Here is a 72,089-nt window from a genome sequence, read left to right as displayed (position 1 = left end):
CTTAGAAACTAGCACATACACTTACATAATGATGTTAAGGACTTGAAAACATGGCAATATCCTTCCCCATGAGGGTTTACAGTAGTAAACCCAAAGGAAAATACCATGAGGCCGTAAACTCCTCAAAGGAGGTGTTTTGTTACCCTAGTCCATTCCAAAGGCCAAACCACTTAGTAGAATTGCTTCAAAAGGCTTACTAAACCACAAAACAACACCTAGTCATAAGGACTAGAGTTTACGACCGTAAACTCTAGAGTTTACTGCCGTAAATGCTTGGAGTCAAGACCATCAAAACCGTAAACTCCAAGGGATTTTACCCTTGAACCCTAAACACCCTAGCTTCTTGAACCCTAAACACCCTAGCTTTGATCTACCAACACTTTGATGCAATCCTTGTGAGCTTTAACACTTTAATTAAAGTGTTTTCATGTTCTAGAGTGTACCAACTTATTTTATAAGTTATAATTTGGCTAATTAGTTATATATATGTTCATTATATGATAACTAGGTTCATGCGTGTGTACAAGTCTTCATTTGTCACCTAGCACCGTACCCGACACTTCAATCCAATCCACTCACCACAAGTGAGTTCATACCCCTTTAATTAACCTTTGAAATACTTTTAAATGTTTTAAATGCTTTTATGGGGGGGGGGAATACAATTTGAATACTTATAGTTATTACATCAATCACATGTGATTAATAACTACAAAACCAATGATTTTATTACCGTTCAAACTGTTTTACTTCAAACTGCTTTACAAACTCTTTTACTTATCAAATACTATTACTTAAACTTTGTTACACTTATTATAAATTGCATGCCCGTATATGTATAGTTATATAAGCAATGTTTAAAAGGCTTAGGAAGGCCGTCCGCCCTGTTTCCTTTTCCTCGATTTGGATGTGGTCTGGTGGGATATCGGGTAGTCGTCCGAAGGCCGTTTCAATATTGATTATATATCATGTGTACATATATAGATATAAAAGTGCTTCCATATTCATGCGTACTCGATTACATCATTAATAAGCTACCATCGGGGTAGCACAGGATCATACTTATACTATTGCTAGATCAAGGAGTCAGTTCATTCATGAGTCAATACTTATTACTATGAGAACATATACAACTATACTAGAAGAAGAACATATACAACTATACTAGAAAGAGAACATATACAACGATACTAGAACGAGAAACATTACATTACATATACATGAATATGTTAAAAATTTGTGATCCACTGTATCGGAGCATGCCTAAATTGTCATGGCCCGAGTTGTAGCCAAAATTCTCTTGGAGGGAGAGCGTGAGTTTGCGTATAGATCTATACTGGATTGACTATCCTGCACCTTGCTGCTAGCTATAGTCGGACCTGCAGGTCTGCGGGTGCCAAACGTCATTTCTATTTTTACAACCTTACCCTTGTCGTTAATATTAGTCGATAGTATGGTACAATTAATCACATGATGACTTAATATAAATCCGGTTTAAGGTAGTTAGTACAACAGCAGTTCCTATAATACAACACTACAGTACTACAATAATTTACCCTTTACATATATTTAGTGATTATTTCACTTAAACCTTTATGTACAAACTATATTTGATTAAATGATAGTTACACTTGGGAAATTACACACTTTTATAATACACGAACATACGAAACAGTTACGCCTTGGTAGAAGGCTACTATTAATAGAAAATATAGGTTTTTCTGAGAGATTCAAACTTTTACAAACACTTACAAACATCCACATACTTTTATCACCGATGTTTACAAACTCATGTTTAAAACTATGTTCAAACATTTTGATACAAACACTGACACTAAAATACTTATGAACTCACCAGCTTAATGCTGATAAACTCTTTCAAATAACTTGTATTCTCAGGTCGCCAATAGACAGGTACCGAGGCCAGCTTTGAGAAGATGGAGCGCATCCAAGACTCATCTTATTATTTTGATTTACTTTTTGGTGTCTATAACTGTACTGAACACACTTGTATTAAAATTATATATTTAATGCAATGGATGATATTGTTTGCTTATTTATTGTTATACTGTGTTGTGATACTTTACATGACGTCCTCCACCCCAGAACGTTTCCACCGTTCTTGGTTTTGGGGTGTAACAGATTGGTATCAGAGCATTGTTTATAGTGAATTGAGTATATCAACCCATAAAAGATATACTAAGTATAAACCCATTTGGGATTAAAACACTCTAACCAAGAGTCTATACTTTAAATATTAAAATATTTAATTAAGTATACTAGTCTGCATTCCTATTAAAATCAGTGTCACAATGACAAGAACAAAAGTATTACGATTGTTAAATATCACAAGTGAGCTCGGGGATGTATGGTCAGTCCTGGGAATGGCATAGCCTGATCAACTATGCTGGTCCGAGGAGTGATTAGCATATGCCCTAGAATGGTTGTGATATGTTAACAAGTCTAAAAACTTACCAACAATACTACAAGGAGATCAGTAGAACCTAAATTTAAAATACTATAGGGGTATTTTGTACTACTACAAGCTACTTATATACTAGATTCTTATACCTCTCTTCTCGCGTAGATTTAAATGGCTGGATTCCATCATGGTGACCCGTACTTTCCAAATGAAGGCAATGCTGGGTGGATCAAAGAAGAGCCCGAAGATGAGCAGCCAATTCCTTTGGATGATCACCTCGCAGAAGGCTTTTCTGATGGATCCGACTCTGAGCCTGAAGTCAACAACCTACCGCCAGTAGGTCAAGCCCTGAACAACAACCCCTGACCAGCTTTCCCAGGTCCCACTCCCTTGTGGGCAACCAACTTGAATCGCTGGAGCGATGAACAGGGTCAACCCTTACCATACTTTGCGGACCGAAGCTTTTACAACGTTAGTGAATGTGGCTCTACGGATCGAGCTCTGCCCGGGTCATGGAGATTGATGCCAACTCTGGTGTCAACAAAGTCCGCATCCGCCGTCTTGAAGAAGACATGGAACGGGCCCGGAGAACCAATGAAACTCTACAACAACAGCTGGCTGCCTCGCGAGCTGAAGTCATGGAACTTCGGGCCCGTCAGAGGGCTCACGAGCGACACCTCCAGGAAGTGGTTCGTCAAGTGGCAGACCTTAGGGTTCGCCCGAGGAATTCTCATCGCCGTTGGAAGATGTATAGCACATCTTTTTCTTTTGGTTAAGGAATAGCCTTTAGTATCTGTGCTCTAAGTAGCACTTGTTTGTAAAATATTCCTAACTGGATTTGCGTATAGATCTATACTGGATTGACTATCCTACACCTTGCTGCTAGCTGCAGCCGGACCTGCAGGTCTGCGGGTGCCAAACGTCATTTCTATTTTTACGACCTTACCCTTGTCGTTAATATTAGTCGATAGTATGGTACAATTAATCACATGATGCCTTAATATAAATCCGGTTTAAGGTAGTTAGTACAACAGTAGTTCCTATAATACAACACTACTGTACTACAATAATTTACCCTTTACATATATTTAGTGATTATTTCACTTAAACCTTCATGTACAAACTATATTTGATTAAATGATAGTTACACTTGGGAAATTACACACTTTTACAATACATGAACATACGAAACAGTTACGCCTTGGTAGAAGGCTACTATTAATAGAAAATATAGGTTTTTCTGAGAGATTCAAACTTTTACAAACACTTACAAACATTCACATACTTTTATCACCGATGTTTACAAACTCATGTTTAAAACTATGTTCAAACGTTTTGATACAAACACTGACACTAAAATACTTATGAACTCACCAGCTTAATGCTGATAAACTCTTTCAAAATAACTTGTATTCTCAGGTCGCCAATAGACAGGTATCGAGGCCAGCTTTTGAGAAGATGGAGCGCATCCAAGACTCATCTTATTATTTTGATTTACTTTTTGGTGTCTATAACTGTACTAAACACACTTGTATTAAAATTATATATTTAATGCAATGGATGATGTTGTTTGCTTATTTACTGCTATACTGTGTTGTGATACTTTACATGACGTCCTCCGCCCCAGAACGTTTCCGCCGTTCTTGGTTTTGGGGTGTGACAGATTGGTATTAGTGCATTGTTTATAGTGAATTGAGTATATCAACCCATAAATGAATGTAAGTTCTGTTTATGCTTATGTTTCTGTATTGACAATGACAACCCAAGGTTTTAAAAGGAATAAAAATACATTTCTTCGGAAATGCTTTGATAAAACATTTATCATGTTTTTCTAGGAACAAATTCTGCAACATTTTTTTTAAAAGAAGTACTCTTGTTTTATAAAGCATAAACAAAATTGGTATTTTATGTCCGTGAAAATGGGGACGTCGCAAGAAGGAAGAAAACATAAAGAACGAGAGTGTATTATACCATAATGTGTTATGCTACAATGTATAAAGTGTTGTTTAAAAATAATATTCTCTTAGAATAGATTAGTGTTTTTGTTAGATTTTGATGTTTTTTTCTTTTTTCTTTCAAAATGTAGTTATTATTTAATGAATCACAATCATACAATGTAATTCTTTTGTATAATATTAGTTCAAGAATTGATTTTGTTTATTCTTTTCATAATGTATTAACTAGTTTATGGTTGGTATTCTGTCATTCTGACAAAATAAAATCGAAAAATATATTTACTAGTTTATGGTTACCATTATATCATTCTGACAGAATAAAATCGGATTTTTAATTTTGAATTAATTTAAAATATTCAGATTTTTAAAAATAAATGAATTAATTGTCCCTAAAAATCCATAAATTTCTTTTTTCAATATAGGTTAATTGACTAAAATGCCCTTATGCTGAAATTTGTGTGATTATGTAGTACATGTTATCCTATTCTACTATCATACACCTTCAGATCATGACCTTTGATTATATATCATCCAATGGTCCAAATCTGTGCATTCTGGCATACAATAATTACTAGAAACAAAATAACTTATCCCTATATATATATATATATATATATATATATCAAAACATTTTTTAAATTGAGAACAAATTTGAACCAAGTAATTTAAGTACTGAAAATTTAGAGATTTTTTTCAAAATTTAGAGATATTAAACTTATATGCACTGATGCTCTTATAATGATTATGCACAAAGTCACAAAGACTTGTCAACAGACATTACAGAGTAATCCAATGGAGATCAACTCTATGGAAACATCCTTCTTGCATTAAGTTTTTCTAATCTTACACAAATTGAATAACTTCCTCCAATGGAAACATTTCCATATTCCCATTTTGACTATCACTTCTGAACAAGAGTTGCCTCTTTTCAAAATATGTCACTATAGTCCTTCCAAAATTAACACTATATTTCCAACTGTCCCTGAGCAACCAATCTTTGGTAAACCTTAGATTGTCCTCGACAATTGTTTAATCATTTTAGTCATATACAATTCTAGACTTTTCCTCTCTTAATGCCCTGAGCATTTGGAAAATTTAGAAAGGATGAATATTATAGCACATGCAATCGATCCTATATCTGAAGCATATGGGACACGATTCATGATGTCCACATAAAGACATGATACTAGACCAATCTTTTGCTATAATGTTTTTATTTCAATTTGCCATGTTCTCAAAATTCAGATAATGAAAAAGGATGTCGTAATCATAATCGAATTTTAGAACGCAAATATTGTTCCCATATATAGAATTTCCTTATGTTGAACCATTCCAACATAACATTCATATATATACTTGACTAAATTTAATTAAAAACTCACGATTTTAGATTTGAAATGAAGTACAATTTCCTCTCCCTTAATTATAGCAAAACAACTTTTCCCAATTGAACTTTTTTGTTTTTCTATAATTAACACTTATCATAATTATCATTCTCCCACTAACATGATGATTATTAGCATAACACTTATGCTCCCACTAGCTTTGACATGTACTCAGAAATCAGCTGGACTTCTAGAAATCAATACTTTATTGACTTTCTTACCAAAGTTCAGACTTCTGATACGAGATGCTTTGATAAAACTTTATCAAAATCATACACCTTTCCTTAGATAGCACACATGTGTGTCGAAACAATTTCAGAACTATGAAAAGGGATGCCGTAATCATAGTCTCAATTGTTTAGACCTTTGCCATTCCTCACAAGTCTATGTTAGTGTGCCGGTTAACCACACACGCACCACTAACTACTTTGAGAATGCAAATATCACAACAGTTATCTACTTAAAATCTGCTTAGTGAAAGCGTTTCCTCACCATCATTTTCATGAATCGGAGAGAAACCTTGTGACACTTAGATTTTATGGTGTATGTGTTCCTTTCCATGTGAATTTGTCAAAACCATAATCACAAGACAAGGTTAGTGACAAATCCAAACTCATATGGAATGAACTAAATCTTAATTTCTTGCCACCTGGCAGCACAAGGGCCTGCCATTGCTTCCAAGTTGTTATGCAACCAATTGAGAACCCTCAAAACTCATATGCAAAGCCAACTTTAACTGGAATAGGAATAAAAATATGTCAACACGATAGGTTATAAACCTCACGTCGTGTGCTAGTGTCAAACTTACAGGTTTTTATTCTTGATTAGATATTTGAAACCCTTTCAGGATCTTTAAGACTCCCACTATCCTCTTGACATATAAGACTCACTTGTCAAATATTCAAGAGATAGTGCGGATTCTTTATCAAGACAAACACTTCACACAATTGGCCTTAGTTGGTCTTTGTTTTATCCAAAACATCACAACTTACCAATTTCAAATGTACAAGAGTATGATACTTTTACTCTTATATTTGACTAGTGTTAAGAAACCTTCCTTTATATATATATATATATATATATATATATATATATATATATATATATATATATATATGTCACTCAAATTACAATCCTGGAGTATGACTCTAAGATTTGTTTCGGAACGAGGATGACACATCTTCTTGATTTAACCATTTCATCAATTTTTGATTCCTCTTCTTAGCCATCAGAATGCACTTAGAGGATGAATTGTGATAAGGTCTCTTAATCATCAAGATGATCATAAAACATGATACTAAAGTACTCTCCCATCTTTTCAGATTTGAGAAATTTTTATCCTTCTGCCTAATTTGATTCTTCTCTTTCGTTCAGCCATACATTGAAACTTTTCCAATGTATCAGAATTATACTTAAAACGGTAAGTATAACCATATTTACTAAACCTTAGTAAATCATGATGAATAGTCTTATCGATCTTTTGTGGTGCACTTGATCAGTGCACAAGAATGTGTGCTCGATCCCTTAGTCCTTCACTTGACTCACATATACATATAAACAAGGAATTAGTCTTAATTTTCCAAAGATGAAAATTCTCATTCATCATACTATACAACTTGCATGATTCCAAGTTTCTATCCAACTGAAACTTGGGTGATGAGAATCTTTCCTTATTTGGTAAATTTAGACACTACCACAAATGAAAGACTCAAATTCATATTTTCACTATTACTATTAATGGAATCATATAAACAACAATTTTTCACAAATGTCATTGTAAGGATATTTTAAAATAAATAAAATAAAATTTTCCTTTTATTTTAAACTTTGCGGAAAAACTTATCCTTACAGTGCAAAAGCATATGAAAAACTTGTTATCTATTCCTAAGCAATATATCATAACTCCTAAGCAACAACTCAAAATTCTGATCACCGAACCATGCGATCGAAATCCATCTTCGTGATCAGAATCAGCATATACTTCCTTTAAGTTTCTTATTTTCTTTGATTCTTAAAACATCAACATGTGAACTAGTCACATCATGTATAAGAATCTCATATAGGAACTTAATAGAGTTAGATAGTGGACTTTACCCGAAGTAGAGTCAAACTCTTTGACTTTACCAACCTTATGATCCTTTAGGTAAATATGGCAGCTTCGCAACCAATGCCCTTTTTGGGAAGTTGATCTTCTAATAAATTTTTTTTTACTAGTCCTCCAAATCATTGTTGATTTAGCAGCACCAAACAACTAGATAAGATTATTAAGGGTCATATCATAGTCTGTTTCATAGTAGTCCCAAAGGGACTCACTATGTGACTTAGAAAGTGATTGAACGTCCAACTTTCTCAAGACTTTGACACCCAACTTTCCCGGCTTGTAAATATGTGACTTCATCTCCAAGATGTGATCACACATAGACCTTGCTTGCCAATAGGGCTTGAGTGACCTTGAACTTGTGGGTTAGGGAGAATAATTTGAGGAGGTGGTGGAAGTGAAGTTCCAAGAGATTTGGGAAGATCATAGATGTCTGAACTAGACATCTTTTGGGAGATATTCAAGGTAGTTGAGCTAAAGTCCTTAATATAACACCCAATATGAAATATTAAGGCTAGAACCCAACACAATAGTTTTATAACTTGGAAGAGGGACGTCGTAACCCAAACTATAAAATATTTGAAGGTAGGCTAATGACGATTCACCAATTTCCACCATGAAAATGAAATAATTTAATTAGGTTTTACTTGGATTTGAAACTCCTAGATCTTTTGAGATTCATTGAACTATTCAATGACATGTTTCAATCTCGATTGTGCCCTCTCAAATTTTGTGACTGGGATGCCGAGGATCACAAAACAAAGTGTGAATAACCATGCAAATATACTTGGTACCCTTAATATTTACCCCTCAATCGATGTGTCAGTTAACCACACACGCTCCAACGATATTATGATAAACATTTAGTTACCCTTTGCCTACCTTGTTAAATCCAGGTTAGTGTACCGGTTACCCACACACGCTCCACTAACGACTTAAGCAAAGTGCAAAGTGTAATTTCATGGGTTAGCACCAAATTCACATTTTCCTAAGTAACTAAGATTGGGAATTTATAAAAAGTTTAGTTACTTAGTATTTATCATTAATAATTTTAATGAAGGGAGAATTATAGTCCTTGTCCTACCCGTTCGACTAACGACCCTCCACCAGTCAAGGAAGCGGTGGGTGAGAGTGGACACCCATTAAACTGCCATTTTATAGGCAGTAACCTTATACCCCCTTATAGACCGGCTTCGTAAATGAGGCCTACTAATGGTAAGACGACTTGCTCTTATACATATAATATATTAAACTTGTAATATTATAATAGTATAAGGGTGTATTTTAGACATTTAAAATACTTGGTGGTTTAATCTATTAATTAAGCTATACTCTTAATTTAATTAAACTTAAACCATGTCATTATGGAATTATTAATTCTCTTTTAATTAAACACTTTAATTATCTATTAATAAAGTCCATAAGAGTTAATTGAATTATTCAATAAAAACATCATAATTCCAATTATTAAATTCAAAATTAAAACCATTTAATTAATTGTTTAAGTTATGAACCCAAGAGTCTTAGAATTCAATTCTTTTTTTTTTCATAAAAAAACTTTTTTCAAATTCCAAAACTTGAGGGCAAGTTTTGTAACTCTTGAAAACCTTGGATTCCATAACTTATGGAATTAGTGGTGTTTTATGATGAAACTTTCCATGTTGCATAACTTAAGAACAAGTTATGGAATTCTTTAAAACATTAACACCAAGTTTTGTAACTCCACAAAAACTTTGAATCAATTTTTTTTATTAAAAAAAAACTTTCATATCCATAACTTATGGAAGTTTCAAAACTCTTAAGATCACAACTTTAAAAAAGAAAACTTTTGAGCTCCAAAATTTTATGAAAAAAATTGTAACTCCTTAAAACGTTTAGATCAAACTTTTAAAACTAATAAAATAATCATATCGTTTTATCTTTTACTAAATTTGACATAATTCAACTCATATAGCAAATGATTCAAATTTTACAAATAATTAGTTTTTCACAAAAACAAGTAATTATCTTAAAACTTGACAAACGTCATGTTTTTTTCTTTTTTTTTTTCAACTTTGAAAATAAAACATTTGCATCAATATAATAGAAAACAATCCATGAATCTGATACCACTATTGGGTTTTGAGCATTCTAACACTCCTATGGTGTACATGCAACCCTATAAACCTTGGATCTATGTTTTCTCTATTATACATGCAAATAATCAATATTCCAAGGTTTCATCCTAACTAGCATATTATGTAGCAACTATACTACAATGTTATAGTTAGATGACATACTTTTGATGTTGCTTGAAGTCTTGAACTTTAAGAGCTTAGTCCCAATAGTGTGGAAGCCTCAAGTGGAATCACAAATCACCAAAACACCTTGGAAGAACTTGAGAGAATATGTATGCTCACTAAAATCGGCCCACACTTTTTTCACACACTATATATTATGGAGGATTAGGGTTACATCCATGTAAACCCTAATACCCATGACCTTTCATTTCTATAGGATCCATGAGTTAAAAACTCCATGGACTATCCATGAAAGCTTAGCCCAACCTAAATGAACTTGGCCCACTCCATATATATATATATATATATATATATATATATATATATATATATATATATATATATATATATATAAGAGTCCATATTTAATTAGTTCCTTTTGACCACTAAATTAATTCTAGATTAATTCTTGATTAGTACTAATTAAATAATATTATTCCATATTAATAGATTAGAACTTATAATATATTAATATAAATCATAAAACATACTATTCTCAAAAGGCTATCCATATAAATTGTTCCGGTGAAGTGCAACTCAAATGGACCATGCCAAGTCGGGTCAAGTACATACCAATTATAGTTATGGACTTAGACATTAATCCAACAAGAGTATGTAAGAATATGTAGATGCTAATGGTATTATGAGTAATACTTTCAATATGAATATGAGAAAATAATAGGATTATATGCCTTATAATTCTATATATGTATATATGTATGTATGTATGTCTAAACATTAATGGTATTGTGTAGAATAGCTATATGTTAACAGATGTAGCAAAAGATTAAGTACTTAATGATTTAAGTACTAGATGTGTAATAGAAGATCTATTGATGAGATAAAGAGATAACATATCCACGACACAATGTATTATGTGATGAGTCACATAATATAGACAGATAGGTGTGGAAAGATGATTCCATCGGGAATGAGATAGAGGTTCCTTCGGGGATAAGAGTATGATTCCTTCAGGAATGATATGATGATTATAACACCTAGAATTTAGAGGGGTAATTAAGGAAATAAAACATAAATTCTAAAGGTCAACTCGTCGAGTTGAAGGCAAAAACCCGACGAGTAGGAAATATGGGACATGCGCGTTTTGGAAGATCAACTCAACGAGTTGGGGAGGTCCAATTCGACGAGTTGGTGCTGAAATATGAAACCCTGATTTTAAGGGTTTTTCACCTTATTTAAACACCTTAACCTCCTAAGGCTAGCCTCATTTACAACCTCCATCGTCCCAAACCCTAGCCACGAAACCCTAATGCACTTTTGAGAGTTTTGAGCCATTCTTGGTGCATTCTTTGAGGTTTTGAAGAAGAAGATACTTGAAGAAGGAGCAAGGAAGTGTTGGAGAAGAGTAGATTCAGAAGTCTAGCTTCATTTCTGGTTCATCAAAGGTATAAAGCTCCTACCTTGTCTATTATATGATTAGATCTAGTTTTAGGGCATTTTCTCCATATCTTGGTCCAAGAATGTTAGCTTTTGGGATTTGGACATCCCAAGTGAATACCCTTTCGGATCTAGGGTCTACAAGGGCTTTCATGGCATATAGGTGCAAACTTTATGGCCATTGAAGCCCCATGCAAGCTTTAGGATGTCATTTTGGCCTTTTGAGCTCCAAAAGGCCATGCATGGAAGGAAAGTCAGAGACTTTACGTGTTCATCTAGTATCTAAGGTCCAGATCTCTGTTTGTACACCTTATCTTGTGGTATGAATGACTTTTGGATCAAGATCTAGGTATTAAGGAGTTAGGGTTTGAGCTAAATCCATTAAGGAATGCTATTAACGGGTAAAGTTAGAATCTTTACCCTTAAAATGATATTTTCAGTATGTTTATGAAGTATGGAGCTTAGAACTGAAGAGTAGTGACTTAATCCATTGAGAGGGAGCAACAGACTGAAGAACTCGACGAGCTCACATAGGAACTCGACGATTTGGGTCGAATTAGGGTTTTGCTGGATTGAGAGAGGCGATGAGGGAGGACAAAATGAAATGTTAAGGTCCTTAAATAGGGTGCAAACCCTAAAAATTATGGTTTTGCTCTGACAGCTCTACTCGTCGAGTTGAGGCTTCTTAACTCGTCGAGTAGACATCAAGTCTCGCGTCCAAAAATCCCATTTCTACTCGACGAGTTTGGGGCCTCCAACTCGTTGAGTCCCTTTGCAAAAGTGAATAATTCTTATTAACATACATACCCGGAACCTGACGTTACAACATGTGTGCTAGATACCCCTTGTATTGGACTATGGATATGGATAACTAGTTCTTAGATCGATGGTGAGAGTCTTACTTAACTGGACAATGAAAAAGGAAGTATCTTTTTCCTATAGAACATTGATATGGGAGTCCCATATTCTCTATAAACTTGATGAGAGTATCCTTAAGTGTCCACAACCATTTATCGTTGTGAGTTTGGACTTTTAAGATTGACATGGGTGGGATAGTTTCATGCATTGCATTACCTATTTGAGTTGTTTCTTTATAAAACAAATCTTTGAAAAAGTATAAACTTTTGTTTATTGGTTTTCATTTGATTATCAAATTCGAATGTTTTGAACTTATTTGAGTATATATATGTATGTGATTTTGGGGTGGGTTTTGATTGTTGAGATTGGGTAATCAAGTCAAAACTACTTGATTGTTTATCTATTTGTGAAGTTTTCACATTTATAACAATGTACTTTGGATTTTGTTAGATTTTACCCCTGTTATCTGTTAAGATTTTTTATTTTTTATTTTGATAAGGTACGGGTTTTACATTTGGATATGATTTAAGTGTTAAATAATATTCTAATTCTATGATGTTAAACCTTGGAATTGTACTCACCAGGCTCCCCAAAGCTTAACCTACTTGTTTATGAAATTTTCCAGGTTAAAAAATGTTGGTAGATGTATTAGAGGATTAGCAATTGTTGGACATTTAGAAGAGTGATACTGTTTTCTGTAACTTAAATTGTGGTTATGATATCTTAAGGAGACACATTCACATGTTTTTATAAATAAAACTGAACTGTGTTTTGCAAAATTTTATTTTGGGATTGGTTTCCGCAAACTAAACATTGGAACTTCTTTTAAAATGTTTTAACTAAATGAACTTTAAAATAGCCCATGCAAGGGGTGCTTCAAAATTTGCTGAGACAAAGTGGGGAATTAACGTCATGGATTTTGACTATTTTGTTTATCATTGTTTTTTTCGATTACTTCCACGTCCATAATCATGAGTGCTGACATGAATAATTGCAGGAGATGAAAAATGGTCACCATGAACAGGTTATTGGTATGCAACAAGGACAATATTTGTTCTCCGAAGAGAAGCATTGAACTATTTATATAAATGACAGAAGCGGTGGTCTATGATGAATAATGCTTGAAACATTGTTAAAGCGGGACAAAAGGTCGTTAATATTGTAAATAACCAAGTTTTTCTAGTACTTTAAAGTCGAAATCTTGATTCTCTAGTAAGTTGGCTATACCCTTGATCTTTGAGTAATACGTTGTAACCGAAATCTCTCCCACGGTGATATAGTGGAGTTCACTATCATGGTGCCACTAATATGCTCACTTACAATGGATTCTAATTTCTCTCATTTATTGTCCATAACTTTTAGAGTGAGATAATCATAGGTGTCGTCAATATGATCACTTATGTCATAAGCATCGCAATTAGTAAAAAATAGTTCTTTCTCTATGAGTCGTAGTTGAATTGCTCCAAGTTTAGAACCAATGAGATGTGAGTCTTTATCTTCGTGATACCACACACTTTAAGATGTGTTAGTGTTGCGGCAACCATAGACGAAGTGTTGAGATATTACAAAAGACTAGTATTGAGTTGATTAGGGTTATGCTATGAGATATAGTGGCGACCCGGAAGAGAGAGAATAAATGTGGAAGGACATAATAGAAAATCAGATATATTAGGAGAATACTGAGGGGGACTTTGATACCATATTAACGTATGATATGCATTGCCTTTCAAATGAGTAAAAACTAGGTTTATATATAAAGATTATCCAGGATATCAAAGGGACAGACTTTATACACATGTTTTATATACAAATACAAACATATACATATACACTAATGGATCCATATAAACATATGGTTGTCTTTTGGTGACATACCAGATCACCACTATCCAATTTCGTTTATATTTCATGTCTTTCTTTCTTACTTGTGTTCATTATACCAGATCACACACGTTGCTTCAATCACCGTGGCAACATGAGTCATTACTTTATCCCATTTACATAAGTTATTTTCATTAGTCACCAGAGTCCTTATTCATATAGTTTCGAGAGGTTTGTAGTGTGTATTCATACTTCATACTTTATGGGTTTCCTATGTTGGTTAGTACATACCCATCATATTCCTTTAATATCTAGTCATTCTTCATCATATTCACATTCTTTATCGTTATTATATAACTAACAATTCCATTTAGATGCTCGAAAGATACAAATAAAAAGATAAATAAAGAAGATCTTCTTATTTTTATTTTGTCCGAAGTGTCTTTTTGGCCTCGCCCGGTCAATACCCTACCGAACATTTTTTTTGTTTTAACGAATTCCATATATTTATAGGTATAAGAAACATATTATAAAAAGATACTTAATTTGGTATCTGTGTAAGAATTTCCATTGTGAGGTTTACATATACTTATCGTTTTTGTTATAATGAAAACTGAAAGGATTAAAAATCAATTAAGTATGTTTTTTAGTTTTTTATGTCATTAGGCAACTCCAATTTATACACTTGTTCCGTATATATCGGCTCGTTTTTTGGTGGATTAACATCACGTGGTCCTTTGATGCAAATAAAGAAATCGTTTTGGTATCATCAAACCAACAAAACAAGGGTTAACCGTGTAGTTTGTCTGCAAACAAGATAAATAGATACATGCGACGATCCTAGATGTACCCTTTAGCGACAAGGGGAACCGGGTAAAAAAAGTCGTAAACATAATGTCCACATAATTTAAAATGGTAAACAATTTAGATTAGACATAACAAGTTTCATTCAATAGGGAATCTTACTTAAATACAAGGCACATTACTTATATGTAATTATTCCAATTAATAAGCACATGATTCCCTTGTGATCCATTTTCAAGGAGGTTTCTTTAATATTAAAGGATGTTTATGTCGAGTAAAGTGTGTCAAATCATATGCTAAGTCTTTTAAAAAGTAAAAAATTGTAATGATTTAAATAAAAAAATAACATAAAAATCTAAAAAGACAACACCTTTTCTTGCAATTTGTCTTAAATATTTACCTATATTGGTGTAATGTAAAGTAAATTGGGAAAAAAATATTTGGTGATTAGAACCTTTTATGGAAAGGAGTGAGAGAGAGAATAGAAGTAAACTAGAAACCCTTTTTCTAACCAGAAGCCTGTCCATCGGCACGCGGACCTCAACAGACCATGATTGCCATTTGTCCATACTCTCCACTGATCACCTTCTCTCAAAATATTATTCAATCCTCCCTCCGTCATCCATGGCGGATTCCACCTTCTTGTTTCTGACGCACACCTTACAATATTTGGATAATAAATCATGTCGGTAGCCTAAATACAACTTTCAACGCATTTATTTTGAATTTGAAAAACATGCACCTCTTCTTTCGTCTTCTTCTACAAATCTCTGTGCAAACACATGCCAAAATCACACATTTCGATATTTTATTGCTCTGAAGGTTGCTGTACTACTATCGATTTCTGCTTCGCTGATTCTCACTGTCTATCTATCTACTACATTTAATTAATTAATGCTTCAAGATTTCCGCAATCCCAACTTCAGTTTCTCTCTCTTTCAAAATTTTAACACCGGCATCGTTTATCCCTCTCCATTAATGCGTTTGCAGACTGCGATGTTATACATGTATGGAAGCGTATTCATAGATCTGGCAAGTTTTGATATGGGTTTAGAAGTCCAGGTGCAGCAGAGACAATGATACGAAAACTGGGTTTAGGGTTTGGGGGGCGATTGATGATATTGTGTTACTGACATGGGCTGCAGACCTTCCAAAGTTGACGATTTGCCATTGGTGATACGTTGTAGAGAGAGGAAGAGATTGATCAAGTCCGCCGCGGATTACCGGTACGATTTGTCTTCCTCGCATCTGGCTTACTTTCATTCTCTTAGAGACATCGGTTTTGCACTTTCTCGATTTGTTGATGAACAGCTTGTAATCCCCTCACCCTCTCCATCCTCCCCGGTACTGACATTGCCATCTGACCAAGGTAAGACTAAAAACAATGGCTCCATGTCTTCTGGTTCGATTTCTCATATTCATTCCATAGATGGTGGAAATGGGGATTCTGAATCTGATCTGAGTTCGTCTCTGGATGGCCATATTCATCTGCATGATAGTGGTGGTTTTGAAAATGAAAAACCCCGATCTTCCTCGCATAATCGGCCCCATCACTACAACGAATTGGATTCAAATGACCCTTATGTAATGAACAGAGAGCCACCACCCTATCAACCTCCCTGGGGACCAAACCAAACAAATTTCAGTGATCCTTATGCAATGAACAGAGGACAACAGCCCTATCAACCTCCTTGGGGCGACCCTTATGTTGTGAACCCAGCTGCATTCCCATATCAACCTCCTTGGGGACCAAACCAAACTAGTTGGGGTGAGAATGACCCTTACGTGATGAACCCATCTGCTTCACAATATCAACCTCCATGGGGAGCATATCAAGAGAATTTTGATTCTCACAATGAATATGGTGGAAATCCCAATTCAAATCAGTATGCTTCTTATATGAAAAAATCTGCCCCAGCTACCCGCACTGTGATTCAACCAGAGGAAGCAAGGGGCTTTCAAGAAACTAGGCAATGGCCTGATCCATCACAATATAATCCATATGGGTATGGGTTTTCTTATGGAGGGGCACCAGTACCACCACCCCAAGAACCTGAAAAACCCAAAAGTCCCCCACCTCCTCCTCCACCCAAGGATTCTGATTATCTTAACTTTTTTGATGCGTATGATAACGGGTATCCTGGTTATGGATACGGATATGGATCCATGGTTAGTAGTCCAGATTCAAGTGAAGTGAGAGAGAGGGAGGGAATTCCAGACTTGGAAGAAGAAACAGAAACCGAGTCCAATCATGACGAAGTTCTCAAGAGGCACACCACTAATAATATAAAGAGAAATTTAGGTGAAGGCACATCAAGATCAGTTGGATTAGAAGATAATGTAGGTAGTTCATGGAGGGAACATTCTAGAAGAATCCCACCAAGAAAAAGTGAAATGGAAACACATGATGAAACTACTTTGAATTCAGTAGCATCGGAAAATAATGAGGGAGCACAATCTGTTGAAATTGAAGTAGACAGGCATAGTCCTGAGACAGTTGTTTCACAAAGCATGGGGGAGGGGTATGAGGGTAAAAAGGGAGTTAGTTTTGATGTAGATGAGGAATCGATACATGAGATTGAATCCTCAATGTTAAGTAGTTTGACAACATTATCTGTTCATGGTTCTCGGGATCTTCAAGAGGTAGTTAATGAAATCAAGGATGAATTTGAGGTTGCCTTTGGTTACGGGAAAGAGGTTGCCTTGATGCTTGAAGCAGGGAAGTTGCCATATCAATCAAGGTTTGCAGTTCTTAAGGGTAAACAACATTTGATTTTTGTCACCATGATAAATATTCATACGATTTTTTTTTTTTTTTTAAATCAGATCTCCCTGTCGTAGGGCTCTGTTTCGCTCTGATTCTTTTATGTTGGAGCTCTCTGTGGTCGTTTTTGTTTCATGGATGTTTAGTGTTCCTTTTTTTTTGCATCTAGTGATTGTTGTCCACTGAAATGGACCTGCTTCTAGTGATCTTACTGGAATATTGCATCATAGTCTGATTTTTCCTATTACAGCATTGTACTTTCAGTTTTCTTTTTCTTAAGGCGCTGCCATTTGAAAGTTTCAAACTTTTCTTATAGGAAATTATACCCAATTATAGCTGTGAAATTTGCTTTTTATATGACCATGGCTATAGTTGGGCATTTGGGTATTTTTTTCAAAAGTACTGTGTTGTAACAAGAAAAATATTGAAGTATGATGCTGTAATAAACTAATAAATAAATCAACAAAAGTACATTACTATTCTTGCATTTAACCCTTTCTTTTAATCACGAAAAAGAAAAGCCAATGTCCTGAGTCTGCCTGCAGCAACAAATATATATATATATATTTCCCTGTATAGAAGTGAGCATACAGAAGCTTGCAATTTCTTGCATTAAGCCTTTTTTTCATTATGCAGTTCCGAAGTCGCATTGACATTGATGTTTTATAAAACTGTATCACATACTAATATATATATATATATATATATATATATATATATATATATATATATATATATATATATAATGTTATTTTGCAGTGGTCTTATCCAAGATTCTGTATCCTTTAGCATCTTCAGAGCATCCAATACAATCTGTAAGATCGTGTTCTCGGGTAACAAAATTAGCAGGATCTTATAATGTGGATGCAGTTCCCAATGTTAGGTCCATCAACCTTTCTTCTACTTTGGAGAAGCTATATGTATGGGAAAAGAAGTTATACAAGGAAGTAAAGGTAATATCTTTGTCATTACTATTGCTCCTTGTTCTAATAGGATGGATGCTATTCAATATATGCATAACATTGTGTACTTTCCATTTTTTTTCTTATTAGGACATTCTACTTTGAAAAATCTACCCAATTATAGCAATTTTTTTTTCTCATTAGTACAATGGTTTAATAGGACTACATGAAAGTAGAATGCTATAATAAACAAACAAATATATGAAAGCTAAATACAAGAAATAGGAATGTAGTTTCATTTATTTGTTTATTATATCATCTTACATTCATGTAGCCTTATTACAACATTATATTTTCAATATTTTTCTTAATAAGGAATTGTACTTTGGAAAAGGGTTAAGGTTGAAATTGGCCCTCCAATTATCGTTTAAACTTTTTTTTTGGAGGTCCAATGTCATTTCACTTTCAAAATTGTATCCATTGCACCATGTGATGTGCTATAGCAGGTTACCCAGCTTTTTTAATCTACAAATTTGCCCCGAAATTTTAGTTTTTATGTCCCAACTTGTTTTACATAATTTGTTATTTTAGTATTTCTTTTTGTTTTATTTTTTTAGTAATTTGTGTTAAATTTCTGAATCAATTTTTGTTATGTTTTCATCTTTTACAACTTCATTTTGCATGTTTTTTACAACTTTGTTTTGACATGTTTTCACGTTGTTTTTTTACTCTGTTTTTACATTGTTTATTTTAAGATTATTTATGTAAAAAAAGCATAAAAACGTGTAAAAAAACATGTAAATGAGACCTAAAAACGAAGTTAAATGAATTTACAAAAAAAAAAAAACGTCGAGGCAAATTTATAAAAGATTAGTTGGAGGGCTTATATAAAAATTGGTTTGTATTTGAATGACATTGCTATAATAAAGTAGGATGCTATAATAAAGAAATATATGAAAGTATGTTGCTATTTCTTGCATTTAGCCCTCTGATGTATTTTTATATTGAATGAATCATAAACATATGGCTTCCATCTTTAAAGGAGAGAGAAACACACTTGGTTCTTGATTGTTGAGACTATGACCTTCCAACCTTGTACTTATTATATATCTGTAAAACTGAAAACTCTTCTCCCTTGTATTGGGAACTAACAAGTGTTAAAGTAGCAAAATAGTTTACACATTGTTTATGTTCAACATTCAATTCTGAACATGAATAAACTTCCTGCCTTGATATTACTAGGTACTTTATCAAATTTAGAATCTACATCAATTAACTAAATGCAAGAAATAGCAACCTACTTTCTTATATCTGTGTATAATAGCATCATACTTTCAATTCTTTCTATCACTCACGGCTCACCTCATTTTTTTCTTTTCTTATTAAGGCATCGTATACTATATTGCATTGTGCTTTCAAATATTATGTTACTAATATGAAAAATCTATCCAGTTAGAGGGAGTGAAAATTGCTTTGTATTTGGTGGGTAGATTTCTCAAAGAACAATGGTGTAATAGGAAGAAACGAACATGGACTGCCATTATACTTCAGTATGCCTATTTTAATTTTTAGCTGAAATTATGTATCCTTGTTACTGTATAATAATTCTAGGGAGCTAAAGTCTAAATCTAAAAGAAATTGAAAAAAAAACCATTTTCCTTTTGTACAAAAGGGAAACATTCCAAGCTAACCAGGATTTTTGTATCATTATCATCTTAATATTTAAATACAAGGCATACCAACCTACTTTTTTGTTTTGTCTTATAGCATCCAAATGTCATTTCTGTCTATCACATGCCAGCATTGTATTTTTCATATTTTTTCTTAGTAAGGCATAGTTTATAGTACTATGAAAAATCTACTTAATTGTACTAGCATTTTACTTTCATCTTTTTTTTTTTTGGACATTATTCTTGGAAAAATTTACCCCATTATAGCACTGAAAGACTAGGTAATTTTGTTGCAAATTGCAATAGAATTAGAAGAAAAAAAATAAAAATAGGATGCTCTAGTCTATAATAACTGATACATGAGGTGGTTTTAGGATGAAGAGAGGCTGAGGGTAATGTATGAGAAAATGTACAAGAGACTGAATGAATTGGATGCAAATGGAGCAGAATCTAGTAAGATCGATGCTGCACAGGCTTCTATACGAAGGTTGATGACTAAACTAAACGTATCCATCAAAGCCATTGATGCCATATCTACCGAGATACACAAAGTCAGGGACAAAGAACTGCAGCCACAAGTCAGCGACTTGATCTACGGGTGGGTATCAATATCATCATCATTTGTCAACCAACATCTTCTTCTTTTTCTTCTTCTAATAATAATAATAATAATGATTATGTTATTATATATATATATATATATATATATATATATATATATATATATATATATATATATATATATATATATATATATATATCTACAGACTGATAAGAATGTGGCAAGCGATTGTGAAATGCCACCGAAAACAATTCGAAGCTCTCATGGAAAGCAGAAGCCGAACTTTACGAACAAACACAACAACAACAAGTATTGAACAAGATTCCAACTCCAGAGCTGTAGTCGATCTTGAAACCGGACTCGTAACATGGTCCCAACATTTCAACAACTGGATCAACGCCCAAAAATCATACATCGATTCCCTAAACGGGTGGCTAAACCAATGCATCGATCACCAACCGGAACTAACCATCGATGGCGTGGTCCCTTATTCCCCGGCCCGTCTCGGGGCCCCACCAATTTTCATAATCTGCAACGATTGGCACCGCGAAATCAAATCCGTTTCCCAAGACCGCGTCTCCAAAGCTATACACGGGTTTGCGTCTAATCTGAGACAGTTGATGGAGAGGCAAGATGATGTGCAAAGGATTATGGTGAAAAATGAGTATCATGCAAAGGATTTGGCCGGAATCCGGAAGAAGACTGGTGGCGGGTTGCCGGAAAAGATGAGTGGGCCAATGGTTCCGTCGGAAAGTGGGGTGGTGGAGGAGGAATGGGCGAGGCATAAGGAGGCTATGAAGTTGGTTGCTGGTGGTGGTGGTTTGAGTAGTTTACAAGGTGGTGTGATTCCAATTTTTAGGGCTTTAGAGACTTTTACTTGTGATGCGTTAAAAGCTCATGAGCAGGTAAGACTGCAAGGCTAAATTAGGAAATTTGTGGGAAGAAGCTAATTTTAAAATGAATTCTTTTGGTAAGACTAGAGAGTAGACAGTAGTAGTAGTTGTAGGATATTATTGAACATGTTTGGGTGTTGGGTGTTGTTAGCCATTCCTTTTGAACCATCATAGTCTAGACTAGACTAATGTACAGACATATTGCTGATATTTTTGTTTTAAATTAGTAAAACCTTAGACAGAAATTGGTTGATTATTATTGCAAGGTAAATTGTACAAGATTTTGTAAATTATGGTTGTTATATTATATAGAGTCAATTTTATTCTTGTTATCTTTCTTTTAATTTATTGTTTCATTTGGATTACTGTTTGTCCTACCATAGCACCTACAAGGTGAAAGTTTGATAGATATTATCTTAATTCAAGTATGGATGGATATTGCTTCTTTATTCTGGAATGGATATACCCTTTTTCGTATGTCACCCCCTTAATATGTAAATGATTATTAAAATAGGCTTTGGATACAAATTCATCATCTTCAAATACTAAACTACTATTAGCCCAGATTCAATTCAAACACTCTAGAAACCAAACCTAGATTGCCTCAATCTTCAAAGAGTTCATCTCATGTCATGTTTATTCATGATGACATCCATATTACGTATAACTATTCCCAAACAGAAGAATATTTACATTCAATTTCTAGACATTTCATAAAATTTCAGTAATTTAACAAAAAACAGACTTGCATCATCAACTTAAAAATAAAAAGGAATAAAGAAAATGACTAAATAACAATTTGTTTTCCGTTATTTGTATATTATAACATCATACTTTCATTTTTTTCCTTGCAACATTGTATTTTCAATTATTTTCTTATTAAGGATTGTATTTTTGGAAAAAAATACTGAATTATTGCAATATACAACCAACTTATTTCGTATCATAACGTTATAATTTAAAGAATCTTACCAACTATAGCAGTGAAAATTATTTTGTATTTTAGTTAGGGTTGTTAAATCGGACAATTATGTAATATTTTTTTTGTCTGACACGTAACACAATGCCGTGTTCCTTTTACATCATACTTAATCATACAAAACATGATAAAAAAAAGATAAGAAACATATGTTAATATTGTGTCAAATCTGTGTCGAGTTTTGATCATAAACACGACAGTACCTCGTGTTTTTTTACACTAAATACGAAAACAAAATTGAATTTCAATTTCTTGTCATGTCAACACCCCTAAATTGGTACATTACAAGCTATAACTAGGTAAAATTTTCCATGCACAATGTTGTAAAAGGAACAAATGCATGCAAGATGTTACAATAAACAAATCATTAAAAGTATATTGCTATGTCTTGAATCTAACCCTAAAAAGCGTAAAACTGCCATCACCTTCACTTTTTTTGTACTTTCAGTCAACCAAACAAAGGTTGCCAACAAATGATGGAGGGTTCGATATCTTTTGTCCATGGAGGGCCAATTGTCGACACTCTTTTGTCCATGGAGGGCCAATTGTCGACACTCTTTTATCGATGGAGGGTGTGGAAAACTATTGTATGGGAATTTCGTCTTTTTCGATTGGTTCGTTAAAGATATTTTAGCGTTTAGGGTTCAAGGCTTTTATTTGCGCCTTGATCTCTTGTGATTCGTCCCCTTTCGTGCAAAGCTTGACGTTTTAACAACTCGAACATCACCATGCTTAATATGTTTTCTTTTTGTAGCATAAACTGAATCACCATCAACACCCACACGAAGCCGGTGGCTTTTAGGCCTTAATGATCTTCTAAAATGGTTTCTTTTATGGTCTCTTGACGACAATCTCCTTCGACCATTGTTCCTATAAGAAAAACTTGTTTCCATGTCTGTTTCTTCATCGCTTCCATTAATACTCATGTCAGCCATTTCAATGTCTCTCCTGCGTCTTCTCCTTTTACCCTTGGCATTACACAACATATGACACAGAAATTCGCATCCTTGTCCCCAGGCCGAGAAAAATGACCAGATGCATGCCCGTACAAGTTTCCATATCATATGAAAAATGCAGTGATATATTCCAATCTTGTATAAAAAGTAGAAGAATAGTAAAACTGCAAGCATATTGATGAACAAGTAAAGGGTTAAATGCTATTCAATGTTTCACCTTTTTCCCAGTTTATAAAACAAAGTGGTGAATGGAGCATAAGATCGATGTGTACATTGGGTAAGAAGTAAACTTAGTTCTTAGGTATGCATGAAGTATACATACATATGAAGAAACTCACCGACGAAAACCAGAAGTGAAACCGCACACAATTTGATTAGATGTTGAATGCAGAAATTTTCGATGTAACAAACCAAATCCCATGTTGGACCGCACAAAGAGCTGTCAGTAATTGTAAATTAACCACAAAAATCAGTCACCAACTGATAAAACTGAATTTAGAATGATAAATATCATCAAAGAAAGATACATATACATGCATGGTGCGAATGTTTCCTAAAAGAAACTGCATCAAAGAACATAAAAAAGAAAGATGATGGATTTTTACTTGCAAGACTTGCCGGAAAGAAAATCGAGTGGAGCACCAAATATACTTCCAACTACATGACCGACTCCAGAAAATAATGCCCCGACTGGATTCCACATGATGAATTTCCCCGTGGATCGACGTCTTCAAGATTTTGATTTTGGGAAATGGAGACAAATTAAAATGTGAGGAAGGAGATTAAAAAATTGTTTTTGGCGGTTATAAAACTTAATCCTACAACCGTACTCTGGTAGTTTTCTTCATCATCACGATACGGAGGCTAGCTTCTTAGTTGGTAACTGTCCTAACCACGACCTAGAAATCGGGCCTATACTATGTTTAATGTTTCTATCTTTCTCTCAGTATACTGAATTTGCTTCATTTGATGTCACTTGCGGTGTGCATGCTTCATGGAATTCGCGTCGTTGGTGGTTACACCGATTATCGATCATTGTCGGTGCTTATGCCTTTATACTACCTATGTTTTCTCTCTTTGGTTTTGATTGGTCTCCTCGATCCTCAAATTAATTAACGTCGTTTTGAGGGCAGGTAAATTCTTGTGTTTTTTAAGATTTGTAATTATTGTCTTGAAAAATTAAGGGTTAAACGAAATTAACCATCCCTGCAATTGTAAATTATAATCAGAGTTTGGGTTCTGTGTACGGAAATCCAAAATCTGATCAGTCTAGTGGATTGGTATTTCCGATTTCCTTTGTTGTCTCTATTCAAACTCTTCGGGATGAGTCCTATGAGGTTGACGATGGAGTAATTCTCCTTCAATCATTCAGTTAACTGAATTGGGATTAAACTAAATGTCAAGGAGAAAAATCAATGAAAGGCATGTCTCTGATCACAATCACCATTGATGTTTTATCTGATTTATGTTGAATTTGCTACTTGGGTTAGAAATCATTCCATCTATCACACACATGTTTACTACTCAACCTGGAAGTGGCCGATAGGAAGTCAATTCAACACTTTCCATTGGTTGAATGGCAGACTCAAAGCAATGTAAATGACAACGAGGTGATTATAGGATTTTGGTTGTAATATTTTGTGCATCCAAATGACCATGTGAACAAATCCCAGTCCTCAAATGATACATTTCCAGCTGTAAGCTTCTAGAAGACACTCATGAAAATTTATTCATTATACATTTCAAGACTTATTGCAAAGTTAAGCAGTTACATACTTCTTTACAAGCGAAGGTGATTAAACCATTGTGGTGATATCCAATTTAGTCATTTTATAAATAATTAAAATTTTCAAAAAAAAAAAAACTTACATCTTCCAATCTAAGTCTAAAGGATCTCGAGGTTTAATTTATGTGACTATATAAGCTAAGAATTTTAAAATTTGTTACCGTGTAATTGAAAATTACATGTAGATTAACTTGAATGATAGCTCAAACTATTCTTCTAACATCTTTTGATTAAATAATGAAGTCATATTAATATTTTAGAAATCTATTGAAGTATGCTCTTAAAAAACATTCCATCAGAGTTCTACCATTATAGTCGAAGGTGTTCTTGAATATAACACAAGGGATCAAGTTGATTTCCGAAAAATGGTAAAAAAAAGAAGGTAATTGGTGCAACCCATGTTTAAGTATATCATTTTGTAAATTGTAATTGAATTTTTTTTTTTTTTTTTTTTTTTTTTTTTTTTTGTGTTAATTTCATTTTCATAAACACAAACAAGCATGTATACACATATATGTCCAATGTAATGGTTGGCACAATGAGTTCCAAAATTCATGCTCCTTTGGACTATGAGTAGTATAAGGTTGACGAGAGGGGTTAAAATGTCATTTGTAACAAACAATCCATAATTGGTGATGGATCAAAGGGTTCAAATAATTATATCTCTATTAATCAGCTTGGTTTTTTATTTAATTTTTATATAATCTAATTTATGTTAGTGTCTGTGGCAGATTGGCAGAAGATGACAGGTGCAAATTGGATTAGACATAGTTTCTGTCTTCCTTATAATTCAATTTGGGCAGGTATAGTTTCTGAATAAGTTATTGAGATATGTATTTTAAAGACTACTAAATGATCGCAGAGGGTGAAATTTATGCACATCCCAAAGGCTTTTTAGCAGGCAACAATTGATAGTAACTCTCAAGCTGGAGCCATATGTGACTATCTACGTCAATGAATTTGTGTGTATTGCATTTATGTAAGGTTAGTTAGTTGGTTTTATAGAATGATATGATTATATGGAAGAGAAAACAAAGAAATTCGTTTTCATATAGATGCTATTTTGCCTCTTCAGAGAGTTATTCATTTCATTTCTTTTTATTAGTTTATTTATGCATTCCTTTTAGTTTTGTTAATCACGACTTTGATGTTGGCTTATGTATGCCATATATGCAAGACAAGAATACACATGGTAGGTTCCACTATCTTAAACGTTGCAAATGTCTCATGACACAAACAAATCTCCTTGAAAGCATTAAACAATGTAGGAAAAAGTAAAACAAGATACAGAGTGAAAGATGTGAAATGTTCGTATTGTAAAAGACATGTATGGAATTTAATATTAACACTAGAGATGGCCAGGCATATCACATGTTTTTGTCTTTTATTTATGATTTCCATACGTTTCAAAGATGTGGGATACTTGTCTATTTTCATTTATAGCTTAAAATTATACCTTTTATTTTTAAAACTCTAAATTTTATATTCTTTACAAAATGGTGATGTTTCAATGTGTTGTTTGTTTTGTGTTATTTTTTGATGAGTCGGCCGTACTGATTGTCGACCGACTAATAACAATCATCTCAACTATACTAGCTTCGACAATCCTCAAATATATTTAAACACATATCTGTCAGTCTACTTCCCAATTGCTTGCACAAAAAGTGAGTTTGATTCTTGCTTAAGGACCACAAATAATGATAATGATGATACCATTAGAAGTTCTGATTCCTAACATGAATGTTTGTTCCTTTGGAAATTTAAGATAACAATCTTTTTTTTTTCACAAAAAAAAGCTAGGTGTTTATAGGCATTTGAATACAAGAAAGGTGACTACTTCTGTTCCCTTGCTAAGTTTAAGATAGAGGAAAAAAGAAATAAAGTTGAAGACGAGTTAGTATAGGGCTATTAGGCATGTCTTTGTATTTAGTGCCTTGATTTATCTTTTATGCAGATAAAAATCGTTTACGGGTATTTTTGGTTATCAATTTTCCATTTTTAGTCTACATATAAACCCCTTTCAACCCGATTTTTACTAGTATTTTTTGTTATCAATTTTCCATTTTTAGTCTACATATAAACCCCTTTCAACCCATTGATTCCTTTTTGGCCCCGCTCTCAATTTCTCAATGTTTTTTCTATAAATTTGTCATATCTCCTAAAAAAATAAACTCAATTATCCCTTTTCTTTTAAAGTTGGACATGAAGTAAGAATTAAAACTACTTCATATCATTATGAGTAAATTACACGAATCGTCCCTCGTCTAGGTGTCAAAATGCACGTTCAATCCCTATTTTCAAAAATTAACTCGGATCGTCCCTCATTTGGTTTTAAGTTGCACGTTTCATCCCTCCAGACATAAAAAGACAATTTTGCCCTCATTTATTTCTTTTATGATTTATTTTTCATTTAATTGTTATTAATTAATTAATTATTGTTTTTTATTATAAAAATTAATTAATTATTGTTTTTTTATTATAAAAATAAAAGAAAGACTATAAACCCTAAACATATCATCTCCCTTCCCCCGTTTCTTCTTCAGTGTGTCGTCTTCGGTGTGTATCATCACCAGACCATGTCATAAGTTCATCGGAGAAGAAGGAGATTCAGATCGTAGAACTAGGTTCAGATCGAACATAGATTGTCTCCATCGACGAATCTCCTTTGCGTATTCAACCTCTTTCCCACCCTGTATAACCTCCTCCTAAAACCCCCAATCGAACTCCAACTGTGGTGGCGACACATAACGGAAGAAGAGATTACTGGTGGTGGTGATGACCGATATAAAACCCCCAAAGTGAAATCCTTCATGAAACCACCAAAGTTCTTGATCTGAAACCACACATCTCATCCCAATTTCTCAAAACCCTAGCATATGGGTGGCAATGGTGACAACATGTTTGCTCTCTTTCTCTATTTCTCTCTTACCCTCTCTCTCCCTGTGTATCGCATCAACAGACATACACAAGGTGTGTTTGTATTTTGTGTTTCTCTGATAAGGAAGAAGAACGAGGAAACAAATAGCGATGAAGGGTCAAGGATTTAAGGAAAAAAATCAGTGAGATCAAAGGGAGAGAAATCGGTGTGTATATTTCAGGTTTTCAAAAGGATCCAACACCATTTTTGATTTCTGGAATGATTTTGAGATTTTTGAAACAATTTTCTGTTTCTAGGATCATTTGGGTTACAAGTTTCAATTTTTTTTTATTTTTTATTTTCGAGTTCTGGAGAAGAGCATATCGAGAGAGGAATATAAGGGGTGGGTGTGCACATTTCCGATGGAACTCTATTTTCCGGTGGTGGTGATAAGGGGCGGGTGTGCACATTTCCATTGAAACTCTATATACTGGTGGTGGTGCTGGTGGTTAAGTGTTACAAAAGAGGAAAAAATATATATTTTAATTAAAATATTTTTCAGTAATTAAAAATAATTAGAAATGTTAAAAATAAATGAAAAATATATTAAAAAGGGCATTATAGTCATTTCATGTATCGCAAGGGATTAAGCGTGTAAATTTAAATTAACGAGGGATGAAACGTGCAACTTTTAACCAAATGAGGGGCGGTTCGAGTTAAGTTTTAAAAATAGGGACTGAACGTGCATTTTGGCACTTAGACGAGGGACGATTCGTGTAATTTACTCTATCATTATTTACATGCCTTGCCAATTTGGCTAAACAAGTGTTTGATGAGGCAATTTATGAATTAAATAAAAAATACTACGTTGCTATTTCTCCCTTCAAACAAATGTTATCACCTAAGTTAGCAACATCAACATTAACGATAATTTTTATTGTCTTTTTTATTATAAATTATAAATTATATTCGTTATAAATTGTGTTTCATTATGTATTTTCCTTGCACGAATATTAGGTTGTTTGTGATAATCATCAAGTTGATGTTTCTGACAAGCCAATTTATAAGGTAAATAATATTGAGTTCAATAACTCATTCAGATCATGTTTTCTTTACATTCAATTTAAATTAGTGTATATTTAGTTCAATTGTTATTTGTTATGTTTATTATTCATTTTTTCTTTTCTCCAACTAGGATGGTTCTGGTAATATGAAAGATGATGCTATTTTGTATGAGGTTAGACATGAGAAATATATATAATGATGTAAGTTGTAACATATGGTTTGACATATGGTTTTACTTATGTAATTTTCTTATAATTAGGTTGCTTCTAATAATAACAAAAATGATGGTGCTAAAAAATGTGTATCCGAGGAAAAGGATGTGCAAGATAGCGACAGACGTGACAATGTATGATTTAAATTATTTCTTTTTACTAATGTTGCATATTTTGTTAGTTTTTAATTTTTCTTATTGTTCTCATTGATCTATTCAATTAGGTTGGTTATGATACTATTGAAGATGATATTTCTAAGACACCTATCTCCATATGTGGTTTAGAAGATGGTGAAGAAAGTGAAGTAAGTTACAACGTAGTGTCTACAGTTTCTATTATCCTTACGATATGGAACAAAAATTCAACGGTTATTGTCACCTATTTTTCTATATTCCTTTATTTTTTATGATTCTTATTGTCCTTTTATTTTAAAAATAGGTCGCTTGTGATGTTATTGAAGTTGATTCTTTTGAAAAATCGTATATCGGATTCTTAATAACACCAATGAAACGTTGACTTCCACGATCGTGTGAGGAGTCTTCAGAAGATGATATCGTTAGTTGATTTCAAATTAGTTTTAAAGTGTTTTCTAACATTGTTTTCTAGCTTGTATTTCTTTTCCAGATTTTAATTTTCATATCATTGTAGTCCTCAATTTTTTAATAGGTTATTTGAAATAAACTGGATTAAGCATTTTATAAGAGTTTTTAGACATATTTATGGTTCGAGTATTTTAAATGTATGGAATTACATAGTACATTCACGTTTTTTTGTCCTTATGGCGAAAAACGTTATTCTCGGGATACCATACGCCAAATGATCTTATTAGGTTTGTCCTTATGGGTGGTTTTATCTGAACCGATAAGTTGAAAATGTTGACATTAAGCTCTACATTGAATAATATTTCAGTTTTTGAGTCTGACTGTGTTCTTTATTTATGTTATGTATGCAACACAATTATAGATATTATTTCAAGGTACAGAAAGATAATTGGATAGATTTGTCATGTACATAACTAATATTGGAACGAATGAAAGAAATATGCTATAAAAATAAGATAAATCAATATATTGTTTATATATTTGTCAACCTGTCCACCGGACGGGTATGACACTAGTTAACAAGGGACCCTTAACTTTTACATATAGGTGTTCTTTTTTTTTTTCCTATAATTTTTTTTTTACATGCATCAAATATGAATATTGCATACCTTAATCTAGTTATTGCATATCCTTATATCATAATCTACCCATTAAACTAAAAACTCCATAGCTCAACAGCAAATTTATTACAAGTCAAATATTGCTATTATTCGATTGTCACATTAAAAGTACTTTTTATCACAAAAAACTATATTTCGGACACACCGAAAAAGAAGGGGAAAACTACTCTGGAATTCGGAGAAAATGCTTCATTTGTACTAAAAATTAATATATATATATATATATATATATATATATATATATATATATATATATATATATATATATATATATATATATATATATATATATATATATATATATTCAAATGAGAACAATTTTTATTTTGAGAACATTTGAGGACAATTCTCAACCACTCGTTTAATCTTTTTATAATTTATATTTTATTTATTTCATAATTATTAATTTGATAAATAAAAATATCATCCCCACCCACTCACCCCACCCTATCAGATGTGTAGTTTTCTCTCCGGACCACCGTTGAGACCACCGGGCCTTCACTCGAATCAGTCGGTTTCCGATTTCGCCCCACTAACGAGGAGATCATCGTACACTATCTCTGTCGTAAGTCTCAATCAACAATAAAGTTCGTTGGTGTCGCTCCTCCACCATCAATTGTCATCGATGTTGATCAATCTCTACAAACATGATCCATGTGAGCTTCCCAGTACATTTTTGTTCAAGTTTATACATCTTATGCACAATCTACAACTCATTTAAGCATAATTACTAATGATAGTGCCCTAAACCTCTCCAAAAATTGTTTGTTCGTACTTCTAGTTTATATATATAGTTTTTATTGTTTTAATCATCAATCCATTTAATTCAATTCTCAAAGTTTGAAGAATGAGAATGAATGATTTAGATTAATTTATAAGTAAGGGTTTTTGGCAGGATGAAACTTTGAAATCGATTTAACTTAAATTTCTATCAAAATTCATGCTCTTAATATTGAATTTAGATTTAACTGAATCTATTGACTTTTACTTTTACTTGCTTGCAGCGTGTCCAATAATCTTTGAGTTCATTAATTACTTAATTTTTACTAATAGTTGCAAAGGACCACATTACCTTGTCGATCTCTTATAAATGAGTTCTTTGAATTAGATGAAACCCCTAAAAACATGAAGATCAGATTAGTTGTTCTTATTCACTTGAAAGGAAGGGTTGTATAATGGCATTAAGGGTTCATGAAGGAATCAAGAGGCTAGAACATGACTTGGCAAAATTATTTAGGGAGCAATTATTTGAAATAATCTTTTTAAATTGTTGATTGAGCTCAAAAAATTGAAAAGCACTACCACTGTCAACGAATGTAATGTTGAGTTTAATGCTTTGAGGAATCAAGTTGACTAAGTTGAGTTATTATTGGATCTGTACTTAGTGGGGAGTTTCGACAACTTTATTAACTAAATATGTATGTGTTTGTTGAATGATTCAGTTTTGTTATAGATATGCTTATATTGCTTATGTAGAAGATCAAATTTTCTTAATTGTATAGACTTAAGATACTTGATCTACTTGATCTACTTGATCTTTGTTCCAGAAGTCAGTGTGCTGGAATAAACTTAATTAGTGTAGGAATCAGACTTAAGCTGTCAAGTCCAACGTGGTTCCTAAGATGGTTTTATCCAAGGCTAATGCAAATATACCCTACATAGCCTTCTAGTTTGGTTTATGGCTCTGATTCAATGTGATTCCCAATTGGTGGTGGTGTGTTCTAATGGGCAATCTCCTTAATGTCTCTACTAAAGTGATATCCACGGGTAATACTAAAAGTATAAGAATTGAAAAATGGAATGTTGTCTAAGTATTAGAATATGCTGAAAACATGTATATTGTTCACAACTATCAATAGTTGACCAAAGATTTCCTTAATGAGCTTTAAATAATTATGTCCTGCACTCTTTGCACAAACCATTCCAAGCTGTTCTTGTTTTCAGGCATTGGAACAAGAGAAAGTTGGTGTCTGCAAGAATAACTAATTATCTTGTTTTTTTACTATTTTTTTTTTTTACTTTTTTGGTTTTCTATATTCTTTTATTTTCATGAAACATATACAAAAAGTAGGAAAATTCTTAAGGTTAAATGTAAAAAACTATTTTATAAAGTTTGTAATGTCAAATGTAATTTTTTGATTTTATAAAAACGTAAATATAAAGGAAAGTTAAAATTTTGGTAACATTTTGAGATGTATAGATATTACTAAGACCTGAAAGTTTGTAATAATTATAAATATATAAATTCATTAATATTTCAATATTATTCTAGTATAAGAAAATTATATATGCTATTTAGTTATATTGATTGTCAACTTTTTTTTATAATAAGAAATTTATATATACTATTTAGTTACTTTAATTTAATTTCAAATGTATTGATTTTCATAAAAGAGAATAAAAATTAAATTTTATGGGACCCAATAATAAGTTGAGGAAATATTTTTGTTATAAAGAAGACATGTTCAATTTTGAGATTGATAAGTTGGTGCTGAGGCGGCACAAAAAATAAGGGTTATGGATACATATAAATCACATATGATTTCATGTTTTTCTTGATTCAATAGTTGTTTTTTTGGGTTTTGAGCACTATCACACTCCTATGATGGACATGCAACCCTAGATGCTTTGGATCTAAGTTTTCTCTAATTATACATGCAATTTCGATTTTCCAAATCATACACCCTAACTAGCATGCGGTTGGAGATATACAACATAAAACCAAGTTAGATGAATACCTCTTAATGTAGCTTGTAGTTCTTGGACTTTAAAAGCTTTAGCACCTCAAATGTGATGCCTCTAATGTGTCACAAACACCAAATCCAAGAGGAGGCTTATGAGGAGAGGCTAGATAGCACTAAAATCGGTTATAGTTCTTCTCAAGAATGCATGGGGCCGATTTTAGGGGTTAATGGGATGCTTTTATAGTGTGGGAAAGCCTAGGGTTACATCCATGCAAACCCTAACTCACCATGAGCATTCATATTTCTTAGGCCCTTTGGGTTTAAACCTTCATGGACTATCATATAGGTTTAGCCCATCTAATCAACCATGGATCATTAGCCCATACCATAAGTATTACTAGTTTACTCAATCAGTCTCTTTTGATCACTAAATTAATTCCAAATCAATTCTTGATCAATACTAATTAAATAATATGATTTCTTAATTAATATATTATACTTATAATATATTAATAAATCACAAAAAACCTCTTCCTCAAAAGTCCATCCTACCAAGTTGCTCTGATGAAGGCAACCCAAAATGTAACGACCAAAATTTCAAAACAATTAAAACTTTTCAAAAACCACCCATTTTAATAACGTTGTTACAAAAAGGTTTTCAATACAAAACATTTATCGTATTCCCAGAATCATAACACCACAAAATCATGAGGAGCGGTACGATCACGCCTTCGCCTTGCCACGATCTCCTGAAGAACCTGAAAAACATGAAGCCACAACTGTAAGCCCGAAAGCTTAGTGAGATACCCCCAAAATACCAACCACAAATACCATACACGCATAACATGCCATAACATAACCGATCATAGAACAGTCATGCTCTCCGGGTCTACTATGTGACTGGTCCGCCGCACCGGCCAACAGTCCACCTGGTCCACCCTCTGAGTCTATCCGCATACATCGAGTCTATAGTGTGATTGGTCCGCCTGTTCCCGGGCCTTCAATCCACCTGGTCCACTCTCTGAGTCTACAGTATGACTGATCCGCCCGCATCGGGCCTTCAGTCTGTCTGGTCCACTCTCCGAGCCTTCGGCACGTCTGGCCCGCCCCTACCGGGACCTACAGCCTATCCGGACCGCTCGCTGGGCCTACGGGACAACCGGTCCGCCCTGGGTATCTTGGCCTACTGCACACCGCAGGACCCGCCTCAACCCAACTCCAGTCCAAACATCCATGTGCACATATACATACAATCATCTAATAATTCACAGATAACAAGCAGATCAACAGATCACATAACATGCCACTATCCTAACCAGGATACCGACCTAACAGGTCACTAACATAGCATCTCCCTATCTCTCTGGATACTGATCTCAATCAGGTCTCTAGCATATACCATCCTAACTCACAGGATGCAAACATGATAAAGCAGTAACATAAAAACACTACCCGGATCTCAATCCGATAAGGGCCGGCCTTGGTGCCTTAGACCCCGTTGATATAGTGAGGATAACTCACCTCGAAGCTGCCGACTGAACAGATAATCCAAGCTACTCCGATCACTGATACGATCTCCACCACTGGTCAACCACCAATACGCTGAACTCAAAACAACAAACAATAATTACCAAAATGCCCCTGGACACCATTGGTCAACCCTTGGACAAAGACAAGGTCAAAGTCAACTCCTGACTGACCCTACTCGCCGAGTCAACCCTATGACTCGTCGAGTTCCCATACTCAGACTTCACTTCATTCGTGACCTAACTCGCCGAGTCACCCCGAGACTCGCCGAGTCCAACAGCTCAGAGTCCACTCGCACACAACTCACCGGGTCATCCCTTGACTCACCGATTCTCGACTCAACCAGAGAATATCGGAACTCTTCGACAAGACTCGCCGAGTCCAAGAACAAACTCGCCGAGTCTAAGGCCATCATCAACCTACTCGCCGAGTTGTTCATACAACTCGCCGAGTTCCAGGCTATCTTCATCCGACTCGCCGAGTTGTTCTTCCAACTCGTCGAGTCCCAGTTCATCTTCAAGCAACTCGTCGAGTTCACCCATGTGACTCGCCGAGTACCATCGATCTGAATCCATTCAGAAGCATTCCAGGCCATGCAAATGACCCAAAACATAGATCTAGCCTTATATAACTCATCCATCACGTAAAGTGGCAAACTTTACGTGAATCCCAAGAGATCTAGGCTTTATTCACTTATAACTAGGGTTTGGGACTTGCAAGCTTCACCAAACACTCCAACACAGGGACTTTCATGCTCTCTGATTCTCCTCCCTTCCAGATCTGAGGTAGCAACCTCAGATCTAACCTCTAGACTTCCATTTACATCCTTAGGCAAGATCCCACAAACTCCAAATTGAAGAAACAACATACAATCAGGTCAAGAACAAGATATTACCTCCAATGGACGCCCCCAACTGAAATGAAGTTGATTCCAAGCAAATCCCCCTGCCCCAAGCCTTCAATTCTCACAAAATTCCTTCAATAAACTTCTTCAATGCTCCAATCCACTTAACAATGGAGCTCCTCTGCGATTTAGGGTTTCTGGTACTCAAGAGGGGAGATAAAGAGGCTGGGGAAGGAACATAATGTTCCTTATATAGGGCTCAACCCCGAGAATTAGGGTTTTCTCCACCCAGCGCCTGCTCGCCGAGTCCGTCTCATCGACTCGCCGAGTCGGCTACTTAACACGCGGCCAAGTCGCGACTCTACTCGCCGAGTCCAGCCATGGACTCGCCGAGTCACTCTTTCCCAAATAATACTTTTGGCCCTTCAACTCTACTCTCGCTATTTCGGGATGTTACACAAAAGGACCATGCTACTATCGGGTCAAGTACATACCAATTATAGTTATGAGCTTAGACACCTAATCTAACAGTCTCCCAATTGGATAAGTCTAATAACTATAACTGCCAATGCAACTTCAATATCCAATTAGCAATCGTAGCTCTCAAAAGCCGCTGTCGAACTCTGACCCAGTCAGTGATGCATCCTTTAGATAAGGGATCGTATAATCCTATGTTCTACAAGATATCGTGTGGACAAAGACATGGAATAAAGTCATACTCATTGTCCAACAGTTTGTTTCCCGATTTATGATTTTTTTGACATAGAACTTAATTGAACACATCAATTGAGTCCTGACCGGGCCCAATACATAAGAAAAAAATCATCGGGGGGCCCAAGATATCGCATTTAATCCTATTAGGATAAAAGGAATAGATAAACTTTGACTTATATGCTTGTACTAACTACTCGTTAAATCATGCACAACAATACGTTTTGTAACATCAAGTTACTGATGCGTTTTCATACCATCAATGCACAACCAACTCGTATTCAACAACTCATATATCTTGGGTTGAAGACTATATGATATTATCGTCTCACAATCACTCGTGATAAATTCCATGAAGTGATTCATGTGAGCGTGGGTTTAATCCAATACTCAAATCTTATTTCAAGAGCACTCATGAATGTTGTAGCAAACTTTTGCTATGTCTAACACCTTACACAATCTACAAGCCAATTCATGACAGTCTAGCCTCATAACCTACTTCCAAAGTATGATCGACTGTGGATAGTTTGAATAATCTTATTATTCCGGAAGTCAAAACATGCAAAAGTGAAACTATAGTAAACAATTGACACAAGATAGTAACTTTACTTATAAATAAAACTCCTTTTATTCAATCATCAAATTTCAATTACATTTTAGCTATTACAAGTTTCTAAATATTTATCTAATCACTAAAAATAATATTGTCATTCAGCCCAATACTCTTAGCATGCTACAAATGCTTAACCCTACTCAGTCCCTTCGTAAGGGGATCTGCTGGGTTATCCTCTGATTATACCCTCTTTACTACAATGAGTCCTTCTTCTACTCGATGTCTTATGAAGTGGTATTTTTTGTCGCTATGCCTGGATCTTCCATGATCTCTCGGTTCATTGGTTAAGGCGACCGCTCCTTCATTATCGCAGAAAATCTCCACAGGCTCCTTTATGGATGGTACAACTCCAAGGTTCCCGATGAAGTTTTTCAACCATATCACCTCCTTCGATGCTTCGTTCGCTTATATGTACTCTGATTCGCACTTTGAATCAGCTACAATCTCCTGCTTGGAACTTTTCCATGTTACTGCACCTCCATTTAGGGTAAACACCCAGCCTGACTGAGAGCGCATATTATCTATGTTGGTATGAAAACCGGTGTCACAATACCCTTTCACTCTCAAGTCATCACTCGCACCGAGGGTAAGGACCCAGTCCTTAGTGTAACACCCGTAAATTCGGGTTAGTCAATTTAGAGACAATAAGTATCAAAAATATCTTTTTTTGATATAATATTATTTAGAATAAATAATCTTGACCAAGTTATAGTGTATGTCACAAGGGTTCCGTACATATAAAGAACGCTGAAATCCGAGTTATAACAAAGAAGTTTTGACCCGTCAAAGTTTTACGGCAAAACCGGCACGACACCGGGAATCGTAAAAAGTGTATTTATGATAAAATACTTTCTAGCCTTAGAGATCTAAACAAAATTCGTAGTATATGTTAAACCGAGAGTGTGCATAAAAAGAACGTCCAAATCTGACTTCATATGACGAAGTTATGATTTTTCTAAGATTTAGCATTGCAGTGCACAACCCGAAATTCGAATTTTAGATCGGTTGATTTTTAAACAAAAAAGTGTAAACGAGAATTTAAGATCCCATTAATAAGAGCTCAACGATAAAAATACAGTCGAAAACAGAGCTCGTATGTGAAAGATATGGACGAAACTTAGTCCCTACTCTTCAAATGCAACAAATTCGATACAAATTTATAAATTCGAGATAGAATGAGAATTAGCCGATGGAGTCTAAATGAAAGTTGTAGTACTCATAAATACCAATGTGTGGATATAAAGAACGTCGAGAATAGAACTTGTATGTTAAAGATATGGACGAAACTTGGTCCCTACTCTTCGAGCGCGATAAACTCGATACAGTTTTGTAAATATGAGATAGAATGAGAATTAGCTGACGACATCTAAATGAAAGTTGTAGTACTCGTAAATAACAATGTGTGGATATAAAGAACGTCAAAAATGGAGTTCGTTTGAACGAGTTATAATTTTTAATAGCACATTTACGTATTAAAATAAAACATAAATCATATATACGTCTACATATATATACATATGTATATATCATTAGAAAGGTATTGACGATGCGGTCGTTATAAGACTAATGTTGAGTATTTTTGACATTAGTTTAGTACAAATATCATTAAATCTATTTAAAATAGTATTATAAAGGGGTGTTTAGTCATTTAAGTAAATATAGATGGTGGTTTTTGAAAATTCAATTACTATAAATAAGAGCCTCTAGGCTCTCATATTTCTTGCACCATTCTCTTGATTCAAGAGTCTTTCTCTTCTTATCCCTAGAGCATTTCGGTCCCTCGTGATTCGACTTCTCTTTCTGTAGTTTTTAGTATAGTAAGGTGAGCGCTGAAACGCTGCAAGAATCTTTCTTAGAAAGATTCAGCGACGAAGTTCTGCCCCTGCAAAGCTCGACTCCTAGATAAGTAAGTTATGCTACCCTACTTTAAATATAGCTTATAATATCGTTATTATGAACCTATAAATAAAATTTATCAGTGATTTAAATTCCTTATACCGATTGAACTACTTACGGGAGAGGTGTCTAGAATGGTCATGTTGGGTTTGGTTGTTGGATTTCAGAAAAGATGTTTGCCGAAATGGTCCTACCTCCCAACTGTCCTGCCTGGCTGATCCTTAATTGATAGATCATGAAAGTAGACTTTGATTTAATGATTAATATAGACAAATAATTAGTCGAAATAAAGATTAGACAAAAACTTAGTGATAATAATGCTAGGTTTTACCGACGGAAAAAAGAATCATTAGAAGTGAAGCGCTGCCTGAGTTTGGAATCATCACTTTGACAAGTGAGTGAATAGTCCCTTTCATGAACATGATTTTAATACAAGTATTGAATAATGTATTAAATGTTTGTTGGTGTGTAAAATATTTGATATTGCCTGAAATACGTGTTAAGAGTATATTTGATAATATACGATAATTTATGATACATAGTAAACCTAAATTAATTAAGAGCAATATTGGGTAGTATCTCTTTATGAGAACGAGTGAGATATACACAGAGAGTAGAACTTTAAATTTGTCATTGATTCGAGAGAATTGATTAGACATAATGAATTGTCCTTAGTCTGAGAGTATGGAATGGGCATAATTATTGATCTGGGAGTATGGATCAGACATACCTGATCCGGGAGTATGGATTATGTAAGGAGGTTAATTTCAGATCTAGGAGTATGAATCAGGTAAAAAGTTTAATTCTAGATCTAGGAGTATGGATCAGGTAAAAATGTTAATTTTAGATCTGGGATTGTGGATCAGGTAAAGAGGTTAATTTTAGATCTAGGAGTATAGATTAGGTAAAGAGGAAAAATTTAGATCCAAGAGTATGGATTAGGTAAAGAGGTTAATTTCAGATCCAGGAGTATGGACTAGGAAATACGGTAATTTTTCGACCCGAGAGTATATATTGTATCGTTGTGAAGATCGTCGGCGTGGGATGAAATTGCTTATATGATGTGAAATTGTATATATCGTGAGTTCTAAATTATATATATATATATATATATATATATATATATATATATATATATATATATATATATATATATATTGTGGGATTGAAATCCCTATGTACTCACTAGGTTTCCCAACCTGACCCACTCAGTTTATTTATATCACAGGTGTCGATACCAAGTTACATTACACTGAGTGATTAAGGAGACGTAGATCATTAGTGTAAGGTCTGTTTATGCTTATGTTTATGTATTGACGATGACATCCCAACGTTTTAAAAGGAATAAAATACATTTCTTCGAAAATGCCTTGATAACGTATTTATCATGTTTTTTTGGGAGCAAATTCTGCAACATATTTCTTTAAAAGATACTATGATTTTCAAAATAAAGCATAAACAAATCGGTATTTTCTGACTGTAAAAATGGGGATGTCAGAGTTGGTAACAGAGCATTAGTTTAAGCGAACTAGAAATAAGGATTTATTTCTAGACTTAAACTTAGAATGCTAAGCGAAAAATTCTGAGGAGTGTGTCTAATATATTTTAGGTAGTACACCTGAATAGAGACAAGCACTCGCTTATTTAGGGAAGGATGCCTAAAATGCTTTTATGTGCTAAATGATTTGTGATTATTTGATTGGATCTATGGTCTGTTTTCGACCGGATCTAGAAACTTTATGTGTTCAAGTTTCTAAACGTTTTATTACGATATTAGAACTGCCATACAACTTTTCGAAATAACAAGGAGAATTATACTTCTATCCTAAATAAAGTTTCCTTATTGTTGTCACTACACACCGAACGTTTAAATTGGTGTATAAATCGACATGGTAAGAACTCGAAGCAGACTCGGAAAAGCTAACGGAGATGTTAATCAGCGACCTGTGATAGAACGTGCACCAGAGGTAGCAGCTGCACCTGAGCCAATCACAACGGCTGGAGTACAAGCCATGGTTCGAGCTATAATGGCCGACCAGAGGGAAAAGATGAGGCAATTGCTGCTAAACAATAGGGATGAACCTAGAATGCCTGTTGAACAACCATAACTAAATGACGAACATTCGAGGGAAGGGAACTACAGTAGGACTGTTGGTCAAGATGAACCACAACCAAGATGATGGAATCGAGAGGAACGGATGCAATTATAAGGACTCTACAACTTGCAAACCATCGAATTTCACTGGGAAAGAGGATCCACTCAGAGTTATGGACTGGATCTCGGAGATGGAGTTGGCTTTCATAACATGTGGATGCAAAGGCAAGCTACAAACCACATATGCAGTGTGTCAGTTCAGGGGTGGCGCTGCTCACTGGTGGAACACTTTAGGAAAGATCATGAGCCCTAATGAGCCACTGCAACTAACTTGGGCAGAGTTCTTGGTGCATTTCAAACGAAAGTTCTACTCGGCCCAAAATCTACTAGAGCTAGAAAACCAATTCCTAATCGTTGAAGAAGGGCAGCATGTCTATTGACGAATACACCAATGCCTTCACTGACATGATGGAATTTGCTTTACACATTGTCCCTGAAGAGCTGACAAAAATTGATACGTATACAAAGGGACTACCATGGGAATATTTTGTGCCAGTACGCCAGTCACCTACTATTGAGGCAACTATCTGGGCTGCTAAGTCTGTTGAGGAAATGATCAAGAGTAGAGACACCAACAAGGTTGAAGTTGGCGAGAAGAGAAAGTTTGAAGGATCTTCAAGGTTCGACGAGAAGAGAAAATTCTCGAAGTCTGGTTCGAAGAAGTTCGAAGAAGGAGCACAATGGTGCGACAAGTGTAGAAGGAAACACGTTGGGAGATGCTCTATAGAGGTGACCTGCTTCAAATACGGGAAGACTGGTCACTATGACGACAAATGCATGGCCAAGAAAGAAGTCTGCTTTAAGTGTGGTGAAGAAGGACACTTCAAGCAAGACTGCCCGAATGAGGAAGGGGCTGCAAAGCCAAATGTGCCGCCAAGGCCAAAGGAAAGAGCATTCCAAATGATCCTTGATGAAGCAGGTCGCAATGCAAGGGATCACGAATAAGGATCTATGAAGTAACCATGTGGATAGTTTCACGTGGTGTAGCCTATTAGAGGCCTAGTATAGGTTAAACTTGAACATTTATGTAATTGTTTCAAGAAATAATATAAAGCTTCATTATGTTATCTGATGTGTTAAATGATTATGTGAAATTCTTGAATGTTGACTTGGAAAAACTGCGGGACAATACTTGAGACGAGTATAAGTAGGTGTGAATGGTAGGATAGGCCTATACTACTGGAAGCATATGAATCACACTTGGATCAGGGAAAGTCACAAGGTTACCAAGGAACTAGTAATTGATTCTATTTTGTTCATGTGTGTCGTTACGATCGTTTCGGTAATGATGAAGAAGATGATTGTTAATCCGAACCTAGTGGACATATCAAATTGATTCCGCCTAAGATGAGTATGGTACGTGGTTCAAAGAACCAAGATAGATGTAGCATCTGACTTAATTCAGAAGATTGAAGTGAAAGATAATGGAAGCAATTAATAGAAGTATCGAAACCGTTACTAAGGTTAGAAGCTTGTACCTAGAAGTGATACATGCTAGAATGTGATTATATCACATTAGAACCTGAAGGAAGGTATATTCTGTTCTGGAATTTGACTCTAAAAGACTTGAGTCTAAGCATTGCATCATACGACGAGATGTCATTAGAACATGTCCCATCAGTCTGTTACGGTAATCAAAGTAAATATTGTTTCTGAAGGAGCATGATTCTCCAATAAGGATCTAGATTGTGACTTGAAGGTCGTGATTGAAAGTCCTACGTGAGATAGAGAGCGGGTGCAAGATCGAGCACCGCCTGCAGTCCAAAAGTTAGATACTCATTCGAAGGAACATAGGAGTTACGGTTATTACCTAGGATGAAAAGATAACGTATGGAGTCATTATATAAGCCCTATTTTGTTGATGATTCTGGGACGTAATCATCCTAAGGGGGAGATAATTGTAACACCCGCATATTCGGGTTAGTTAATTTAGAGACAATAAGCGTCAAAAATAACTTTTGTTGATATAAGATTATTTAGAATAAATAATCTTGACCAAGTTATAGTATATGTCACAAGGGTTCCGTACATATAAAGAACGCTGAAATCCGAGTTATAATAAAGAATTTTTGACCCGTCGAAGTTTTACGGCAAAACCGACACGACACCGGGAATCGTAAAAAGTGAATTTACGATAAAATACTTTCTAGCTCTAGAGATCTAAATGAAAGTCGTAGTATATGTTAAACCAACAGTGTGCATAAAAATAACGTCCAAATCTGACTTCGTATGAGGAAGTTATGATTTTTCTAAGATTTAGCATTGCAGTGCACAACCCGAAATTCGAATTTTAGATCGGTAGATTTTTAACCAAAACAGTCTAAACGAAAATTTAAGATCTCGTTAATAGGAGCTCAACGATAAAAAGACAGCCAAAAACAGAGCTCGTATGCGAAAGATATGGACAAAACTTAGTCCCTACTCTTCAAATGCAACAAATTCGATATAGATTTATAAATTCGAGATAGAATGAGAATTAGCCGATGGAGTCTAAATGAAAGTTGTAGTACTCATAAATACCAATGTGTGGATATAAAGAACGTCGAGAATAGAGCTCATATGTTAAAGATATGGACGAAACTTGGTCCTTACTCTTCGAGCGCGATAAACTCGATACAGTTTTGTAAATATGAGATAGAATGAGAATTAGCTGACGACATCTAAATGAAAGTTGTAGTACTCGTAAATAACAATGCGTGGATATAAAGAACGTCAAAAATGGAGTTCGTTTGAACGAGTTATAATTTTTAATAGCACATTTACGTATTAAAATAAAACATAAATCATATATACGTCTACATATATATACATATGTATATATCATTAGAAAAGTATTGACGATGCAGTCGTTATAAGACTAATGTTGAGTATTTTTGACATTAGTTTAGTACAAATATCATTAAATCTATTTAAAATAGTATTATAAAGGGGTGTTTAGTCATTTAAGTAAATATAGATGGTGGTTTTTGAAAATTCAATTACTATAAATAAGAGCCTCTAGGCTCTCATATTTCTTGCACCATTCTCTTGATTCAAGAGTCTTTCTCTTCTTATCCCTAGATCATTTCGGTCCATCGTGATTCGACTTCTCTTTCTGTAGTTTTTAGTATAGTAAGGTGAGCGCTGAAGCGCTGCAAGAATCTTTCTTAGAAAGATTCAGCGACGAAGTTCTGCCCCTGCAAAGCCCGACTCCTAGATAAGTAAGTTATGCTACCCTACTTTAAATATAGCTTATAATATCGTTATTATGAACCGATAAATAAAATTTATCAGTGATTCAAATTCCTTATACCGATTGAACTACTTACAGGAGAGGTGTCTAGAATGGTCATGTTGGGTTTGGTTGTTGGATTTCAGAAAAAGATGTCTGCCGAAATGGTCCTACCTCCCAACTGTCCTGCCTGGCTGATCCTTACTTGATAGATTATGAAAGTAGACTTTAATTTAATGATGAATCTAGACTAATAATTAGTCGAAATAAAGATTAGAGTAAAACTTAGTAATAATAATGCTAGGTTTCGCCGACGGAAAAAAGAATCATTAGAAGTGAAGCGCTGCCTGAGTTTGGAATCATCACTTTGACAAGTGAGTGCATAGTCCCTTTCATGAACATGATTTTAATACAAGTATTGAATAATGTATTAAATGTTTGTTGGTGTGTAAAATATTTGATATTGCCTGAAATACGTGTTAAGAGCATATATGATAATATACGATAATTCATGATACATAGTAAACCTAAATTAATTAAGAGGAATATTGGGTAGTATCTCTTTATGAGAACGAGTGAGATATACACAGAGAGTCGAACTTTAAATTTGTCATTGATTCGAGAGCATTGATTAGACATAGTCAATTGTCCCTAGTCCGAGAGTATGGAATGGGCATAATTATTGATTTGGGAGTATGGATCAGACATACCCAATATGAGAGTATGGATTAGGTAAGGAGGGTAATTTCAGATCCTGGAGTATGGATCAGTTAAAATGTTTAATTTTAGATCTACGAGTATGGATCAGGTAAAAAGGTTAATTTTAGATCCGGGAGTGTGGATCAGGTAAAAAGGTTAATTTTAGACCTAGGAGTATAGATTGGGTAAAGAGGAAAAATTCAGATCCAAAAGTAAGGATTAGGTAAAGAGGTTAATTTCAGATCCAGGAGTATGGATTAGGAAATACGATAATTTTTAGACCCGAGAGTATAGATTGTATCGTTGTGAGGATCGTCAGGGTGGGATGAAATTGCTTATACGATGTGAAATTGTATATATGGTTTATAAAGCAAGAAACCTTAGGATAATGTGAACATAGACATTATACCTAGTTGTAAGCTATGATATTATGCCTAAGAGTTATGATTTCCCATTGCATAGAAAGAGATATTACCTAGATGTTATAATGGTCAATTCCGTAGGATAACATAATACCTAGAAGTAATGTTGGTCAACTATAAGGATATGCATTGTACCTTATTGTTACTCTGCCCAGATATCCTGTTTCAAATTATAAATATATATATATATATATATATATATATATATATATATATATATATATAAGATAATTATGAGATCTATAAAATTTAATTATCATATATAAAGTAAAAGATTTATATTGTGATAGTTATAGGAAATCATTAAGTAAGAAAGATAATTAGAAAAAAATACCTAAGGTTAATGCGTTAGTGAGCTGTTATTATTCATCCTTAGCCTGGTTAAATTCGGCTACCCCGAACCTATTATCGCTAATCTTGCGAAAGCCAGAAAGATATGTATAGATCTATACGGGGCTTGACACCCCCATGTGCGATTGTTGGCTACAATCCTGGTAGGATATTTTTATTTTTTATACAAGCACTATTCGACGTATGGTGTAGCGTCGTGCGGGGAAATAATTAGTCTTCAGCGTGGATTATGGGGGTTCATGGTAATACATTACAACAATCTTAGAGATCCGATTACCTAGAGGGATGCCTTCGAGTAGTTAAGAAAATAATTTAAGGTTGACAAGATATCCTAAGATAAAATGATAGTGAGATAGGAATGGTATAATACCCTATAAAGATAGTTAGATAGGATCAGTAAAGTATCTTATAAATATAATAAGTAAAGGTCAGTAAAATATCTTAACAAAAGATAGAAAGGTTTTTCTAAAAAGAAAAAGGATTCTTAGAATAAAACCAAATAAAGTAGAAAGCTATTAAAACCTGTGAGCTCACCAAAATTATGTTGACGTTTCCAAAATACATGTATTCTCATAGAGATGAGTGTGGAGGATAGTCATGCGGAAGAGGATGTTGTCAAGGAAGCTTGCTGCAGTATATTTTTGTCTGTTTGTCACTTCTAATTATGTTCAGGATGTGTGCTTGATCTATCAAACAATGTAACCCCAAATAAATTGTAATAAATGAAATTATTGATTATGTTATATTTATGTATAATGTTCAATATATCTTTTTGGCCATATCCAATTAGCCTTACATCATACAACCCAACGATTAAGCCGCTAGCCGAGGGTGCGACACATTGAGTCCTTAATAAGAATATAATTTGAACATGAACAAAAAATACACCAAGCATGGTCCTTTTTCTCAATCAACGAAAGTCCATGGACCTAGGAAAGCCATCGTATGTTCTAGAGTTCTTCAAACACTACGAATATCCAAGGAAGGGACAAAAACCACCCTAATATGACCTAGAATTTGAATCTAAAAGGAAAGGTGTCAAGGTATGAACTTTATACCTTCAACAACTCAGAAAGATGAAGAGAATGTTGGATACAAACTTGCTTCCTTATGAGCTTCCCTCTTTCACAACTCTACCAAAAACCCAAGGGCAAGGATGAAAATTAATGAAATGGACTCTCAAACATGCATGGAGACTAGGGTTTTGCGATGGGGAGATGGAAGCTGAAGAGGATGCCCTAAGCCTAAGGTTTGGGGGCTTAAATATGGAAGAACCCCTATAACTTCATGGGCTTCGGTTGCACTAGCTTCCACGCCATGGCTATCCATTGCCACGTTGTGGCAGTCAATAAGAACACATGCATGAACTTTCATGCCAGGTCGTGGCCGTCCACACTCCAAGTCATGGCACTCAATCTTTCCCACAAATCCTCCATTTGATTCTTCCAAGCTCTCGGTGGAACTACACAGGAAAAGGGTTATGTATCTTCTCTTTATTTTATTTATTGCTTATGTGATTATGCTTATTGTATATGTTGTTATTTAGGGACATTCCTTGTGAACATAATTCCAACCTTGGTCCTTTTCTATTCGGGCGCCATCCGATCATTTGTATCAATTGATCTCAACAAGGAGTTTGGTGACGGTCATGGAGAGTGTGATTACCCGTTAGAAGTGGATATTACTGACTACCGTCCAGTACGTGTATCGAGTGTTTATCGGGGTTGTGTGTTGGAGTTATTTCATGAGTGATATATTTTTTTAATTTGGTTCCTATACCTATGCGTGAGTGCAAGGTTATCATTGGTATGAATTGGTTAAGCCCCAATGGGGGGATGATTGACTGTGGGCATCAGTTAGTTTGGGTTCGAACCCTAAGTGGGGGAGAACTAGTTATTCCTGGCAAGGGTGCTCAGTGTGGACCCACTCTCTGCTCAGCCGCGAGAGATAGGAGGTATCTTCAGTAGGGTTGTTTGAGCTTCGTGGCTTACATATTGGATACCAGAGAGGAGGGAAAGAGGAAGGTAGATGATGTACTGATCGTTCGAGAGTATCCCGATGTTTTCCCGGAGGAATTCCCTGCAGTGCCTCCGGAGAGGCAGGTTGAGTTCCATATTGATCTAGTTCCAGGTGCGGCTCTTAACACGTATTTCAGGCAATATCAAATATTTCACACATAAACATATATTTAATACTTGTATTAAAACCATGTTCATAAAAGCGACTATGCACTCACTTGTTAAAGTGATGACTTGTAATTCAGGTAGTGCTTCGCTTCCAACAATTGTCTTTTCCTTCGAAGAAACCCAGCATTATTATCACTAGATTTTAGTCTAATATTTATTATGACTAATTATTAGTCTAAATTAACTCTATGTCTACGAGAAACATTGTTTTTATTATATTATATAAGTGTTAAACAATAATTTTCAACTATTATGTACAGACAGGGGCCAAAGATGAAACACCGGAGGGCAGGACTATTTTGGCATTTAAGTTGTTGTGAAATCCAACAACCTCATGCGGCCCTTCAAACCAGATTCCCCGTACCGCGAGCAGTTAAAAGGTATCATAATAACACTTTGAATAATTTATAATATGTAGGTCATGTATTTTTATAGGTTCATAATAACGATAATGAACTTAAACATAAGTTATACTTAAAGTATGGTAAGCATAACTCACTTACAAGGGGGTTTAGCTACAAGACGGGCTCTGCGGGGGTGGAACTTTAGAGCTGAAAGCTCTTCTTCTTGGAGTGTTTTGGCTCTCTAGGACTCGTATCTAACACTTGGGAAGTGCTAGGGAATGGGAGGGGCTAAGGAAGGTATTTGAGAGAGAAATAATGGGAAAGGTGTGAGAAAAATGGAAGATTTATACCTCTATTTATAGGCTGGAACCTCGGAGTATGCGGGGCATAGCTTCGAAGTACATTAGTCGTACGAAGCCCTATGCTGGGCGTGCGTGGGACAGGTGTCGCAATCCGGTGTGAAGTCGTGCAGAGAAAGGGAGGGTGTGGATCGCGTTACGTGTCAGCCTCGCATCATAATCCCATAACCTAATTAACTTCTAAATTCCGTTACTTTCGCATACGAGCTATGTTGTTTATGTTCTTTATATCCACACGTAGGTAGCAATGTGATCAACAACTTTCATTTAGACTCCATCGACTAATTTTGACTTTATTTTTAAAGTTATATTTTAACAGGCTTAGACAGTTAAAGTTCGTTAAAAATTCATAACTTTGTAATCCGATGTCTGTTTTTGGATGTCTTTATATTGTTGAGCTCATATTAACGAGATCTTCAATTCTCGTTTAGGTTGTGTCGGCTAAAAATCGATCGGTCTAAAATTCGATTTCTGGGCTGTGTACTGCTACGCTGAATCTTAGAGAAATCATAAATTCCTCAAACGAAGTCAGATTTAGACGTTCTCTATTTCCACGCTCTCGGTTTAACCTATACTACGACTTTTGTTTAGATTGCTAAGGCTAAAAGGTGTTTTATCGAAAATTCACTTTTTACGATACGCGACGTTGTGTCGGTTTTGTCGCAAAACTTTGACGGGTGATTACTTCTTCGTTATAAGTCAGATTTCAGCGTTCTTTATACGTACAAAATCCTTGTGACATATATTATAACTTTGGTTAAGATTAGTTACTCTAAATAATCATCTATAAAAAGATCATTTTTTAACGCTTATTGTCTCTAAATTGACCAGCCCGAGTCCGTGGGCGATACAGGAGACGTTAGTTGTAAGGAGTCAAGCTTTTCAGCTGACAACCAAAGAGGCTCGTGCAGCACCTAATGTGGTTACGGGTATGTATCTTCTCTTTATTTTATTTATTGCTTATGTGATTATGCTTATTGTATATGTTGTTATTTAGGGACGTTCCTAGTGAACATAATTCCAACCTTGGTCCTTTTTTATTTGGGCACCACCCGATCATTTGTATCTCTTGCTCTCAACAAGGGGTTTGGTGACGGTCATGGAGAGTTTGATTACCCATTTGAAGTGGAGATCACTAACTACCGTCCAGTACGTGTATCGAGTATTCATCGGGTTGTGTGTTAGAGTTATTTCATGTGTGATATTTTTTTTTGATTTGGTTCCTATACCTATGCGTGAGAGCAAGGTTATCATCGGTATGAATTGTTTGAGCCCCAATGGGGCGATGATTAACTGCGGGCACCAGTTAGTTCGGGTTTGAACCCCAAGTGGGGGAGAACTAGTTATTCCTAGCGAGGGTGCTTAGTGTGGGACCCGCTCTCTGTTCAACCACGAGAGATAGGAGGTATCTTTAGTAGGGTTGTTTGAGCTTCGTGGCTTACGTATTGGATAGCAGAGAGGAGGGAAAGAGGAAGGTAGATGATGTACAGATCGTTCGAGAGTATCCCGATCTGGTCCGGGAGGAATTCCCTGGAGTGCCTCTGGAGAGACAGGTTGAGTTCCATATTCATCTAGTTCCAGGTGCGACTCTTAACATGTATTTCAGGCAATATTAAATATTTCACACATAAACATATATTTAATACTTGTATTAAAATACGGTTCATGAAAGAGACTATGCACTCACTTGTTAAAGTGATGACTCGTAAATATCTTGCAAAAAATCCCATTGCATTCAATGAATCTTTAAGGTAAGTATATTTTCTAAATAGTAAACAAATTAATTTTTTTAGTCATAATAGAAACATACTTATATTCGGAGGAAATAAAGTACAATGCTATTAAAGGTTATAAAAGAAAGTTATTTTTATAAATGGAAATATGATGGGCCTTCGTATTCATTTAATGCCCTTGTACACATGGTTGTTGTTCATTCATCTTGTTGGTTATGTATTTTTCTTGTAACAAGAATCCGTGAAAAATAAGAAAAAAGTTCCATGTTCCCAAAATGCACTTGCATGTGTAGAAAAGGGTCTGAATCTGTTTATCACATATATGTAAGAGAAAGAGGGAGGTGTGAGGTGGAATATGTTTTATCAGGTAAAATTTTCCATATTTATCGCTAATTTGATGTTTATGTTATTTTTGTTATGATGAAATGGGATCATAAATGAAGGAAATGAACAAAGGAATAGAATGAGAAAAGGTAGTGGATTGCTTATGAATATTTGTATGCATATGCTTATGTATATGCATATGCATATGCTTATGGATATGCATATGCATATGCTTATGAATATGTATATGCATATACTTATGAATATATCATATTCATATGCCTTTATTTATGAATATGCATATACTTACTCTTATGTATATGTCATATTATATACATATATATATATATATATATATATATATATATATATATATATATATATATATGCATATGCATATACTTATTCTTATGTGTATGTCATATTATATATATATATATATATATATATATATATATATATATATATATTTACTTAGTTATATGCATATGCATATGTCATATACTTCTTTTTATGGATATGCATACGTATATGTCATATACTTATTCTTATGCATATGCTTATTCATATGAATATGTCTTGATGGGTTTTAATACATCAAAATATATAGTTTTTCACAAAAAAACTGGAAATGGATGCTTTAAAATTTCTAGTAAATTTCAAGTATATAACAAAACCAAAACCATCAATGATCCTTGTAAAGATGTTAGAATGATTTAAAACAACCATAAGGTGTTTAGAAATGACAACATTTGATGCCTTTGGACCCTCTTGGATTTGGGGTGTTGAAGTTAATGGCAAGAACAAGAAGCTTGATCTTATTTACAAGTAATTCACCAACAAGAATAATGTAATACCCCTTTTCCTGTGTAGTTTCGCCGAGAGCTTGGAAGAATCAAATGGAGGATTTGTGGGAATGATTGAGTGCCACGACTTGGAGTGTGGATGGATACGACATGGCATGAAAGTTCATGCATGTGTTCTTATTGACTGCCACGACGTGGCAATGGATAGCCATGGCGTGGAAGCAAGTGCAGCCGAAGCCCATGAAGTTTTAAGGTTTCTTCCATATTTAAGCCCCCAAACCTTAGGTTTAGGGTATCCTCTTCAGCCTCCATCTCCCCACATCGAAACCCTAGTCTCCATGAATGTATGAGAGTCCATTTCATCAATTTTGAGCCTTGTCCTTGGGTTTTTGGTAGAGTTGTGAAAGAGAGAAGCTTACAAGGAAGCAAGGGAACATGAAGCAAGTTCGGATCCAACATTCTCTTCAGCTTTCTAAGTTGTTGAAGGTATAAAGTTCGTACCTTGACATGTTTCCTTTTAGATTCAAATTCTAGGTCATATTCGGGTGGTTTTTGTCCCTTCCTTGGATATTCATAGAGTTTGAAGAACTCCAGAACATATGATGGCTTCCCTAGGTCCATGGATTTCCGTTGATTGAGAAAAATGACCATGCTTGGTGTATTTTTTGTTCATGTTCAAATTATAGTCTCATTAAGGACTTAATGTGTCACACCCTCGGCTAGCAGCTTAATCGTTGGGTTGTACGATGTAGGGCTAACTGGATCGAGGCCAAACATATATATTGAACATTATACATAAATATAACACAAACAATACTTTCATATATTACAATTTATTTGGGGTTACATTGTTTGATAGATCAAGCACACATCCCGAACATAACTAGAAGTGATAAACAAATAAAAATATACTCCAGCAAGCTTCCTTGACAACATCCTCTTCCGCATGACTATCCTCCACACTCATCTCTATGAGAATACATGTATTTTGGAAGCGTCAACATAATGTTGGTGAGTTCACAGGTTTTTATAGTTTTATGCTTTATTTGGTTTTATTCTAAGAATCCTTTTTCTTTCTAGAAAAACCTTTCTATCTTTTGTTAAGATATTTTACTGACCTTTACTTATATATTTATAGGATACTTTATTGATCCTATCTTCTATCTTTATAGGGTATTATACCATTCCTATCTTACTATCATTTTATCATAGGATATCTTGTCAACCTTAAATTATTTTCTTAACTACTCGAAGACGTCCCTCTAGGTAATCGGATCTCTAACGTTGTTGTAATGTATTATCATGAACCCCCATAATCGACACTGAAGACTAATAATTTCCCTACATGATGCTTCATCATATGTCGAATAGTGCTTGTATAAGAAATAAAAATATCCTACCGGGATTGTAGCTAGCAATCGCACATGGGGGTGTCAAACCTCGTATAGATCTATACATATCTTTCCGGCTCTTGCAATATTAGCGATTATAGGTTCGGGGTAGCCGAATTTAATCAGGCTAAGGATGAATAATAACAGCTCACTAATACATTAACCTTAGGTATTTTATCTAATTATCTTTCTTACTTAATGATTTCCTATAAATATCACAATATAAATCTTTTACTTTATATATGATAATTAAATTTTATAGATCTCATAATTATCTTTTATATATATATATATATATATATATATATATATATATATATATATAAGATAATTATGAGATCTATAAAATTTAATTATCATTTATAAAGTAAAAGATAAGGTACAGTGCATATCCTTATAGTTGACCAACATTACTTCTAGGTATTATGTTATTCTAGGGAATTGACCATTATAACATCTAGGTAATATATCTTTCTATGCTATGGGACATCATAACTCTTAGGCATAATATCATAGCTTACAACTAGGTATAATATCTATGTTCACGTTATCCTAAGGTTTCATGCTTTATATAACTATTGATATTTATAGGTATAAATATAATTTTATAAACCAGTATGATAAGCATGTACTCTCCCCATAAAACCTTTAAAATAGTAAAATAGGGCCGCAAACTCACCCTTGACGCGTGAGATCGTTGATGTAGGGTAGAATTAGGCTCGTGAATCCATGGACTGCTTTAGGGGTGCAGCAACTTCGAGATTTGAGAGCTCGATTTAGAATTGTGTGCAGAAATGGTTCGGCACTGCCTTCTATTTATAGGCATGGATTCTGGGTGAGCAACACAAAGATATATGCATGTTGCACATGATCTTCATGGCTCCATCCAGATATTGCCACGTGTCACCTCCCTACTTGGCCACTTCCCTCGTAATCTACTCGAATCGGGTTTCAGGTATGCGACGGGTATAAATGTGCACCTCGCACGCACGAAATGTTTTTGTAAAAATCATAACTTTTTCATGAAAGCTCTGATCTAATCCTTCATTATATCCATGTAAGGATCTCAAGGAGTACTATAACTCTCCTTTAGGTGGGTTTAGCTAGTTTTGACTTTTATTTTTGTGCCTAACGGGGGTTAAAGTAATTTATTTTACAAAAAATCATATCTCTCTTATACTGATCCCGATTTCGACATTCTCTATGCAAAATTTTATATCTCAAGGAGTATTATAAATCTCCTTTTTGCATTTTTAGTCAAAACCCAACCAATCTCTAAGTACCTTTTTGACATAATTAACTTTAATTTTGCGGTTGATTTTTATTTTTATAAAATCCATAACTCTTTCATTTGGAGTTAGATTTTTATGAATCTTATATCCTTTGGATTACGTTAACGAGTACTTTCCAAATACGTTAACCATCTTAGAAGACGTTACAACTTTTTGGACGCTTATTTTTTAGCCTAACAGTCGATTTAACTATAAATGTAACGGCATATTCGAGTTTTATCTCATAAATCAAATATTACAATGTTAAGCTATTACAACTATTTTATTACTCTTTACTAACAGTGGCCAGAGATGGAAACCTATCGGTTGTCACATCCTCCCCCTGTTTACAAAATTTCGTCCCAGAAGTTTATCTTTTCATTGGGTTTCTTCGAACAAGTGAGGGTACTTGTCCTTCATTTGGTCCTCTTGATACCACGTGTACTCTAGTCCTCACTTAGGGTTCCGTCGTACCTTGACTATGGGAAAGACACATTTTTAGATTAGACACATGGAAGACATCATGCACGTTTCTAAGAGTTAGGGGTAACCTAAGTCGATAGGCAACTGGACCTATCTTGTTGAGGATTTCGAATGGTCCTGTGTACCTCAGATTCAACTTACCCCACTTTTCGAATCTTATAATTCCTTTCCAAGGAGAGACTTTGAGCATCACCCTATCTCCGACTTGGAAATATAGGGGTTTGCGCCTTATAGCAGCATAACTCTTCTGACGTGCTGCCTTCAGGCGCTTGTGTATCTGCATTATCTTTTCGGTCGTTTTGTGGATAATCTTTAGGCCTGTTTGTAGAGTATAGGTATCCCTTGCAAACTTCTTGGCTAGTTGGGTATCGCCAACTTCTGCCAGACAAATCGGAGATCGACATTTTCGGCCATATAGAGCCTCGAATGGTGTTGCTTTAATGCTCGTGTGATAACTATTATTGTATGATAACTCAACTAGAGGAAGGTGCGTATACCATGAATTTTCGAAATCTATCACACATACTGTGAGCATGTCATCCAAATTTTGGATGGTCCTCTCACTTTGGCCATAGGTTTGAGGATGGTAGGCTGTACTCATATCCAAGCGAGTACCAAGGGATTTTTGCAAAATTTCCCAGAAACAGAAGGTAAATCTGCTATCTCTGTCAAATATAATATATATATATATATATATATATATATATATATATAAGGGTACCCCATGCAATCGGAAGATTTCTATATGATACGTCTTGGTAATCTTTTCTATCATATTGTCTCTTTTATTGATATAAAGTGAGCAGACTTGGTTAATCTATCAACAACTACCCAAAATAGTGTCGTAACCAATAGTAGTCTTGGGCAGTTTGGTCACAAAGTCCATTGCGATCTGCTCCCACTTCCACTCAGGAATCTCTGGTTTTTGCAACAATCCCTAGGGTCGTTGATATTCTGCTTTAACCTTGGAATGTGTTAGGAATTTACTTACGTAGTTTGCAATCTCGGCCTTCATGTTTGGCCACCAATAAAGAGCTTTCAGGTCCATATACGTCTTGTCTGCTCTAGGACGAATGGGATATCTAGTCCTATGTGCCTCATTTAAAACTCATTGCTTGACCTTTCCAAATTTCGGAACCCATATTCGGTTCTTGAAATATCACGTTCCATCATCATTAATCTCTAGTTACTTTTCCATTCCCCTGAGGCCTTCTTATTTAGTGTTTTGTTCCGTTAAATCCTCGAGTTAAGCACTTCTAATCTACAAGATTAGGTTAGACTTGATAGTAATCGTAATTGCTTTGACTCAACTAGGTTTAACACATTCTTTACAGCTTAAGGCATCAATTACGACGTTATCCTTGCCTGGATGATAATGAACCTCACAATCATAGTCATTTAGAAACTCTAACCATCTCCTTTGTCTCATATTGAGCTCTTTCTAATTGAAGATGTGTTGTAGACTTTTGTGATTCGTGTAAATTATATACTTTGTTTTATAAAGGTAACAACGCCAAATTTTCAGGGCAAAGACTACCGCTCCCAACTCTAAGTCGTGTGTGGTATACTTGTTCTCATGCACCTTGAGTTGTTGTGAGGCGTAGTCTATGACCTTCTCCCTTTGCACCAATACACATCTTAACCCATGATGTGAAGCGTCACAATATACCTATTGGAAGGAACAATATCAGTGCACTACACAACCTCTTCTTTGGGTTTTGGAAATCTATTTCCCGTTGGTCACCACAAATGAATTTTACTTCCTTTTGGGTCAATGTTGTGAGGGGTTTGGCTATACGAGAGACATTTTCTATGAATCTCTGGTAATAGCCAGCTATTCCTAGAAATTGACGAACATCTGTTGGTGTCTTGGGCGATTCCCAATTCTTCACAACTTCAATCTTGGAAGGGTATGAATACCTCTGCTGCTTACCACATGCCCGAGAAAGCGCACCTCTCTTATCTAAAATTTGCACTTAGTGAATTTTTCTTACAAAACCTTTTTTCCATTAAAAGCTCTAGGATCGCTCGAAGATGTTGCCCATGCTCTTCCTTTGTACGTGAATATACTACAATATCGTCGATGAATACAATTACGATTTTATCCAAGTAGGTCTTGCACACTCAATTCATGAGATCCATAAAAACAACTAGGGTATTGGTCAATTCGAAGGGCATAAACAAATACTCATAATGGCCATATCACGTTCTGAAAGAAATCTTTGGAATGTACTTTTCCATTACTCAGAGTTAATGATATCCAGATCTTAGGTCGATCTTACAGTAAGAACTGGATCCTTGCAATTGATCGAAGAGATCATCTATTCGGGGAAGTGGATATCTATTCTTAATAGTCAACTTATTTAGCTCTCTATAGTCGATGCACATCCGGAAAGATCCATCCTTCTTCTTGACAAATAGAATGGGTGTCCCCCAAGGCGAGAAGCTTGGCCTGATAAAACCCTTGTCAAGAAGTTCTTGTAGTTGGTTGGAGATTTCTTTCATCTCTGATGGCGCTAATCTATAAGGAGACTTTGCTACTGGGGAAGCTCCTAGAATTAGATCAATCTGGAACTTTACTTGTCGAGCTAGCGGCAGACCTGGTAAATCTTCAAGGAATACATCAGGTTAATCGCACACCGGAGGTACTTCCTCGATCTTTTTCTTCTTACCATCTTTCCAACCGACAATATGATCTAAGACGGCGTAATACTTTTCTACAAGTATTTCTTGGCCTTCATGCAAGAGATGATCCTAAGATTTCTACTGGGTTTATCAATGTAAACAATTAAGGGTTCCCTGTAGATGTAATGATTTCTTAAAACATAAGTCTTCGATGTGGTTAGGGTATAACCAGTCCATACCGTTGATGGCATTGAAACTTCCAATGGCCATAAGCATGAGGCCGACAAGAAAAGCATGATTATTTAACATTAAGGTACAATTTCTAAGTATTTCTTGGGTACTAACGACTTGGCTGTTAGCCATTTCTACTCTATAGGCTTCCCTAAGTTTACTAGATGGATGCTTTCATAACTTCCTAAACTTAGGAGTAATATGTCTTCTATTGGTGTCGGTATCAAAAAGTATATTTGCATGTAACTCATCGACTAAAAACGTACCCTTAACTATCATCGGATCTTGGATGGCTTTAATAGGCTCCTATCACAAGCGCTATACTCCTAAAATTACCTCCTTGTTTCTTCAACTTTGGACAATCCTTCCTGATGTGTCCAACTTCCTTGCATTCATAGCATGCTTGACCTTCTGTTTCTACAGTTCCTTGATCAGATGGGGTTCTACATCTATTGGAAATATGACCTTTCTTGCCACAGTTGGTGCAAATCCAACATGCTCCACTATGATGATACTCATACTCATTTCATCTTGGACTACTTCCAGTGGTAGTCTCTGTCGCCGTTTTCATAACTGTAAATGCTTGAAACGCTTCCCACTTCTTTTATGTTGGTTGCCTAGCCCTTCCTTTGAATTCCTTTACAAACTTCCTCTTTCTACACTACACCTTTGGAAGGTTAGTCTTCTGGACCATCGTTTCACGACGAATCTATTGATTTGTTAAACTGAAGGCTAGTCTCTTAGCACTGTCATAGGTTGTCGGTTTTGAGGCAGTGACTAAATCTTGGATGGGCTGAGGCAAACCCCAAATGTACGTATCTATCTTATTATATTATAGGGTGACCATCCTCGGACATAAGGTGGCAAGGTCATTGAAATGGTTCGTATACGCAGCAATGTCAGCTTCCTTCATCACCAGATTCCGCAACTCCTGCTCCATCTTCTGCATCTCTTTGCATGGGTATTACTTCTCGATCATGAGTTGTTTTAGCTCGGTCCAAGCCATGGAATTTGCTACATTATGGCCCATGTTCTTCATATAACTGGTCCACCAGCTTAAGTCTACATCTGCAAGAGTGCAGGCGGCGAAGTTAACCTTACAGTCCTTCGAACAAAAATGTATCTCAAAAACAGACTCCATGTTTTTTATCTACCTAGTCAAACCTACTACACCCTCGTTTCCATGGAAGGATTTTGGTTTAAAGTTCATAAAGTCTTTATATGAACATACCCTAGTTGGACCTCGGTTATCTCCTTACAAACTCTCACCCCAATGCCTCCTGAACCTACGTTCCTATTGGTTTCTAGGTTTGCTATTTCATTGGCGACGCGTTAGGCTATTAATGCATCAATCGCGACTGAGTTCATAGGTTCAGGATTGGGTTCAGGTTGTCCTATTTTTCTCCTGGTGTGAGGCATGATTTTAAATTTATGGCATATATTAGTTGTTATGACAAATTTTGAGTTTTGCTTTATTAATTTAGTTAAGAGAGTTAACTATATCAAGAAAACGAATCAAAAAGTAACACAATATATAATATGTTCACATATAGTTTCATTAATTTCCATAAATATTTTACATCAGATTTCCTAAAAGTATACAACTATGTGGTTTAAACAAGAAACACATCTATTTTACATGAAAAAGACATAACAATATCCTATTATCTGTTGCACTAGTTTTCCCTCCTTCAAACCCAAAAATTATATATCCTAGCTTTCCTTGGATAGAACTATCTTCCAAAAGCTAAAACAAACCACCATCCAAGCTACTAACTATGCCAACTAGTGTAGTAGGCAACTGATCATAACCTCCATAGTAGTTGCACCTATCTCTGACACCATCAATCTCAACTTTGACTCCCTCACTCGCTGCTCTAAACCCTCGATCACAATCTGCTGACACTATGGGTCTCCTCCAGATAATTGTATGCATGGAGGATCCCCGTCTTGTCTATATCCCTCCCTTCCTCTAAATCTCTAACTCTACTAGCTAGTACTTTTATATCCCTCCTTAGTGAATCACAATCCTCCTCTACTTGATGTATACGATCTCCGTGTCGTGCTACTTGTGGAACTAACACTAAGATCGCTCTGTCTATGGGATCCTCTGGAATAGGCTCGCGTCTAGGTTCTTGGGAAGACTCTACGACCTTATAAAACCCATCATGATCTACTTGTCTACTTGTGGGGTCCATTTGTGGGCGAGGTAAAGCTTCTTTGATGATCTCGGTGGTGATGGCGGTGATGCTACTCTCTTACGAGATGGAATGGGAATGGACTTTATGGGGGTGGTTATAGTCCTGGGTCCCAAAGCATGGTTGTTGAAGGATCGGCTTGAGGATGGGTGTAGTATAGCAACAATCTCTCGGGAAGACTCCAACTCAGTAGGGTCCTCCTCATGAGTCTCCGTAAGAACCTGATGGGAAGATGAATATGAGTAAGGCGAACTATCTGCGGACACTCCACCAAAATCTCTGTCATGTTGCTCCTCTTCCTTGACGGGTTCCTCTCCATCTTTAAATGGATCATCATAATCTGATATTTAGGTAGGGGTAGGGGCATTGTCGGATCGTAATCGCTCTCTTCCTTAGGAGTGTGTGGTACCACCTCGTCTTCTTCTGGGTAGGGTTGCGACACCCAGTCCCGTATATCTTCCATATCGCTCTGATATTCTGCATAAGACATCAAACAAGAAGATGTTTATGAAAGATAATATGAAAATCATATAATACACATAATTTCATATTATAAGTACATATAGTAGATAGTACCGTATATCTTGTGATTCTCTATATGGGGGGTATGTCGGATACCTGTCTCTGATCCGGATATCCTCATGGTGTACCATTACACTATGTGTTGAATCCTCTTTCATTAGGTCTTGATCTAAGGCTCTAGTCTTCAGGAAGTTGAGCTAGGTTTCAGATCCAAAGATCCTCTAGCTGCAGGCCTCGACCATAATAAAACTTAGTTGTGCATTCTAGGTCTAGTTGTGGTATGGATGTAGTACTAGACTAACCGTAGGATTCGTTTTTGACCTAAAATCTTAAGTTGTGATTTAAATGGATGGTTTTTAATATATATATATATATATATATATATATATATATATATATATATGTGTGTGTGTGTGTATGTGTGTGTGTTTATATATATATATATATATATATATATATATATATATATATATATATATATATATATATATAGGTATATGTATAAGAGTTTGTATAACTCTTTATCTGGTTAGTGTTTTGTAACACCCAAAATTTTCAAACAAAAATTTCAAATTTCAAAAAATACTTTCATTCATAAATGTTATAAAAATGTCATTGTATCACATAACAATCCATAGTAACACATCCCAATATCATAATATATAAAAACTCGTCATGTGTGTACTGATCATGCCGACGTCTTCCCGCGATCCTCACTAGTACCTGAAACACATAACACAACACTGTAAGCATAAATGCTTAGTGAGTTCCCCAAAATACCACATGTAACACATAATAGCCACTCGAGGCTATAACTCTGTGGACCCTCTGGTCCTAACTCTGTGGACCATCTGGTTCTAACTCTGTGAACCTTACGGTTCTAACTCTGTAAACTCTGGAACATACACAACATGAATCACATAGAAATAATGCAGTGCATCACAATCACATAAATAACATACAAGATACTCTACCATATACTCTAATTACCACTCTAGGTAAAGTATAATGAGAAGACTCACCTCGGGTAACTCGGTAATCTCGAACTCGGTAAAATCTGGTCTAGGTAAAGTATTGCGATCGGTCTCTCAACATAATTCAGACTCGCGTCCACCTGGATATCCTCCAAGGGCACCACTGCCGACTCGTCGGCTATACACTTCCTCAGTTGAGACACGTGGAAGGTATCATGAATCTGGCTCAATTCTGCAGGTAGCTCCAAACGATATGCTACCTTGCCCACCCTTGTGGACACTCTGAATGGACCGATATACCGGGGCCCCAACTTGCCCCTCTTCCTGAATCGGATAACTCCTTTCCAAGGAGACACCTTCAGAAGTACAAAATCTCCGACCTAAAACTCGAGCTTGGATCGTCGCCTATCCGCGTAACTCTTCTGGCAACTCTGAGCCGTCAACAACCTCTGTCTAACCTGCTGAATCTACTCTGTCTTCTGAAGCACTATCTCAGTGCTGCCCATCACTCGTTGCCCTATCTCTCCCCAACAGATGGGAGTCCGACACCACCCATACAACAAATCGAAGGGAGGCATACCAATGCTGGAATGGTGACTGTTGTTATAGGAAAACTCAGCCAATGGAAAATACGTGTCCCAACTCCCTCCGAAGTCCAACACACATGCCTGAAGCATGTCCTCGAGCGTCTGAATTGTCCGCTCACTCTGTCCGTCCGTCTGTGGGTGGTAAGCGGTGCTGAACTACAGCCTAGTACCCAACTCCTCATGGAACTTCTTCCAGAACCTGGAAGTGAAACGCACATCTCGATCTGACACAATCGAGATCGGTACACCATGCGTTGATACCACCTCCCTCACATACACCTCCGCCAGCCTCTCTACGGAAGAGCTCTCACTGATAGCAAGAAAATGAGCGCTCTTTGTCAGCCGGTCAACGATCACCCAAATTGCATCGACACCTCTCGCAGTCCTCGACAATTTGGTGATAAAATCCATGGAAATCTGTTCCCACTTCCACTGGGGAACCTCAAGTGTCTGCAACTTTCCATGTGGACACTGGTGCTCGGCCTTAACCCTGCGACAGGTCAAGCACCTCTCCACAAACCACGCCACATCCCTCTTCCTACAGGGCCACCAGTAGTCTCTCTTCAGGTCCAAATACATCTTCGTGGCCCCGGGATGGATCGAAAACCTCAACCTGTGCACCTCCTCCATCAAAATGGTACGTTCCCCGCCCTCAAATGGCACCCAAATCCGACCCTGGAAGGTCATAAGCCCTCGACTATCGACAATGAACTCAGATACTTGCTCGATCACCCGCTCTCTCTTGTGGTTCTCCGGTCTCATGGCCTCTACCTGGGCCTCCCGAATGGTGTCCAACACTGGATTCATCACTGTCTACCTCATACAAACATCCTGTATCGGGGCACTCTCTGCCCTACGACTCAAGGCATCGACTACCACGTTAGCCTTGCCCGGGTGGTACAGGATCTCACACTCATAATCATTTACCACGTCCAACCATCTCCTCTGGCGCATGTTCAGGTTGGGCTGATCCATCAGATACTTCAAGCTCTTGTGGTCCGTGTATATGATACACCGAACCTTATACAAGTAGTGATGCCAGATCTTGAGGGCGAACACCACAACCCCCAACTCTAGATTGTGAGTAGGATACCTCGTCTCATGAGGCTTCAGCTGCCTCGATGTGTATGCTATCACATGCCCTCTCTGCTTCAGCACCGCACCCAGACCCGATATCGACGCATCACAATATACCACAAAATCCTCCATCCCCTACGGAAGGGCTAACACTGGGGCTTCGCATAATCTCTGACGAAGTGTCTCGAATGAGGCCTGCTGCTCCGGGCCCCAACTGGAAGCCACACCCTTCCGGGTCAGCCTCGTGAGAGGAGCAGCAATCCTGGAGAAATCCTTGATAAATCTCCGATAATAACCTTCCAATCCCAGAAAACTCCTGATCTCTGAAGGGGATCTCGGCACCTCCCAACTCATCACCGCCTCAATCTTGGTTGGATCGGCCAATATCTCATTCTGTTTGACGAGGTGTCCTAGGAACTAGACCTCTCGTAACCAGAAATCACACTTGGAGAATTTGGCGTAAAGCCTCTCTGATCTCAAAACTCCGAGGATCTCCCTCAAATGCTCTTAATCTTGTTATCTGGATCTCGAATACACCAATATATCATCAATGAACACGATCACCAAACGATCCAACATCGGCCTGCACACCCTGTTCATTAGATCCATGAATGCCGCCGGTGCAGTGGTGAGCCCTAAAGGCATCACCACAAACTCATAATGCCCATAAGGAGTCCTGAACGCTGTCTTCTGGATATCCTCATCACGCACTCTCATCTGAAGATATCCAGACCTCAAATCAATCTTGGAGAACCAAGATGCTCCCTACAGCTGATCGAACAAATCGTCGATCCTCGGTAAGGGGTAACGGTTCTTGTCCGTCAGCTTGTTCAACTCCCGGTAATCAATGAACATCCGGTGTGAACCATCCTTCTTCTTGACAAAAAGGATCGGCGTTCCCCACGGCGAGCTACTCGGCCGTATAAACCCCTTTCCCAGCAGCTCCTGAAGCTACAAGGATAACTCCTGCATCTCTGGAGGCGCAAGGCGATAGGCGCTACCCCCGGAACCAAATCGATACGGAACTCCACCTGCGTCTCGGGAGGCACACCCGACAACTCCTCGGGGAAAACATCCGGGAACTCACGCACTATCGAGACCTCATCAACCGAACTCGGTCTCTCTGCACCTACTCTCGTATCCACCACATAAGCCAAAAACCCGCTACAACCCTGCTATAGAATCTGCCTCGCTCTAGTGGCTGAACAAAATGATGACCCAGAACGGGTACCCTCGCCATAAACCGTAAGAACTCCCCCAATAGGGTCTCGTATGGTCACCAGTTGTTGCTCGCAGTCGATAACCGCTCCACATATGCTCAACCAGTCCATGCCCACGATGACACATACATCTCCCATAGCAATCGATACCAAATCAATAAGAAACTCAATGTCGAAGATCTCGAGTACACATCCTCGAATCACATCAGTGGCATACACCACTCTCTCATCAACTATGGAAACTCGCAAAGGTCGACTCAACGCCTCTCGACAGATATTGATGTGCTGACTAAAGGCGAACGACACAAAAGACCGACTCGCACCGGAGTCAAATAACACCAAAGCAGGTACATAACTCATAAGAAATATACCTAAGCATATCATAATATAAGCATAACACCACAAACTCAAAATAAATAGATGAAAGAATACATACCAGCCATAACATCGGGCGTTGCGTATACCTCCTCCGCTATCAACTGGAAGGCTCTCCTGCGAGCCTTTGGCGCCTCGGCCTTCACTGGCCGACTCTCAGTAGCTCGCATGGCAGCAGGGGCAGATCCCTGTGATGCTCCCTGTGTTGACCCCCGCAACAGCGAACACTCGGCCTTCCGGTGTCCGGTCTGGTTGCAGTGAAAACAGACTGCAAACCCCTTGGGGCATCCTTGGCCATGTGCCCCTCCTTGCCACACTTGTAGCAAGACCCTTCTCTACAAACCCTCTCATGACTCTTGCCGCGCTTGCCAAAAATGCGGCCCTTCTGTTCCCTGATCTCGAATTGGCGGGCTTGGCGCGCTTGGCTACTGGCTGGGATTGTGCCAGTCGCTGATCCCTCCCCTGAGACTCCGCCTCCTCCCTGGCCTAGGTCTCGAGCTCAATCTCCCTCTTCCGGACATTTTCCTGAAGCTCGACAAATGTTCGGTACGACAAGTTCGCCACGAACTAGCGGACATCTCTCCTCAAAATGCTCAAATATCGACTCATGCATGCCTGCTCGAAAGACACGTGCTCAGGTGTCACACCCCAAAACCGAGAACGGCGGAAACGTTCTGGGGCGGAGGACGTCATGTAATGTATCACAACAATGTAAAGTAGTAAACAAGAAAAAACATCATCCATTGCATTAATACTATAATTTTAATTACAAGTTTGTTCTTTCACAGTATAAGACAACATAATGAATAATCAAAATAAAAGACGAGTCTGAACTGCTCCGTCTTCACAAAACCTGGTCGTCGTACCTGTCTATTTGTGACCTGAGAATACAAGTTATTTTGAAAGCGAGTATCTAATAAAAAACTGGTGGTTCAGAATAGCTGACACGACAGCCGAGACTGTAGCTTGAAAGGTAGCTGCATCAATCTGAAGAGTTGGTGTTTGGTTGATGGGTTGATCGTTTCTCTTTGGCGACATGATTATGTTACACGGAAAGAAAATGAATTTGTGAGCGAGTATGGTTGAACCTAGACGTAGTTTGATCGTTTATGTAAAGGATATAAGTATGTTCTCGTGCGTTTGACCTACATCCCTATGATGCAGTCCTAGTAAAGAGTGGAAGTAAGTTCGTACAATGGTCTCAAGACGTTTGTCGTCAAGCCGAGGCAAACGTGAATAACATGATCCAACCCTTGAAAGAGGCTTGAAAATGATTCTAGAGTTAAATTACTATAGTCCAAAGACTTGACTAAAGCAAGTTTCATATAGACTCCAATGAAGGTATGATAAGAGTATTTGAACAAAGAGTGACACGGAAGTTAGCCGAATGTCAATATCATCGATGTTTAAGAAGTAATAAATTCAGGAAAATTTGACCTTGTAGAAGGTCTTACATCATATCCGAAGTAGCAAAGGTTTTGGCCGTATAGAGGCCTAACTAAAAGTACCTATAGTACAAGGTAGTTTCATAGAAAAAAAAATGCTACATAGGTCCTAGACAGAAACACGGTTCTTTAAAACAAGAAGGAAAGTAGAGCATCTCCTACTGGTGACGATCATCCCTCTGGTGAACTCTTAGCTCAGCCAGTTGACGTTCCATATCAAGCAGGTGTCTTTCGTACACCCTCTGACGTACCCGGAGTTCTATGAATTCGGCTCGTAATTCAGGCAGTGCTTGAAGCAGGGCTTCGTGGTCTCTTTCAGATCTCTCACGGGCATCTTCCAGGCGAATGGTGCGAACGGTATGCATTCTCGCATTGGTGACAACTTCTGTGATTTGATCAAGGGCTGTCCTACCTTGAATCTCATTTCGGGCCACTTTGCGGACCAGGATTGGCAAGATTCTGTCTGCTGAGCCCCCATTGCTCAGGTCATAAAAGCTTCGGTCTCCATTAAATGGCGTGGGCTGATCCTGTCCTTGGCTCCATGTTTCCAAGCATTCTACCCATGGAGGCGTCGGGCCATGAAAAGTCGGACGAGGGTTAGGATTTGGAATGGGAGCTACCTGGGGTAGGTTCTCAACCTCGGGTTCGGAGTTATCATCATCCGTGAGGTCTTCAGCATGGTGATCATCCAAAGGGATATGATGATCATTCTCTGGTTCTTCTCCAAACCATCCATCAATGACTTCGTTCGGAAGGTACGAGTTTCCGTGGGGATGGAGTCCAGCCATGTTATCTACGCGAGAATAGGGGTAAGGAAATAACCATTAGATGAACTATCTAGATAATTATTTAGAAAATCTTCATTAGTTACATCACTATTTGTAAAGTGCATACCAGTTATATGTAATCAACACAGGATATGCCTTCGAATAAGTGACCTTAACTCCAAATTCACAAGGAATAGGGGTAGAGCAAAAATTTCACAGATTCTAAGTCTATAACATCCTAGTTACATATAGCCTTAGTGTATCCACTTAGCAACTATCAACTTAGTAATGAAGATCCTTTTTAGTTCTCAAGTAAGTAATTATAGTAACACAAAACATCCCTATGGTATTTTAGACTTAGGTTCTGTTATAATGTTCTCATTATAGTGGTGTTGGTAAGTTTTTAGACTTGTTGACACATCACAACCATTCTTGGGCATGTGCTAATCACTCCTCAGAACAACATAGTTGATCAGGCTATGCCACTCCCAAGACTGACCATACATCCCCGAGCTTACCTGTGATATTCAACAATCATAATAATTTTTTTCTTGTCGTTGTGACACCGATTTTAGTATGAATGCAGGCACGTATACTTACTTAAATATTTTATTATTTAAAAGTATAAACTCTTAGTCAGAGTATTTTGAATCCCATTGTATTTATAGTTAGTATATCTTTTATGGGTTGATATACTTAATTCACTATAAACAATGCTCTGATACCAATCTGTCACACCCCAAAACCGAGAACGGCGGAAACGTTCTGGGGCGGAAGACGTAATGTAATGTATCACAACAATGTAAAGTAGTAAACAAGAAACAACATCATCCATTGCATTAATAGTATAAGTTTAATTGCAAGTGTGTTCTTTCACAGTATAAGACAACATAATGAATAATCAAAATAAAAGACGAGTCTGAACTGCTCTGTCTTCACAAAACCTGGTCGTCTTACCTGTGTATTTGTGACCTGAGAATACAAGTTATTTTGAAAGCGAGTATTAGCCAAAAAGATGGTGAATTCATAAGTATTAATGTGTCTTAGATTTGTAAAACTTGAAATGAAAGACTTGACATTGTTCTGAAAGAAAATTCATATTAGTGTGGAAATGTTTGTAAGTAAGTGAAAGCATTTGATAAACCCTAGAAATCCATATGATTCCTATTAGTATAGATGAAATCTTCTACCAAGACCTAACTATTTTGAAAGTAGCCTTCTACCAAGACCCGACTGATTTGAAAGTAGTCTTCTACCAAGACCCGACTGTTTTGAAAGTAGTCTTCTACCAAGACCCGACTGTACGACTATTATTATTAATATAAGAAATTGTATCCTTTGGAACTAGGATACAGAAATATAATTCACCTCGTCGGTTATGTGAATGAATCACAAGATAAAGGTAATAATAATATAAACAACTTAAGTATTATCCTTTTGTACTAGGATAACTAACAGTGTTAACTTAAGACATCCGTAGATGTGCATTTACCTCTGTAGCTAACAACTGGGTGTAGGAATAGTTAGTCCCTTAAAGTATACCTATAATGGTATCAACCGAAGACATCCGTAGACGTGCATTTACCTTTGTAGCTAACAAAGGTTCTAGGAATGGTTAGTCCCGCAAACTATCCTTTCGAATGAGGATATAAAGTCCAATCTATCTCGTCGATTATTTGATTGCATCACAAAATAAAGATAAGAAGGAGAAGTATATAACAGTATCTAAACATATAATATGTAATAGTAACTCATCATATAACATTTACGTAAAAGTATTCGTATAAAAGTATCCATGTAAACATACTCAGGCAAGCGTATGTATGTAAAAGTACTCATGTAAGCGTATATATGTAAACGTATTCATGTAAGCGTATCTATGTAAACGTACTCATGTAACATGTAATGTACTAGTATAGAATCATGAATGAACTGACTCTTGTGTGATTCCCTGTACTTGGAATGGTAAGTGGTATCTCATAACTATACCTATAATAGTTAATAACCATGTACGTGTATAACCTGAAGTATGCCTTTGCTACCAAAGGTATTGAACTGAGTGAGGAAAACTTTTATGTCTCTATAGGTATACATGATATATAACAGATAGTTAAATGACCTTCGGACAGATACCTGATACTCTACCAGACCACATCCCAACGGGGAAAAGGAAATAAAGCGGGTTAGCCTTCCTAAGTCCTTTAAACATTATTTATATAACTGTACATATACAAGCATGCAATTGACAATATAAAAGCATATAAGGAGTTTTATAAAACCTTTGGAAAAGATTAATACCTAAGAAAAGATCAACTTGATGTCAGTTTATAAAACGGTTTGAAAGTATTTGTTTGACAAATCAAATTTAAGTATAAAGGAACCTTTGTTTGAAACAAAAATGTAACAGGGTCTTGAAATGAACATACAGTGTTTAATAAAAAGTTTAATGAATTGTTTTAAACACCTAAAAACTTGTAAGATAAACATTTGAAGAAATCTGATTGGTAAAACAGTTAACGTAAAGTAAAGCCATTTGCATGTTAATTATTAATCACATGTGATTGATATAATAACTAAACATGATTCAACTTATATTTCCCCCCCCCCCATAAAGCATTTATAAACATTTTAAAAGCATTTAAAAGGTTAGTTCAAGGGGTATGAACTCACCTGTAGTTGGTGGTTTGGATGAACTGAAGATGTAGGATTGCTAGGTGTCAAGTGAAGACTTGAACACTCTCCATGATCCTAGTTAACACATAATATCACATATATGTATCCAATTAGTCCTTAAACAACTAATAAAAAACTTTAAGACACCCTAGGACATGCTAAACACCTTATACAAGTGTTATAAGTATCAAGGATTGCATCTAAGTGTTGTAGGGAAAGGCTAGTGTGCTTGGGGTTCAAGGAAAACTCCACTAGGGAGTTTACGTTTTTGTGGTCACAACCAAAAGAGTTTACGGTCGTAAACCCTTGAGTTTACGGCCGTAAGCTCATACACTTTTGACCATTTGTTGGTTTGAAGTCTTAAAAGTCCCTAGAAGCTTTTCTACTTGAAGTATAAGCCTATGGAAGAAGTTCGGGCACCAAATAACTCCTAATTGGAGTTTACGGTACAAAGACCATTTCCTATTGGGTTTACGATCGTAAACCCCCATGGATGATGGTATTTTGATGTTTTCAAGTCCTTAACACATTAGGGTAAAAGTCTAGGCTTGATTCAAGGCATAAGGAAGGAATATGGGTCATTTATACACACTATGGGGTGTTTATGGTTTTGGGAGATCCCCGAACAATTTGGGGCAAAAGTTTAAAGATCCCTAGGAGAGAATTCGGGCTTTTCTCTAGTTGAAAATGGAAGAAATGAACTAAAATGGCTAAGTGCCCTTTATATAGTCCATGGAGTTTTTGGTCCAAAAATATTATTTGAGCCGTAAACTCCAAACTCTTGGAGTTTTTGAAACTTTTAAGATGAACATAATACTCTAGGGCATCCTCTCTCCTGATATCTCCTAAAGTGTTAATCCCAATAAACTCAAACTTATTCCAAAAATTCTGAAAATTAACAGCAACTGTTCTGACTTCTATTGATTTATATGTTCGTATAGAATAGAAATTTCGGGTTGTCACATCATCCCCTCCTTAGAAGGAATTTCGTCCCGAAATTAGAATTTAGGTAACGGAGTAGGCATGAAAAATTGAGACAAGTAGTGGGGATACTTCCAAATCGATTTTTTTTTTCCGTGCTTCCAAGTGAATTCGGGTCCTTGGTTGGCATTCCATTGAACCTTCACTAATGGAATGCGGTTTTGATTTGTTTGCATGACCTCTCGGTCTATGGTCACCACGGTTCTTCCACGAAGGCGAGGCTCTCATTGATCTCGATCTCGACGAGTGGGATTACGAGAGTCCTGACGGAAAGGTACTTTTTCAAGTTCGAGACGTGAAGGGAGAAATGTACGTCACTGAGTTCGCGAAGTAGGTCAAGTCTGTGAGATACAAGACCAATTCCGGTAAGAATCTCGGAGGTCCTAACTATCTTGGATTTAGCTTTCCACGCTTTACGAAGCGTATTAAGCCTTCCCAGGGTGAGGATTCCAAAAGGATTTTGTCTCACTTGGGATTCCAAAGTTTCTTTTTCTTTCTTATCTTCCCAGTCAAGGGCCACCCCCTACTGGGTCAAAGTCGTAAGGGGTTCTGTAATTTCGCGAGGAGTTTCGAATGAACTTATGACGGTAGGTCAGCGGGACCTAGAATTTGGCGAATTCCATAAGCGTCTTCAGTGCTGAAAAATTCTCAATGGTTTTGATCTTTGGAAGGGTCTTCAAGAATTCCCACATCACTAATGATGTGTCTTAGGAATTTGACTCTTCAATTCTAAAACTCGTATTTAGAGAACTTTGCGTAAAGCTTCTCTGATCGTAATGTTTCCATGGTTTGTTGTAGATGCTCTTTAAAGGTAGCCCTAAACTGGGTCTTTGGTATCCAAAAATTGTATATTTTGATTTATATGTGTTTGCTAACAACAATTATGGATGGTGTGATCTTGACAGGAAATCTACATCGGTGGATCTCAGTTTTTAGGGGACCGATTGGTGTCATGCAATGCAAGAAACAGCAAATGCTGTCGACCTCAACAGCTAAGGTTGAATATGTTGCTGCCACAACCTGCTGCTCTCAGGTTATCTGGATTTGACATCAATTGCTGGATTACGGTTTAAATTTTCTTGACACTTCCATTTTTTGTGATAATAATGTGGCCATTCAAATTGCTAAAAATTTGGTTCAACATTCCAAAACCAAGTACATTGACATTAAAATTCATTTTATTCGAAATTCTTATGAGCGTAAACTTATTCATTTGGAACAAATTCACAGTGATACGACGTAGAGGATTTGTTTACCGAACCTTTCAGTAAAGCTCATTTCGATGTGCTTGTGGGCTTTCTAAAAATGATTTGTTTCGAAGATTAAATCTTTTTTAGTTTATTTTATCTCCTTATTTAATTTCTTTCCCATGCACAAGTTTAGGGGCAGAAATATATATATATATATATATATATATATATATGTGTGTGTGTGTGTGTGTGTGTGTTTTCTTTCATAAGTATTTTTGGGAAGTGATATGAAGGTTTGTGCTAAAAGGAAATTTTGAGATGCATGTAAT

General features: G+C 36.1%; 2 protein-coding genes across 7 annotated transcripts; both read left to right on the top strand.

The window, feature by feature from the left end:
* The first annotated feature begins 15,488 nt into the window (after nucleotides 1–15,488).
* On the top strand, nucleotides 15,489–22,140 carry LOC111921569 (protein ROLLING AND ERECT LEAF 2). Its single transcript, XM_052770592.1, has 4 exons — nucleotides 15,489–17,775; nucleotides 18,541–18,734; nucleotides 20,728–20,951; nucleotides 21,121–22,140. Exons 1-4 carry the CDS (start codon nucleotides 16,152–16,154, stop codon nucleotides 21,836–21,838), a joined length of 2,760 nt encoding a protein of 919 aa, XP_052626552.1. The 5' UTR covers nucleotides 15,489–16,151; the 3' UTR covers nucleotides 21,839–22,140.
* A 9,181-nt stretch (nucleotides 22,141–31,321) lies between these two features.
* LOC111921560 (uncharacterized) lies at nucleotides 31,322–71,778 on the top strand. 6 transcript variants are annotated; one of them, XM_052770591.1, is made up of 4 exons: nucleotides 31,322–31,541; nucleotides 48,445–48,564; nucleotides 49,719–49,816; nucleotides 71,476–71,778. In XM_052770591.1, exons 2-4 carry the CDS (start codon nucleotides 48,458–48,460, stop codon nucleotides 71,616–71,618), a joined length of 348 nt encoding a protein of 115 aa, XP_052626551.1. In that variant the 5' UTR covers nucleotides 31,322–31,541; nucleotides 48,445–48,457; the 3' UTR covers nucleotides 71,619–71,778. The 6 variants fall into 6 exon arrangements, 2 of the variants coding, with proteins under 2 accessions (XP_052626551.1, XP_052626550.1); XM_052770590.1 differs by lacking the exon at nucleotides 71,476–71,778 and adding an exon at nucleotides 49,885–50,637; XR_008231903.1 differs by lacking the exons at nucleotides 48,445–48,564; nucleotides 71,476–71,778 and adding an exon at nucleotides 49,885–50,637.
* The last annotated feature ends 311 nt before the right edge of the window (nucleotides 71,779–72,089 follow it).

The sequence above is a fragment of the Lactuca sativa genome, chromosome 4, assembly GCF_002870075.4.
Source record: "Lactuca sativa cultivar Salinas chromosome 4, Lsat_Salinas_v11, whole genome shotgun sequence".
NCBI lineage: Eukaryota > Viridiplantae > Streptophyta > Magnoliopsida > Asterales > Asteraceae > Lactuca > Lactuca sativa.
This window is presented reverse-complemented; position numbering and strand designations above follow the sequence as displayed.

What these genes read in the sequence shown, in the direction of transcription:
- LOC111921569 (XM_052770592.1), top strand. Translation starts at nt 16,152, where the DNA reads ATGGGCTGCAGACCTTCCAAAGTTGACGATTTGCCATTGGTGATACGT. An exon ending in AAGGTTTGCAGTTCTTAAGG is followed by an intron (nt 17,776 to 18,540) that starts GTAAACAACATT and finishes GTTATTTTGCAG; the next exon opens with TGGTCTTATCCAAGATTCTG. An exon ending in AGTTATACAAGGAAGTAAAG is followed by an intron (nt 18,735 to 20,727) that starts GTAATATCTTTG and finishes AGGTGGTTTTAG; the next exon opens with GATGAAGAGAGGCTGAGGGT.
- LOC111921560 (XM_052770590.1), top strand. Translation starts at nt 48,458, where the DNA reads ATGAAACACCGGAGGGCAGGACTATTTTGGCATTTAAGTTGTTGTGAA. An exon ending in GTACCGCGAGCAGTTAAAAG is followed by an intron (nt 48,565 to 49,718) that starts GTATCATAATAA and finishes TAAATTGACCAG; the next exon opens with CCCGAGTCCGTGGGCGATAC. An exon ending in AGCACCTAATGTGGTTACGG is followed by an intron (nt 49,817 to 49,884) that starts GTATGTATCTTC and finishes GTTGTTATTTAG; the next exon opens with GGACGTTCCTAGTGAACATA.